The sequence below is a fragment of the Chionomys nivalis genome, chromosome 9, assembly GCF_950005125.1.
Source record: "Chionomys nivalis chromosome 9, mChiNiv1.1, whole genome shotgun sequence".
NCBI classification, from domain to species: domain Eukaryota; kingdom Metazoa; phylum Chordata; class Mammalia; order Rodentia; family Cricetidae; genus Chionomys; species Chionomys nivalis.
Window position 1 is genome coordinate 66,973,897 of NC_080094.1, and position 72,089 is coordinate 67,045,985.

The 72,089-nt window shown below is 37.6% G+C and overlaps 1 pseudogene; it reads left to right on the plus strand.

Annotated features, from left to right (window-relative positions):
* Positions 1-24,193: 24,193 nt before the first annotated feature.
* Positions 24,194-25,378, plus strand: LOC130881815 (hsc70-interacting protein-like; annotated as a pseudogene).
* Positions 25,379-72,089: the final 46,711 nt, after the last annotated feature.

The following is a 72,089-nucleotide window of genomic DNA, read 5'->3' on the forward strand; positions in this document are numbered from 1 at the left end:
CATTAGGCATCATTACATTGACATATTTTTTTCCCTCCAGTCATGTTTGATTCTGTCTCTGTTTCATCCAGTTTGTGGGTGGAGCTCAGGAAACCCTGTAGATGAGGTGAAGAAAGGATTGTAGGAGCCATAGGAGTCAAGGACACCAAAAAAAAAAAAAAAAAGCCACTGACAGAATTAACCAACTTGGGCTCATGGGGCTCACAGACTGAACTGACAACCAGAGAGCCTGCATGGGGTTGACCTAGGCATTCTGCATATATGTTACAGTTATGTAGCTTTGTCCTCCTGTGGTACTCCTAACAGTGGGAATAAGAGCTGTCTATGACTCTCTTACTGGCTTTTGAGACCTTACTCCTCATACTGGATCACCTAGCCCAGTGTTAATACGCGAGGAGGTGCTTAGTCTTACTGCAACTTGATATGCCATGTTTTGTTGATACTCATGGGAGCCCTGCCCTTTTCTAAACAGAAATGAAGGAGCAATGAATTGGGGGAGATAGGAGCAGGGGGGAGGGCCTGGGAAGAAAGGAGCGGGGGGAAGAAACTGTGGTCAGGATGTTAAATAAATAGATAAATAAATAAATTTATTAAAAACAAAACAAACAACCAAAATCATAGGTTTTATCTTGGGACATTTCTTCTCGCAGCAGAATCTAAAACAAGGATTTGGGTAAATGTAACTTGGCTAGTAGTAGCCACTGAATAAAAAGGTAAAGAGGAAGTGTTTTGAGACAAGGAACATAAGGTAATCATGGGTATGAGTTCTGTTTGATGATATCTTTAGCTAACTACGCTAGGGAGCAGTAAAAACAAGCAGCTTCCCAGAGTTATTTCCACTTTGAAAAAATAGGGAAGCCTTTTGTCCCAATAGATTAGTAGAAAAGGGCATCACCACTCCCCATCTGAGGCAGCCTCTTCATAGCCAAGGCCCATTCTCAGGAGATGAGCTGCTAGCAGCCACCATTGTATGATGTGTGTCCCCAGTAAGTGCTGCAGAATCCCTGACAGCATCCACCACCTTCAACTCCCTGCACTGCTCAGCTCGTCTTGCTTCTCACACAAGCTTCCCTCTGCGCACATCATGTTAGTCTGGCATCGTGATTCGTTTCAGAAAGCCTGTGAGCCGATGGCTGGCTAACGCTGCGGTCTCATGACCATAATGAATGCTTACCGGGTTCATCCTCATCCTCTGCTATCGCTTGCCCTTCCATCCTATCTAGCACAGCCAGGAGGGAAAGACTTGCCTGGCGGAGTGACACACTTCATGTGTATGGGATCTGAGTCTCTGGCTGCTGGGATTTATCAGAATATGATTTTTTGCACTTGTACATGAGAGTTAAAACTGCATGAGACTAATAACAGTGAAAATACATGTAGTGTTATGTGTACATTTTTCTCCACAATGAAATATGCCCTCTCTAGGGAGAAGAGAAGCTCCAGAAATTTAAAAGGTTCAGAGAGCAAAAATGTTACAATATTGACAGGGCACCTCCCCAAGGTTATAAAAACAATAAGCAAATGCTGGGAAAGAGACTGCTAACAGCCTGAGTTGACTGTAATCTGTGCTGTGAGAGCCTGGGATGCAGAATTCCTGATTTGTCACCCATACTGGGGTGAGCTTTTGGGTGGTGCAGCTGCCTTTGAGTCAGCTAGACATGTGAGAACTACTTTCTTTGTCATTGGTCCTCTATCTAGAGTGACTACACATCTATTTGTGTCTACAGGAAATTCATGCAACAAGCTGCAACTATCTCTTCATGACCATCTAAGTCGGTCACTTCTATCACAGACCAAAGTCTTAATCTGCTGTCCTATAAACATAAAGTAGCTAATTTAACAAGACTGCAATCATAGTTAAGTGTGCACTGTGTAGTGAAACCCTTACTGTATCCCATAGAAATATCCTTACTCTCTGGGACCAAGAAATTTCAAACCAGGAAGACATTCCAGCTATATTTTTGTTATTGTTTTTACCAAAAGACCCAGAAAGTTAACATTTAAGACTCTTTAATGCTACAAACAATCTCTATGTTAGATCTCTCTTTTAAAAATAATCTTTAAAATATACCTCTAAAAACTCACCTTAGTTCTTGGAATCATGAAAAACGCACTATGGACAATTACCCACCTATCCATGATTTGTTGAGTAAAGCTCTATATTCACAGAGTGTGGATCATACGAAATAGAAACAGAAATAGCCTGAATGGATATTTGTCTTAGGGTTTTCATTGCTGTGAAGAAACACCATGGCCACAGTAACTCTTATAAAGAAAGCATTTAATTGAAGTGGCCCACTTATAGTTTCAGAGGTTCAGTCCTTTATCATCAAGGCAGGAAGCATTGTGCTGGAATGTATAAATGGTGCTAGAGCTGACAGTCCTTAACATTCTGACTTAGAGACAACAGGAAGTTGACTGACTATCTCACTGAGAGAATCTTGAGCAAAAGAGACCTCAAAGCCCACCTCCACAGTGACACACTTCCTCCAACAAGGCCACACCTCCTAATAGTGCCACTCTCTCTGTGATCCATTTTCTTTCAAACTACCACAGTATTGCTAGTGGTCACATACAAGGCTACCCCTAAGTTCTTGGAATTCTCTATGTGTTAGCTAGTTTTATGTCAATGGGACACACAAACTAGAGTTATCTGAAAGGAGGGAACATCAAATGAGAAAATTCCCTAATAAGACACCCCTGTAATGCATTTTCTTAATTAGTGATTGATGGGGAGGGCTCAGCCATTGTGTGTTGTGGTATTGCTGGGTGGGTGGTCCTGGGTTCTATAAGAAAGCAGGCTAGTAAGCTAACAAACAGAAAAGCCTAATGGCTTTTGATTTTTGGTCCTGACTTCCCTCGATGATAAATAGTAATATAGAAGTGTAAATCAAATAAACCCTTTCCTTTCCAGCTTTCTTTTTGTTTTTTGTTTTTTGTTGTTGTTGTTGTTTGTTTGTTTTTGTTTTTTTGGTTTTTTCTAGACAGGGTTTCTCTGTGGTTTTGGAGCCTGTCCTGGAACTAACTCTTGTAGACCAGGCTGGTCTCGAACTCACAGAGATCCACCTGCCTCTGCCTCCCAAGTGCTGGGATTAAAGGTGTGCGCCACCACCTCCAGCTTTCTTTTTGGTCATGGTGTTTTGTTGCAGCAACAGGAACCCTAACTAGGACACTATAGTATATCTGAGTTCTGACGAGAAGCACCTGCTGTTGGGCCTTCACACAGTTTCTGGCTCAGCTAACCCACCATCAACCTCTATAATCCACTGTGTAAGCATTAGGGCACCTGAGCAGCCAACAACAGAAACTAGGTAATGTCAGTCCATTTGGTTGTTTACAGTGAATACCCTTTGATGGTATTCAAATGCAGTGCAAAGTTTCTCACAGTTTATTTGCATTCAGAAATTGTCTCCAATTTCTAAATAAAATATTAATTGTATGAAATAATAGTCTTGACTATGATACATATTGATTCCATTCTAGCAAAAAAGCTATAAAGCCATAAAGCCATCAGAGTCCTCCACTTTTACATCTAAACCTTTTGAGAAGTCTGAGGAAGTAAAGACCAAGCAGTGATGGTACAATTATCACACTCAAAAACCACAATGTCCTTTGTGTGTCACTTCTTATACTCTCTCCTCCCCAGGGCATTGTCAAATAAAATTTAAGAAAATAGCCAAAAGTGACTTTTAGAAGTATAATAAATAATTCTCAGCACAGCACATATATATTCCAAAAACAGCATACACACAACAAGAGAAATAATCCTGCATTCCTGGAAAGTAAATGGGGTTGAAGAGGCAGAGTCATGGTGGGACCCGTGGCTTGCTGGTCAGCCAGGAAGCATAATTAGTTACCCAAGACTCCATCTTAGAAAATAATGTAGAGGAGGATTAAGGAAGATGCCTAAAATCACGGTTTGGTCTCCACACTGATGTGGGAGTGATTTCTTTCTAATCTGTTGCTTTCATTGGTTAATTAATAAAGAAACTGCCTAGGCCCACTTGATAGGCCAACCCTTAGGTGGGTGGAGTAAACAGAACAGAATGCTGAGAGAAAGAAGTCGAGTCAGGTAGTCTCTCGCACTCCAGACAGATGCAGGTTAAGATCTTTCCTGGTAAGCCAGCTCGTGGTGCTACACAGAATATTAGAAATGGGTTAGATTAATATGTAAGAGCTAGCCAATAAGAGGCTGAAGCTAATGGGCCAAGCAGTGTTTAAAAGAATAGTTTCCGTGTAATTATTTCGGGTAAAGCCATGCTGGCAGCTGGGTGCCGGGGACGCAGCCCCATCGCTCCTATTACAACACCACACACATGCTCTAGCAGACACACATACACATGAACACATATGTGTATATACACATGAACACATATGTGTATATACACATGAACACATATGTGTATATACACATCAACTGTTATTTAGCTGAAGCAGATTTAATGGATGATACTGCATTTTTTACTTGGTTAGTTTATCAAGCTTCCATTATCTCAATACGATGCTTCTGCTGCTGAGATGTCTTTGAAATAATCTCCTTCATCATATCTGCTGTCTAAACGTGTTGAACATTCAATCATGTGTGGCTTCCTGTAGTGTGCAGTCCCTTCACCCTATTGTGCCTTGCTGCTTTCTCACTTGTCTACAGAAGAAAATTCAACTCCCTAAACAGGAAGCCCAAAGCCATACCTCTGTGAAGATTTTCTCTTCTTATTATTAAATTAATTATTCTGTCAGTTTTGTTCCCATGAAATATTTACCTATAAGATATTGTACATGTCATACAGCTTTTTAGTTTTATGATTGTTTGTATAATGTTCTCTCCCAGTGGGGTTGTAAGCTTCAAATTCTTCATTTCTTCCTCTTCTGCTTCATCAAAACCTTAATATGCAGAATAAAAATGGTAAAATAATTCCCACTTCAATTGGGTATTTTTGCAATGTGTCAACCAATGTAGTATTAATTGGGCATGAAACTTCTCCATCTAAACACAATAAGCAGTAATATCAAAATCATACTTTACTATAAAATCTGTATTACTGAGAAACTTTCTGTATTCCTTTCTATCAGCAGATTAGTCTGTTGCTGTGTGAAGAAACCACAAGAAACAACTTGTAGGAAACAGTTTATTTTGACTGTTGATTGTTAAACTGTTGACTGAGTTTTCTGTCTCACCCAATCCCACAGTTGTTCATCCCCAAAGAAACACGCAGAGGTCTACATTAATAATAAACTGGATGGCCTATTAGCCCAGGAATCTTATTAACTAATTCTTATAACTTTTATTAGCCCATAATTCTTGTCTGTATTAGCCATGTGGCTTGCTACTTTTGTCAGCGAGGGATTCTCATTTTGTTTCCTCTGCACCTGGGTGCCAACTGCAAACTGACTCTTTTCTCTTCCCAGAATTCTGTTCTTGTCACCTTGCCTCTACTTCATGCCTGGTCGCCCCGCCTATACTTCCTGCCTAGCTACTAGTCAATCAGCCTTTTATTAAAATACAAATGACAGGGTACAGACCATTGTCCCATAACATTTAACTCACATTTATTTTAGTTCACAATCACAACTTACATCCTATTATAGCAAGGGAGCCAAAGTAGCAGGAACTTGAAGCAACTGGCCCATCAGATTGTCAGACAAGAACAGAGAAGAATGATTAGATTCGTACCTATTACTTAGTTTGCTTCCTCTACTCTTTTTATACCCCAAAACCCCAAACGAAGGAATGGTGCTGCTCACTTTTAGAATGAGTTGACCCACATCAATCAAGATAATCCCCCCTGCAGATATGTCCACAATACAGCCTGATATAGATAATCCCTCATTAATGCTCTCTTACCAGGTGATTCTAGGTCATATCAAGTTGAAAATTGAAAGCAAACATCACATTTCTTAATATTTATTGGAACTTCAGAAGATGAGGAATGAGTGACTTTAGTAAAATAGAACTTAAAATTTTAAACACTGAAATAATTGAATTATATATGGTCAAAAACATCTATCATCCAAGTCTCGAAGAATCTTAGCACCTTGCCTTTGGCAATATATTTTAATAACTTGGTCACTACTAAAGTCTTCACAATCAATCAATAACCTGAAAAAAAAATATTTTATTTAGCATCCTTCCAACTAGTAATCGGTTATCCATTATGATAAAAGTATTTCCTTCCATGTACTTGCTTTAGAGAAAGCGAGAACTTCCAGGTATAGGATTCAGTGCCAAGCACAGAGAGGAGCAACGTGTGCTCATCTTACAAATTCTAGAGCTTCATTCTGTCAGCACTTTTTAGATGATTCTAGATTCCTTGAGGATATAATGAAAGAATCAAGATAATAGCAAATAGAAATGGCATGTTCAACATTTTCTTTGGGTAGGAAAAGTGAAACAGAAAAATAATGTGTGAGGTGATACATCGAATTGGTCAGGTTCAAAACACATTACTTTATTGGCATAAAACTGTTTTGTGGATTGGAAAAGTGAACTGGGGATAGATTTTATACAAAGATGTTCCCTAGGGAGCAGATCTATATCTTCTACCATTTTTTTGCACAGATTTGATCTAGCCCTACCCTATGTGGTGCCTGACACAATACTTTGTGTAGTCTGTAGGCTCAAGAAATATTTTAAACAAATGAGTAAAAAGCAGTAAACACCACATAAGTGACAAATAAATCAAAGAGCCATTTGTCTCAGAAAAAGATTTTCTCCAGAGAGATACATGATATTTCAGATACTGAAGAGTGTCCATTAGGCACTTCTTTCTATGCAAAGACTTACAATCACTTCCTGTGCTGTAAAAGATAAAGTCACAGCCTATCTTTTACTGTGCATATAAATAGCAACTTTAAAACATATTCACTGCTCCACGGTCTGAAAAAATGGAACAATAATTTCTACTATTATAAAAATAATCAATATCTTAAAACAAAACATATAAGGGCTTTCAAGTAGAGTTAAGGTACAACCAAAGCATACAACAATTCTCTTAGTGACCAGTGATACATCCCTCAACTTTCCCTAAACTTTGTGTTTAGAACTAAACATAGTAAGAAGGATTTAGTGTGTCCATTTTTTGTGGGTTTTTTTTTGTGGGTTTTACAATTGAAATAAAATGGATTTGTCCAAGTAAGTTTCATTTTTTATCTAGCTAACTTCTGTCTTATGTAGTTAAAACATTCCTCACGAATATTTTTAATTCACCAGAATATTTAGGACATATCCTCTCTACATACTAGTTATCATATCTTCCTTTTAGCAATATTTGTTATCTATTACATATCATGGACTCTGCTTGGCTTTTGTGTGAGAAAAAAAAAGATGTAAAGAAAGAAGCATGTTGACTATGAGTAACACAAGAGTAACAGAAAAAGTGCCCTGAGGTAAATAGGATGAAATCTGGCTTGGTGTCTGTGGTATTAATATTGTCAATATCCCATGATCTAGAAACATCTATAAACTGGGATTCAGAGCAATAGCATTCGTTTTAAGTGGATGCAATGTGCCATGATGGGCTACACCCTCAAACTGTGAACTGTGAAGGTGAAATATTTTTCTCATGTATTTGGTCACAGAAATGAAACAAGTAATTCATACAGAAAATTGTGCTGTTGCCAGAATAAACCTGCCTATCTAGTTTCTGGACCTATGCAACTGGGTTAAGAAAAAAATGAAGAATACTTTAGAACTTCAGGCAACAAAAGCCCTAGAATGCTGTAAACAGAGTATAATGGGCCATTCTGGTGGAAATTTGAAAGACAAAAATGCTGTAAAAAATATGGACAATGGAGGCCTAGCTCTTGAACTTTCTGAAGAGAGTAGCAATTCTACTGGCAACTGCTCTAGAACCATTCAAGTTATATTCTGTCAAAGAAGCTAGTTGCATTCTATGTGTGTCTGAGAACTTCAATGAAGCTCATCACCAAAAGTAATGGACTAATTTGTTTCATAGAAGAAATTCCAAAACAGTAACATGGGAACATATTCAATATGTGACATGGTTACAAATGAAAGCTCTTATTTAGATCTAAAGGGTGTGTGTGTGTGTGTGTGTGTGTGTGTGTGCGTGCGTGTGTGATTGAGAGAGAGACAGAGAGAGAGCAAAAAGATGAATATTAATTTTGTCAAGGAAAGCATGTGTATTTTCTAGGAGGGTTCAGAGAAAGCAGCTATAATTATTTTATTGTTAAAGAAATTAGTTCTACTAAATAGAAATATCTTGTTCTCTGCAAGGAGTGGAGCAATAGGAAACATACTCTGGGGGCAAGACACTCCTATTAAATGTGCTATTTGGAAAATCTAAACTCATTTGAAAGAAATATAAACTAAGAAGGGGCTCATTGTTCTAAAAAAAAATAGGTAAGTGTTTTCCACAGGTTAGCTTAGAAAGCACACCAAAGCCAATATAATATATAATAGGATACAAGGCAGACAGAATATATCTTGAGTTTTCAGTCAAACTTGGAAGCATCTTATGTTTGATACTTGTGTTATATATTTATATATGCAATAATGAAGGGATAAATGAGGCTTGTGCCATGGTTCAGAAAGATTGATGAGACTAGGAAACATATAGCAGGATTGAATTCCTTACAAAAAATTCTCCAATGGCACACAGCCCAAAGCTGAAAGGGTAAACCCTACATTGCAATAAATACTGTAGGATGTTGGAAATACTGTAAATGTTTGGATGTCTACTGAGAAATGATGCATGAAACATGTACACCTTGTGCAAGTGAGAGGCTATATGGGCACAGGACAGTTGGAGAAAAGGGGCTGTAAGATTCCTAGAGTCCAGGTGGTTCCTCCAATGCCAGAAGCAAAGACCTGTATTTTGAGACCTATATTTTGTTTATAGCCATCTTAAGTCCACAAGTTAAGTAAAATATTCACTTCTGTCACCTCTGCAGAGCTAGTTCGGAACCTAGGGAATTAACCTAGTATCTCGTCTCCCTGCAAGACCTGAAGGCCCCAGGTTTTAGAAACAATTAGCATTTCCTTTGTTAATTAACAGTCACAGACCCTCAGTATTTCCTTATCAGCTAGAGACATCTCCAGACCTAACATTCCAGTTACATCAACGACATTCCAGCAGATCTGACACCCTCCCCTCCCCACTGCCTGTTTGCTATATAACAGCTCCTGAGAAATAATAAAGTGTCAGCTTGATCAGAAAGCCCAACTTGCTGTCATTTCTCATGTCTCTTGTCCCCTTCATTCCTCCCCTCCAGGGCAAATTCGGTTCTGTTCCTGTCCCGCTGGTAGGGACACTTCAAGAGTCCTAGTTGCTCAATTTGCTCTGCTGATTTGTGTTCTTGGTTTTAATCTTTCCTTGCTATGCAACCATTTCTCCCTATTGGGATGTAAAGCTTTATTCTGTGTTGGTGTATATTGGAAGTACGTACTAGTTTTTAGTTTATTTGTTAAATAAATGCTCACAGTTGAAAAATTGTCTTGAGTCTCAGAAGAGGCTTAAGCTTGGGATTTTAAAGTGTTAGAACTATTAGAGACATTGGGGACTTCTGAAGTTAGACCAAATGAATTTCTGCATTATAAGATAGCAATGAGTACATGGGGATGGAATGAGAGGTTATAGTTCAAAAGCCACGTGTGTCAACATCAACTTTACATGGACTAACTTTGTGATTGTTAATACTCCTTGATAATTTGAAAGGCTCTAGAATCACCTAGAGACAATCTTGGGGCAAGTTTGTGAGGGGTCTCTAGACTGAGCTGAAGGGAAAGACACAATAAACATGGGTGACACCATTTAATGGGCAGTGGTCATTAATCAAACAAAAAAGAAGGTAGACTGAGTATCATCACTCATCTCCATCTTCTTTCTGACTGTGGATACAACATGATCAACTGCTTCAAACTCCTGAGGCCAAGACTGGTATCAGAAGTCCTTTTGTCTATGTATTGCTTTTATTGGTTAATAAATAAATCTGTTTCAGCCAGTGGCTTAGCAGAATAGATCTAGGTGGGGAAAGTAAACTGAATGTTGAAAGAAAGAAGGTGGAATAAGTGGTACGTCATGTGGCTGCCAGAGGAGAACGACGCCAGCTGGAACCTTGCCAGTAGACCATGAACCTCATGGTAAAATATAAAATAATAGAAATGGGTTCACTTAAAATATGAATTATCGAGAAATACGCTTAAGCTATGGGCCAAGGCAGCCGGGAATGAACAAGTGGCTTCTGCCAACACAAGACTACAATGAGACAAATTATTGCTTCCATATTAAAGTTGTTTTTCTCAATTATTAATTCATAGCAACAGAAAAGTAAGTGGTACAGTGACAGAGGACCTACCAGTGTTTGCACATGTGACATAAATCTTAATAGGAAATCTGTTTATAAATGTACATATACAGCTTTAATAAACTTTCCTCATCTGACATAGCAATGTTTCCTCCAACAGTCACAGACCCTAACAGAACCCCTATACCAGACATGAGAAGCCCTCTTTGTAATTGCTTACCAGAGCTGTCTAAGAGACTCCCCAAATACACAGCCTACTGTTTGTTTTTGGTTGGCCCCAGACATATAAGATTAATACCTATTTCTAAGAATACCTGTTGAGAAATAGGGCCCAGAGACCCCTGAGCTGGAAGTTATCTAAATGCCTCCTCCTTGAAGACCAGCTTTCATGGTAGAAGAAGGTACCATGAGAGCTCCCAAAGGAGGAAAGCAAACAACAGTCCTAACTAGCTTTGATGCCATGAAGCACATAAATACGCATGGCATGATAGCCCTAAGGGTTCCAGAGTGACATGCTTACTTTGGCAGAAACCAACATCTCTCTAACCAGATTTGGGACCTCTCAGAAAGAAAGAAACAGTGCCTGGCAGTGGAAACCTAACAAACTTTTCACTGCTAGTAAAATCATGTTATTGGGGGGAAATCTATAATTACTACTTTCCTAACATAATTCCTGACAACAATCTATAAACATTTATCATTACACCCACAGAAAAGTTTAGTCTTCACTCCTCACCAAAGAAGCCTCTCTTTGCAACAGAGTGACCATTACACAAAACCACAATCAAAATGCAGAATTATGGAACCCAGTCCCGGTGGATACGTCTACAAAGAACTCCCACACATAAGGTTAAGGGGACATTAGATAAGAGGGCCAGGGAAAAAAACGAAAGAGCCAGAGAATCAGGGAACATGCTGTGAGATGGTGTTTTCCTAGTTAAATCAGAAGCCACACCCATAAAGTCTCACCAAGATGACTTCCCAAAGGTGAGCTGAACAAGGATAACATCAATGGACATTTACAAGTGAGCAAAGTCATCTCATAATATACAAATAACTATAGACAACTGAGAAAAGTATTACAAGGCGGGGGGGGCGCAGAAAAGGTGGTCTTCCCCAGGGAAGGAAAGAACAAATCAATTGAATGTCCAGTACCAAATGTCTAACCCTAAAATCATATATACAAATAGCATTATACAGATCTAACAGTTATATTTAGGAGTATTTCTAAATATATGTTTTATATGTTATATAAAAATATTTCTAAATGTACATGTACATATATGAATGCAATAGCAATGAAAAAGGCCATACATTTAATAGTAAAGAGTGATGTATGGTGGGAGGTAGAAAGAGAAGGGAGAAATATTGGAATCATATTATAATCTCAAAGAGTTAAATAAGATAAAAATATTTCCTAGCAGCTAATATAATAGCTATTAGACAATGAAGAAATTTGGAGGTAGGGGTAGATGTGTCCAAGTAAGCAGAAAATGGAGAAATGGGCATGCCATTGGTCTTTGGTGTGCTTTAAAGATCAGAACAGTGAGAGGTTAGTGCATGATGGATAGACTCAGAGTATAGAACATGATGATTATAGGGCTTTGTTTCAGCTTATTTTGGGATGGTAAGCATGGATGAGCAGCAAACTAATAATAGACACAGAGACTTGATGTTGTCTTAAGGAGATTGAATTTATTTTTATTTACCTTGTAATGTTTGATTAACCCATATTGAAATGGCAAAGTTCTTAAACCCAAATTCTTTCTAAGAGGTTTTCAAGGTAGCCATTGTCTTAATTAGGGTTATTATTACTGTAATGAAACACAGCAATAAAAAGTAACCTAAGAAACAAAGGATTTATTTTACTTACACTTCCATAGCACAGGTCATCATGGAAGACATCAAGGCAGGAACTGAAAGAGGACAGGAATCAGGAGGCAAGAGTTGATGCAGGGAGTACAGAGGAATAATGTTTACTCACTTGCTCCTTACAGCTTGCTCATCCTGCTTTCTTATCTAACCTAGGACCACAAACCCATGGGTGGCAACATTCATAATGATCTGGGTCAATTAAGAAAATGCCCTACAGACTTTCTTGGAGCCTGATATCATCAATGTGTTTCCTGGAGTAAACATTGCCAATGTAAGTTGCTGTGTTTGTTTGCTTTAATGAGCTCTACACACATAAAACAGTAATAATGAAGTATCCCAGAATGACCATCATTATCATCATATCACCATCATATTCACTATCACCATGACAATTATCATAAAAACCATCATCATCATCATCATCATTAGGCATTATCTGAGCTCTTCTGTGTTTTAGTTGTGCTGATTAATTTTAATAGTGCGCTACTATTTGAAATTTGTCCCCCTTAGTTTACACATGATTGAACACAGGCATATAGAAAATTAGCCAATATCTTCCATTCCATGTAGCTAGTACAGGACAGAGTAGCCAAGATTCATAACAAACTCTGATGTGAAGCTTTAACCTTCATACACTCTTGTTTTTTTTTTTGTTTTTTTTTTTTTGATGAGTATCTTTCTTTATCCTCCTTTGATGATTTATTCAGCTTGATATTACAAAGACTCAGGTTTATTTCAGAGAACTGCGTGATAGGGTGTGCAAGTGTGAGATCAGTCTAGTTTCTGGACTAGATGTGAGCCTAACTCTAAGCCAAACCCTAACCCTAGACCAAAAGTCACTAAACACATTTAACTTAGAAACATAAAAAGTATGCAAGGCTAAAAGTATTTTTTAACCAGCTGTGATATATATAAAATTTTGTTTTTACCTCTAAAATTGACAGGTATCATTAAAACCTCCTCCATAAAACTTCTTAGCAGATAACAAAATCCCAGTCTCTGTGAGGAAAAGTAAAGGCACATTTTTTAAATGTATAAACGAATTTTCAGAGGTACAGCGTTGGAGGTTGTCATGGCAACTTTTCTCTCTCCTTCCCACTGCTTTTGGCAAGTTTTATTTTATTATTAAAGAAAACAAAAAATATATAAATTCCCTCATTAGCACCATTTCCAGTGGACTGAGACCTCTTTTCCAAATATCTTAGAGTACAAGATACATAGCAATAATGCAGTGAACTGGCCGGGGAGGGGGGTAGTTTATTCCTCCACTTTAAAATCAAAACAAAACAAAAAAACTGAATGCATCCACTCATTCATTCACTGCATAGAATCTTGGTTTTCCTCACCAAAAATGTTTCAGTCTAGGACCTTGTGAATATACTCTTGAAATAGAACCCTCCCTGAAGACACTAAAGGGAGTCTATCATGCAGGGGAAGGGAAAAAAATGCAAGTTGCAAGGCAGTGTATAAGAAAAATTCAAAATGTTGTGGGTTCGGAGGCTCATACCGATCTTATCAGGCAGCACTCGTGGCCAAGGCTTGTTGGAAGAAACACTTAAGTTGTCCTGAAAACCTAACTAGGAACTAACAGGAGAAAAGGCTGGGTTTCATCATCACGTCTTTTTCCCTGTCTGAAGACCTGAGCCTGTGCTTAACCAAGGTGTATTTGTAGCTTGCAAATTAATATGAAGTGAAGAATCTGGCTGATAGCCCTGAAAGTAAGGTGCAATATAAAGAGACAATGTGGGAATTTGTTAGGATAAAGAGATAGAACACCAGGAAGTTAAGTGAATCAGCTTGTCTGAGATTAAATACTCTTTATTTTTCATGTATTGAAGAGAGCTAACACACACACACAATCCTGTAGCAAAACTAAAAGAGTCCTTGGCCAAGATTAATATTAAGCATCTTCTAAAATATGACAAAAAAAATCAGTTAAAGTCCTATGTGTTTTTTGTTCTCAATGAAGAGCTAGCGTTTGTGCATGCAAACTATTTGCAACAATTTCCTCATTATTTTCTTTCATTGCCCCTGCACCAGTGGCAGCAAGTGGAAAACAAACTTCAAATAAACTGCGCTTAGCATACTCTCTCCACAACTTGGGGAAAAAAATAAAAACATTGCTTTTGAACCCATAAATTCATGGCAGTTAGCAGGTACATAAAATATTTTACCTTGTAATAAAAACATATTCAGCTAAAATGGGACTGACCCTAATATTACCAAAGTAATTCAAAAGTATCCTGACCAGTTATTTTTAAAAGGTCATTCAACCAGGCCCTGGAAGTTCCTCAAGCTTTTACTCGAAAGCTTAAGAGTTGTCAATAGCTCCTAACTTCGACTCTCTCACACTGAAGTACTTTCAGGAACAGAGGAAAACTGCTTTTGTTTTTAAGGTCACATTGCTATTTTAGCGCCTAATTGCAGCTCTCCACCTCCCGTGGTTGGCTGAAAATCTCCGTTTCCCACTGGATGCATCATCTCAAGGTGGCCCTCGGCCTTGCATCTCATGCTGATCACGAGTTATATCTGGCAGCTGTTTAAGTCCCCAGTTAATTAAAAACTGGAAAGCAAATTAATTATTACTTAATATATGCAGTAGGCTTGATAAATATTTTTTTACAACAACAGAATCATAAGGAAAAATGATCATATGAGCAATATGATCCTATCAGATGAAATAACTGAGACCCAAAATTTTTTTGTGATATTCAGGGTCTTTAACCTTCTCTATGCCATATCAAGAATAATTCATCTTTTGTAGGCACTAAAAGCAAAGTATATGATGGAGAAGTTTTGGCATGTAAGTAATAGGAGAAAAACCAAAGAATGGCTTGGTACGAAGACAATGGAGTCCATGAGGGCTAGAAACACTTGTAATGACCTGACTCCTTTCACATCTTGCTCTTGGACCAGGCTCTCTCTACAGCAATTCTCTACACATCATTAAAATGGTATCGTAACTGGCAATGAGAAAGATGGCTAGGTGAACAGCTGTGAACGGAAGGGGAAAGATCTGACTATTTCTGCCATGGTGATGTGTTGCATCTAAGGTCCAATGACTTTTCAAATCTAACTAGAGAGTCCAGAGTTAGAGTTCAGAACAAGCCCCTTCCAATAGCTGCTGATTAACTCTGGAGAAATCATTAATCTTCAGACTCTAGTTTGTGAAAACAGGAACAATGTATCTCCTAGGCAGAGAAGGCACTAGAGAAATTTATGTTCAACTATTAAGAGTTCAGAGGAAGATAGTTAAGATTCTTCCTAGACTCAAAAACTGATGGCTTTCTTTTTTCCTTTTTGCCTTTGGGCATTCATCTTAATTGACATTTCTACAGCTTTCCTAATACCAAGGAGACCCACTATGTCTAGACATCTTCAGGGCAATTTTATGCGACTTCCAGAGCAATTTATTAAGGGTAATTCATTGTGTATATCTGTCACCTTTCAACCGTGACATCAAAAATGACAGTAGCTTTTTAAAATTCATATTAGCATTTTTTCCAAGGGCCCTAAGCCTTCTTAGCTCATTGTGACCTGTTACCATCCCCAAAGAGATTTGTACCCATATCTTCGATCCTCATTACAGACAGGGAAACTGAGAGTCACAGATGAATAATTGGTCCCAAGAGAAAAAAATGAATTTTCAGCAGAGAGGAGATTAGGAAATAAAATCTCAACACCTTGCCCCATAAGAATAACTTTCATGGTTGAATTCAATGAGAGACAGAAAGGAACATCTGAAATACAACTGTGTCCCTTCTCAGCCTGCTCAGGAGTTTCATATATACCCTGGCTATGTACGTAAGCAAATTATAATAATAGAAATACAGCTAAGAGTTATAGTATATATACATTATTTCAAGTATTTGTTTCTCATTTACTTTTCACAGCAGTCTTAGTAAAGCAAGACTGGGTAATTTATCTGTAATCATGAAGTCACTGGATTAAAGAATAAAAGAAGTCGAAGGCATGGGAGATGAGAATATGAAGGAATGGGATGGTAGAGGAAGGAGAGGGAGCAAGTGTGAGAGCAATGAAAGAGATCTCTTGATAGATGGAGCCACTATGGGGTTATGGAGAAACCTGGTGCTAGGGAAATTCCCAGGAATCCACAGGATGACCCCAGCTAAGACCCCTAGCAATAGTGGAGAGGAAGTCTGAATGGGCCTTCTGCTGTAATCAGACTGGTGAATAACCTGTCATCAGAGAGCCTTCATCCAGCAACTGATGGAACCAGATGCAGAGATCCATAACCAAGCACTAGGCTGAGCTCTGAGAAATCAATTGAAAGGAGGAGGGAATATATGAGCAATGGGGGTCAAGATCATGATGGAGAAACCTATAGAGACAGCTGAACCAAGTTCAAGGAAACTCATGAACTTCAGACCGACATCTATGGAGCCTCTATAGGCTCGAACTACACCCCCCCCCATACTGGGAGGCAGTGGTGAAGCTTGGACTATCTGTGAGGCACCTGGCAAAAGACCAGGATCAATCTTACTGATAGATCTTATTGGAGCTAGCTTATTGGAGCCCATTCCCTATGGGGTTACCATGCTCAGCCTTAATGACGGGGACATGGTGTTGGCCTTGTACCAACTTAATATGCTGGAGTTTATTGAGTCCCCCTGGGAGACATAGGAAAATAGGGAAACTACGGTCAAAATTTGAACCCAAATTCTACCTGAGTGATTCATGGGTTATGTGGTCTGAGGTGTGCTATCATCAAAACCAGATGCATGTGAGTCATGCAGCTTCCCTGGCTGGTTCATTTCTGACTTATCAATGTTGCAGGACCCAACAACTCACCTTTCCTGCCTCTGCAGAATCATGTCTCACCATGCTCTTTTTTTTTTTTTTAGATCAAGTCTCCAGTTGCTTCCCTACCTCAGAACTTCCTCATATTCTGGTTGTTTTCCTAGAATTCAGTCCCTACCTTCAAATTCTGTATCAGCAGTTTATTGTGTATACAGCACAGCAGAAGAATTCTCCCTTGATTTAAGTTTTATCATACTGAAAGTTTGTGTGGTACACATCTCTCTTTTTAAGTTTTTTTTTATATAGAAATGGATACAATTTGTTTTAGACATTATCAGTAATAAAACAGAAACCACTTGTCACACAATGTATAAAAATGTACAACTTAAATTTGTTACAGACAGAAGTTTTTTTCTTTCTTTTTTTTATTGATTTTTATTGAGCTCTACATTTTTCTCTGCTCCCCTCCCAGCCTCTCTCCTACCCCTTTCAGCCCTTCCCCAAGGTCCCCATGCTCCCATTTACTCAGGAAATCTTGTCTTTTTCTACCTCCCATGTAGATTAGATCTATGTAAGTCTCTCTTAGTGTTCTCATTGTTGTCTAAGTTCTCTGGGATTGTGGTTTGTAGGCTGGTTTTCTTTGCTTTATGTTTAAAAACCACCTATGAGTGAGTACATGTGATAATTGTCTTTCTGTGTCTGGGTTACCTCACTCAAAAAAAAACCTTCTGTAAAGCAAAGGACATGGTCAACAAGACAAAACAACAGCCTACAAAATGGGAAAAGATCTTCACTAACCCTACATCAGACAGAGGTCTGATATTCAAAATATACAAAGAACTCAAGAAATTGGACACCAAAAGAACACATAATCCAATAAAAAAAAATGGAGTACATACCTAAACAGAGAACTCTCAACAGAGGAATCTAAAATGGCTGAAATACAGTTACAGAAATGTTCAACATCCTTAGTCATCAGAGAAAGGCAAATTACAGCAACCCTGTGATTCCATTTTACACCTGTAAGAATGGCCAAGATCAAAAACACTGATGAAATATTATACTGGAGAGGTTGTGGGGAAAAGAGAACATTTCTGCATTGCTGGTGGGAATGAAAGTTGGTACAACCCCTTTGCATGTCAGTGTGGCAATTTCTCAGAAAATTAGGAAGCAACCTTGCTCAAGACCCAGTAATACCACTTTTGGGTATATATCCAAGGATGCTCAATCGTGCCACGAGGACATGTACTCAACTATGTTCATAGCAGCTTTGTTTGTCATAGCCAGAACCCAGAAACAACCTAAATGCCCCTTGACCAAAGAATGGATAAGGAAAATGTGGTACGTTTACACAATGGAGTACTACACAGCAGAAAAAAAGATATCGATATTTAGAATTTTTCAGATAAATGGAATGAGCTAAGTAAAGATTTTGAAGTCAAAGACAAGAATACAGAGAAATTTTATCAATGGCCTGGTATAACATTGCTAAACAGCGACTGAGCTAAACCCCAAATTTAGTTCTGATTGTAAAATTTAGGTTCTTTGGACTTAAGCTCTTTCCAACTGCCTTTGCAACTTTTATCATTGCTGAGATAAAATAACTGACGGCAATTTAAGGAAAGAGTGGGTGGGTTTTATTTGAGATTACAGCTTTAGAAGGCATAGTTTGTAGTGACATGAAGGGAATGCCAATTAAAACAGACAACTAGCAGGTCACAATGCATCGGGATTCGGGAAACAAAGGGTGGTAAATACTTATGCTAACACTGCTTTCTCTTTTTGACTTAGTTTAGGACCTTAGCCCATGGTATGGTGGTATCCAAAGTTAAGGTGGGTCTTCTCTCCTCAATCCAAAAGATTAACTTGTGTTCTCAGAGGTTCATCTAATCTCTATAACCCTTCAGAGGTATGCATGGAGGTGCGTTTTTCAGAGGCTCTAATTCTTGTCAATGCGGCAATACAAACTATTACAATAACTTAGATCTTAGAACATCTTATAGTATAAGCTGCTGGTTCTTTTCACAATACTAAGATGGCATTTCATGCGGTCCAGGAATGCATGATCTCTGACCACCTTGCTGACCGAAAGTAATGTCTGCCTAATACTAAAGGAAAGTCACATGACAGTGATACTGCTTTGTTCTTCTGGGTATGGTTCTTCAAAGGGGCCTTGGGATAAAATCAAAAGTACTTGGCAAGTTGTGGTGACCAATATTGGTCATCTCAGCACTTGACAGGTGGCTCCAGGGGGAGGACTAGATGGAAGACAATTTGAATTAGTCAGGTAAAGCCAGTCCCATCTACATAGTAATACCCTGCTGCAGAAATCTCAAGTGTTTGGAGGCTGTAGGTCTTTGATAAAGCACCTGTTTATCATTCACTAGGCCCTGAGTTTCAGTTCTGAAAAACCCACCAGATAAAAGAAGTCAGATCACTGAAGTTGGATTGTTGTGTCCAATGAGCTAGTTGACTTTAAAAAAAAGAGCTTCAGAAAATTGACAGATATCACATCATTTTTTCATTTATTTAGTTTAATTACAAAGTTCATGATACCTACTGCACTTTGGACTTAGCCTACTACCGGGGATACTTGAGATTTCAATATGCCATTTCACCAACGTATGAAAAATCAAGTAAGTATCAAATAATGAAACTGTGGCAATAAATATTGCAGACTGTGAATGTGAGAAAAAAGAACATAGAGATATGACAGATGAAACAAGAAGGTAGCTGCTCTAATTGCTTCTTCTTGTGGTCTCAGACCTTGAAGAATGTGTCATTCCTTCTACATGCAAAATGATGTGGTGACAAAAAGTTGTCAAAGCCAAGAAAGTGATAAGGATCAGCTAGTGTGCTGTGATGAATGTATAGAAATAAGAAAAGAATCAGCCTAACTACAGAGACATGTAGACAAGGAAATCATCCATCTAAGTGTACTGTGGCCCAAGTACTCACCACTATGAGACCAGGTACGAAAGGAACGGCAAGACAAAGCAGAAGTTCTCACTACACTCAGGTTGACATTCAAGCAAGGGTCTGTAGCAACAGATAGATTCATGCTGCTGAAGACACAGTAAAGGCTTTGGACTTCTATCTAATTGCATATAAAGCCTGGAAATAATTTGACCTGATAAATATTTGAAAGCTTACTCTGGCTTTCTCTATGTGGTGGCAGCAAGAAACAACCAATTATTATTGTTATGATTTTGATTAGTATCAATAATATATATCTTGGGGCTTTGAAATCTTGTTGGTACAGTGACAAAACACTCACAGTCATTGTTTCTAAAATGACACAGCAGAGCATGGGACTGTTTGTTCTTAGAGTATGTTTCCTTCAGATAATAGCCACACTGCAGGTAACTGGCATATTAGACAATAATATTCCGATGACAGAAGACACAGGGGGAAAGTTGAAGGGAGGAAGACACAGCATCAATTTGTAAATGAAGGAATAATTTTTATTCAATTGAAGCCTCTGCATCTCCATGGCTACTAACTCGTGCTCTAAGCATGAACTTTGTTAGAAGTAGGGAATAATTAAACTTTAATCCTTTATATTTGTCAGTTTTACTATTCTTTTGGAAAAAGTAGATCAATTCTTTACCACCTTCAAGCTTACGTATCTTTTTCTCCTAAAATTGGAGAGATTAGTTCATATACCAATTCTGTAATTGACAGGAAAACATGGGTACATTAGTCAACTTAACAAAAATAAATTTAAAATTGGTATTTAAACAAAATTTGCATACAAATATTTATAGCATTGCTAATTTAGAATAGCCCCAGATGAAAGTAAGTCAATTGTTTATCAGATACTAAACTGGTCATGTGGGATACATCCATTCAAGGGAATATTACACCTTTGAACAAACAGAACAAAACCATTTTCTCCCTCTCATATATGTGGTTGCCTATCCTATCCAGAACTCAGAGAAAAACATAAGAGATTAAAACACTTCTGATGAACAAAAACATTTCATTGGTTAGTCAAGGACATAGTTAAATTAGTCATTGACTGTCATGCATTATATATTTATGATTTGTTAACTGAAAATGTGAATTTATAAAAAATATTATTGAGACTTTTCTAAAGGTCTCAACTGTTTTCTGGTGGCCTGTTACATGAGCTCCAGGCTTGTGGGGGTTTCTGTTCTGCCTGGTCCCCCAGCCATTTAGTCCCAGAGAAAATCACACAGAGAGTCTACATTAGTTTATAAACTGAATGTCCAATTAGCTCAGGCTTCTTATTAGCTTTTGTAGCTTATATTAACCCATTATTCTTATCTATGTTAGCCACATGGCTCAGTACCTTTTTCAAAGGGGCAAGTTACATCTTGCTTCTTCCATGATCTGGGCAGGACTGGGGGGAAGAGCTTTCTTCTTCCCAGAATACACCTGTTCTCATTTCCCCTCCTCTACTTCCTGTCTAGCTACTGACCAATCAGCATTTATTTAAAACATAATTGACAGAATGCAGAATAATCCTGCACCAGTGGCCTAGCTCAAATTGCTGTGTAGTTAAAGGGTTAAAAGCAACCGGTGACATCATAGCACTTTCCAGACGGTAATTAAATGGAATCATCTTGAAGACATTGTTCCCTAGATGGTCCTTTGGAGGAATGCAGACAAAAGTGCTCCCTCAGTGGTATATTGTGGTGTGTTAATCTATCATCTGGATCCATTATCAGTAATTCTTTCAATGCATTAGTGAATATACTGACACTTACCACAGGTCAACTGCATAAAAAGAAGAATCTCTCCTTGACAAGATCCCTTAAGCTCACAGAGCCAATAGTTCCCAATTCCCCAAACCACAACATTTGCAGTACTTTTCTCAGCACTCAGATCCCATGTACACATACATATATAATATCTTTTGGCTTATTTTCAAATGGTTTTTGATCTCCATATTTCTTTAATTTTTAAGGTCATTTTTGTTTTTCAGATTATTTGAGCATTATGTAATAAAGAATAAATATCCATACCCAATGCTGAAAAATCTAAAAAACAAACAAACAAGCCTCATATGCTATTCCCATTCTTTCTACTTACATTCTGTTTTGTGCTAGATGTTATATCCAGAAAAATTAGGTAAAAATAAGATATAAAAAAATACTCAAATCAGAAAAAGAAGGGTAAAACCACCTCGTTTTGAAGAGATATGATCATAAAAACCCAATAACCTCCAGAAATAAACTTGTAGAAATAATAAATTCAGTAACACTGACTGTTATAAAAATCATGGTTTAGAAATTAGTAGTATATATATATACCAATAACAAACTATCTGGAAAAATGAATAAGTTCTTTTTACTCTTCCTCAAGAAAGCTTCTTTCTCTTTACAAAACACAGATACCATCTTGAAAAACCACAGCCAATCAAGATGCAGAGTTTGCATCCCAGTCCCAAAGTATACTTCTAAAATACAATTCTCACAATTAAACAGGATTATTTTCAAAGGGAGGTCAGAAAGATTTTAAGATCAGAGAGTCGAGGTGTTTATATGAGGTTTTGTCTCCTAAAAATAGCAGAGCTCACCACATGGCTGGCTAATCAAGAAGTGAACAAGTGCAACAGCAATAGACTTGCCAGCGCTGGTGGATGGAGCCCAAGAGTCCTCAGAGAACTCCTACTCAAAGAAATACAGGCAACTAAGAAATATTGAGTGTGAGAAATAATCTTCTCCAGTGAAGAATACACCAAATGGTTGTCCAATACAATAAGTCAGCCCTGAAAACATATATCCATGTAACATTAGTACAGACTGAATAGGTAATACATATACATAGACAGATAGATGCATGGATATATGCATATAAGAACAGTTAATGAAAAAAGTCATGAATTTGAAAAACAATCAAGAGGGGCATATGGGGAAAGGGAGAGGGTGAATTATGTAATTATATTATATTCTCAAAAAACAAAAGAAATAATGAAAATGTTAAAAGCTAAAAGAAAAAAAAGAAGCAGCTAAGTGAAGAGCCTAACTCTATTATTACCCAGTAAGCTAGAGAAGATGAAAGCCTGTCTCCAATCAGTAAAAGAACCAAATAGTGTAAATCATAAATGAATTAAAGAAGAGACTAGAAAAGCAGTTAAGAAATCATTGTACAGAGAGAAACATTACATAGATTTGCTTTTATTTAGCACAACTTAGTGAAACTGGAAGGGCTAAATATTCAAAATTAATGGGAAATGAATATAATTTAGGAACCAGCATATGGCTTTGTATAAGCATGGTCAAAGTACCTAAGAGATATTTCACAAGAGAAGAGATATGTAAAACCACAGGTATATGAAATTAAGTTAAAAGTAACTGATCATCAGAGAAATATAAATTAAAACCACAATAAGGTTTGTTTGTTTGTTTTTTTTTTTTTTAAAAAAAGGAAAAAAGCCAGTATATGTTGCTGAGGTGGCAAAGCAAAAGGAACCCTTGAACACTGTGAATGGAATGCAAATTGCTATAGCTATTATGAAAAACAGCCTGATAGTTTTTCAAGAACAGTAAAGCTATGAAGCTACCAGGTGATCCAGCAATCCCATTTCTGGGAATACATCCAAAGGAATAGAAATGAATAGGATAGGGAGCTCTTCTATTCATTACATTATTCAGAATAGTCAAGATTTGGAGTCAGTCTAAATGTCCACACTAAGAGATGCATTAATGAAGAATATGCAGTACATATATCCAATGGAATATTAGGAATCCATTTAAAAGTAAATTCTGTCATTTTTAAAAACATAAATTAACTCGCAGCAATACAATATATAAAATAAAGCATTCATATATACATATAAAAGATACAGCTTATATGTGGAGTCAAATGATGTTAGTATCATAGAAACAGAAGGCAGAGAATTAGTTATAGAATTAGAAAAGAAGGGATAAAAATGGGCAAGGGAAGGTGTTGCTAAAAATATGGAGTATAAAGAGATAAGTGTTAGCAGTATATTGTGCTGTGTGATTATGCTTTGTACACTGTAAAGATTTGTCACACGTATTTGTTTAATAAAACACTGCCAGTAGCCATGCAGGATGACCAGACTAAGAATTCTGGGAAGGGGAAAGACAAAGTCATTCACCAGCCAGACACGGAAGAAGAAAGATGAGAATGTCATACTGAGAAAAGGTGCCAAAACACGTGGCTAAACATAGACAAGAAATATGTGTCAATTTCACTTGTAAGAGCTAGTTAATAATAAGACTGAGCTACCCCTTCTACTCGGTCACGTTGAGCCGTGCCTGGGCCTCCACAGCCGCCCCTTGTCTCCTGCCTCCCGACCATGGATCCCGGCAAAATGAGCGAGCTCCAGGCCTTCGTGAAGATGTGTAAGCAGGATCCGAGCGTCCTGCACACCGAGGAAATGCGTTTCCTGAGGGAGTGGATGTAGAGCATGGGAGGTAAAGTACCACCTGCTACTCACAAAACTAAATCAGAAGAAAATGTCAAGGAAGAAAAAAGAGATGATAAGACAGAGGAAAGCATAAAGACGGATGAACCATCAAGTGAGGAGAGTGATCTAGAAATTGACAATGAAGGTGTAATTGAGCCAGACACTGATAACCCTCAAGAGATGGGAGATGAAAATGCAGAGATAACTGAGGAGATGATGGATCAAGCAAATGAAAAGAAGGGGGCTGCCATTGAAGCCCTAAACGATGGTGAGCTACAGAAAGCAATTGACTTGTTCACGGATGACATCAAGCTAAATCCTCGCTTGGCTATTCTGTATGCCAAGAGAGCCAGTGTGTTCGTCAAATTACAGAAGCCAAATGCTGCTATCCGAGACTGTGACAGAGCCATTGAAATAAACCCTGATTCAGCTCAGCCATACAAGTGGCTAGGGAAAGCACACAAACTCTTGGGTCACTGGGAAGAAGCAGCTCATGATCTAGCCCTTGCCTGTAAACTGGATTATGACGAGGATGCCAGTGCAATGCTGAAAGAGGTTCAACCTCGGGCTCAAAAAATTGCTGAACATCGGAGAAAATATCAGAAGTGTGAAGAGCGAGAGATAAAAGAAAGAATAGAAAGGGTGAAGAAGGCTCAAGAAGAGCATGAAAGAGCCCAAAGTGAAGAAGAAGCCAGAAGACAGTCTGGGGCTCAGTATGGCTCTTTTCCAGGTGGTTTTCCTGGGGGAATGCCTGGTAATTTTCCTGGAAGAATGCCTGGAATGGGAGGAATGCCTGGACTCAATGAAATCCTCAGTGACCCCGAGGTTCTTGCAGCAATGCAGGATCCAGAAGTCATGGTGGCTTTCCAGGATGTAGCCCAGAACCCAGCAAATATGTCAAAATATCAGAACAACCCAAAGGTTATGAATCTCATCAGTAAATTGTCAGCCAAGTTTGGAGGTCAAGCGTAATGTCAAACAGAGCCCTTGCTGAATGAAGAGCAGCTTAGCTCACTTACTGGATGTTGCAATAATACAAACCAGTGTACCTCTGACCTCATCAGGAGAGCTGGGGTGCTTCGAAGACTATCCCATTAGGGTCTTCATTCAGATAATGTTTTCCTACTAGGAATTATAAACATTTTTCAACCTTAAACATATTTTTTAAAAATTTAGGGGGTATTAATTCCTCCATTTTTCTTTACTAATCTTTTTGAGTTTTTCCTTTGAATTACTGGGCAAGGAAGCTGAATATGGTCGACTTACTGCTCTCATGAATGGAAATAAAGATTTGTTAGTGGGAAGTAATTAAAACTCATTTAAGTTGATTGAGTTGGACACTAAAAATAAAAAAGAAAGAAAAAAAATAAGACTGAGCTAATAGGCAAAAAAATTATAATTGATATAATCCTCTGTGTGTTTCTTTGGGCTGCAGGACCAGGGTGGAAAGAAACTTCCATCTACAATATTGAACTGCATGACCACAGTCAAGCATTACATATGTCACTCTAAACATTTTGCTATAGAACAGTGAGTAGACGCTATGGTGGTGGATTTGCTAACTAACTTGATCAAATCTTTTATAGGGCAGTTTAAATATTTTGTAAATATTATTCATTGTTAAAACGGATTAGTATTTGTCAATGAATATAATGAAGGATGGGGGAAGAAGGAAAGGAAAAAGAAAAGGAGGAAGAGGAGGGAAGAGGAGCAGGGAGGGAAGAGAGAGAGGGAGAGACAGTCTAACAATGGTGCATTCCAGCTAAACTGTTTGTCTGAATATAGGCTAGGAGGGAAGGTTTATTCAATGAAGGTTACACTTGTGCCAGAAAGTCTTTCATTTAAAGGTACATGAAAAATTTCATGTATAGCTGCTATTTTTTCACAGACAAACTGAACCAACTTGTCAGGCTTTATATTGAGTAGAAAACATGGATTTGTGTCTTCTTTTTCACTCTTGATTAAGATACTAAGTTCAAGCAAACCTGGCATGGGCCTCAACAGGTGAGTAATGATAAGAAAACTTAAAAGATACTAAACTTCGGGTATAGTTTGGCTTTGAATTAAACACTGAGATTTAAAATGAAGAACTGACTGTTTAAATCTACTGGTGGCTTTAATTATCTTCTACCAACATCTCTGTCTCATTCAGAGAGGCCATGGTGGCAAACAGCATCATTTCAAATGAACAAAATTCTTGATAGTCTTTGATAATTATGTAACTTGTAATTTGACTTTCCCCATCATATTGTATTTATTAATGTATTTTATTCCTCTTGGGAATAAAATATTTTCAATGACTCTGAATTAAGTGTCAAGTGGATCCCTGTGAGTTCAAGGCCAGCCTGGACTACAAGAGCTAGTTCCAGGACAGTTTCCAAAGCTACAGAGAAACCCTGTCTCTAAAAAAATAAAAATAAAATGTATTCTTCTGTCATATATTACATATTGACTATAATTTTCCCTTTTTTCACTTTTCCCAGTTCCTCTTAGCTACTTCGCCTTTCCTTGACATCTATTCCTCATCATTATTACTTCAGAAAAGAAGAGATCTCCCAGGGATATCAACATAACATGGTATAACAAGTTACAATAATACTAGTAACATATCCTCATATCAAGGCTGGACAAGGCAACCCAGTAGAAGAAAAAGGGTACCAAGAACAGGCAAAAGACTCAGAGACAATCCCCATTTCCACTCTTAAAAGTCCCACAAAAACACCAAGCTATACAACCACAACCATATGCAGAGGGAGACTATATGGGTCGAAGCTTGATTATTTATTTATTTTTATAAATTGATTCTGTAATTTCATTTAGCAAAAATGTTACAAGGTTAATGATGTCCTTGTCTGAACCATAATTTAATAAAGAAAATCATATCAACTTTCTAATAATTGTTTAAATTAATTTATATTCAGCCTCTGATTTCTAATTTCTGTAACTTGAAATTATCTATAAATCTATGAATACCATTATCTTACATTCACAAATCTTGAAATTTTGCTCCGTAAGCACAGGACCCTGAGTTAAGGGAAAGAAGATGAATGAAGGTAGGAGTCCATTGGGAGGGGGCCCTATTCACAGTTGAGTGTATAGCAGTCATCGGAGAACCTCTGGATTCTGCCCTGCAGAAATCAAGAGTAAGTCAGCAATAGTGATGATGTCCAGAAGCAATGCATCTTAAGCACCTGTTTGCCATTCCACAGAAAACCAAAATCTGCACTGCACAGAACCCTCTTTCCATCTTAGTGCTCATGATCTGCACAGAGATACTTGGAGAGTAAATCCCCAAAGCCTCTTGAGTGCTAGTCAGCTTAGTTGGTAGAAAATATTGCAATAGTGTTTCAGACATCTCCACAAGGGGAGCTATCCATCAATGGTCACTGCAACACCTTTTAAACATCATGTTGCATTAATTTTACTGCTATTAAATTATTGGCAACAGATGAAAAATAATACCATTATTTAGCAAATCCTATACTTTGCTCTGTGAATATTAATGAAAATATCAAACGCCATGTAAAATGGCTTAAACAATAAAGTGAGATACTTCACGAAGCTTGTTTGTCTGTGATGGCATTGCTGTCTGCAGGCTGGATGTTCTTTGTTATGCATGTGATCTTAGCACCCTACTGTATCTTCTACAGTTCTAGGCACCAAACCCTTAAGAGTTAAGGAAGGAAGAAACAAAATTCACAGATGTGGCCATAAACACTTTTTCCAAAGCTTCTGGGAAGGTGTCCTCAAACACTATCAAATTTATCTTAAGTAATAATTAGAAAAAATGCTATAAGCAAAAGAATAAAAAGAGATCTTATCACGATTTGATTAATTATAGATTATTTTTGAAACTTGATGTGGTGGGAAAGGCTAGCTTCTCTGATATGTAGAACATCTGCCAATTGTCTATGTAAAACAATGGCCCAATCAAGGAAGAAAAGGTGACAATTACTGAATGACATCTGCTACACTGAATAATATATATTATTATATATCAGAAATAATAACATATATATTATTAATTCTACTTTATTACTGTTATGCTAGTGTCAATGTCTTTGAGGAAATACTTTTAGCTGGGGAACTTTTCAACAGTAAATACTTTGCTAATATTGTTATTCAATGTACAAGATATAGTTTAAAGGCTATAAAGCCTAATGAAACCCATATGATTTGACAGCATTTGACTTCATTAAAGGTCTCTACGGCTCCCAAACCCAAACCGTTTCAAATTCTTGTGATGACCCAGATTTCCACACATGAGTGAATTATTTAAAGTGCTCTTCTGACAGCTCAGTCTTGGCATCATTCCTATGATAGAACTTCACATAAGAGGATGTTCGCTGAAAATCAATGCAACCTATTATTCTGTCTTTGCACATCTTATTTTTAAAAGCTGTATCAAGACATGCATTGCTCTTTTACGTCCACTAGATAAAAGAATTCCAACCATACTATCCAGAGACAGATGTAGCACAGGAACTGTGTGTGTGTGTCTGTGTGTGTCTCTGTGTGTGTGTGTGTAAGAGCTAAATGTAGTAGTATTTATGGGCTTCATTTAACTCAAAATTGGTCACAGAATTATTGATCCATAAGTGCCATGTGGAACAGAATGATGAATGACATTCAAAATGTGGAGAGCTATCTTTTTTTTTTTGATAACTCTTCTCATACATAGAAAGGCTTCTGATCACCAATATTTCTAACCTACATAAAGAAAAATATGTGCAAACTACTATCTATAAATTTTCAAAAATCACAGATGTCGATTAGATAATGATATGGTAGATTTAGGTTGGTAGGACACTGTTATCATCCAGGCAAATGCAAACCTGGCCCTGGCCCTTGGGGACCTGGCAGAGGCACGGGATGAAGAACCCTGTCCCTGTACACAGGTGCAAAGATCCCTTTTAAAGGGATAAGCTCTATCCACTCCAACTCTCTTTCTGTCATTTCTCTGAGGAGGCAGATTTCTGTCTCTGTCTCTCTCTGCCTCTTTCTCTTTCTCTCTCTCTCATCTCTCTTATCTCTCCTTTCAGTCCCTTCCCTTCCCCAATAAACTTCCTTTCCATGTAAGCTGTTTCTGATGGCGTGCCTGTACCTTGTCATAGGCTCTGTGGTTCTACCTCACACTGTATATCATTACAGATGCTACTAAGGAAAAACCAAAATCAATGTGTTTAAATCTGCCTTCACTTTCATACACACACACACACACACACACACGCTTTTAAAGACTATTCAGAAAGATCTGGTTTTAAATAAAATATGTGAATTTTAAAAAACATTCAGGATTATTATAACGTTAATCCCAACATAGAGAATAAGACCACTACCACAATTTGAGCCAAATTTGAAGCAAGCTTGATTTTTATTGGGGTTCACCCCAGAGCTGGCCAGCGACTGCCTCCTGAGTCAGGTTAAAGAGAGCAGTCCCAAATCTACCTCTTAGGCCTCTTTTAAGGAGTAAAATCACGAGTAGTTTTACACAAGTTACACAAGGAAGACAATGGGGCAATAATGAAATTTAATAAAAAAAAAAAAAAAAAAAAAAAAAACACAGAGAAGGGCTGGAGAGATGGCTCAGAGGTTAAGAATGCTGACTGGTTTTCCAGAGGTCCTGAGTTTAATTCCCAGCAACTACATGGTGGCTCACAATGAGATCTGGTGCCCTCTTCTGGCCTGCAGGCATGCATGGAGGCAGAACAATATGTACATAATAAATAAAGTCTTTTTAAAAAACAAAGAAACAAACAACAACAACAAAAGAGCTTTAAAAGGAAGTCATGTGATTAGGTTCAGGGGGGTTGGGGAGAGTAAGGTTATCCTCAAAAACAAATCAAGGTCATGGGTTAGAGAAGGTCAGGCTCCAGGAAAGAGAGAGCATTTCAACTCTCATAGAAAATAGAAACTTATTTTTAAAACTACAGCATAATGGCCCCTGCCTTCAAAATGAAGTCAGGCAGGTTCCTTAATAAATGGGGTTCACATTCAGTTAGCACTTATTAAATTCCAAGTGCTATGGTAAGCAACTTAAATGAATTTTTCCATTTTCTTGTTAGGTATTCATGTTAACAGAGTTTCAGGTGTCCCATAAATGGCGCAACTGCATTCCCATGCCTGCAATCAGAGACATTGCTGCACAAGACCAATGAAGCTATCAGACATTGGAGATCAAAATGCCTTTGGTAGGTATCGACATCACAAAAGGTCAGAAGGTAAATTCTGGAGGAAGAAGTAGCCTCAGTTTGAAATAGCACTTCACAGTAATTGTTGCACCAGGAACCAGACCCTTAAGTTGTCTCTAACTAATACACACTCTACTAAGCAAAAAGAGAGACAAAGAGGATCGTAAGGGCCAAGTGATGAGTATAGGTTTCCTTCCTATACTCTTTTCACCAATCACAGAGCTTGCCAGGCTTGGGTCTCCTCTGGAAAGAGACTTTGAGATAGTGAGCCATATGAAGTTCACTGGGTATGTTTTAAGGACCAACAAAAAGAGATTTGAGGAAAGGAGGAACTGGGAAGTATTTTTGTAGCAGAGGAATTTGCATATAACCTGTTGTAATAGGCCACTTGTTAGTTCCCAGCTGCTCGGCAGTTCAGGCCTAAAATAATCACTCAGAAACTCTATCATTTGAATCACTGCTTAGCCAATAGCTTATGCATATTTTTGCTCTTACCTCATAATTTAACCCATTTATATTAATCTGTGCATCACGAAGAGGTCATGGCCTACCAGGCAAGTTTCATCATGTCTGTCTCCACGACTTCTCTTTAACTCTGCCTTCTTCCTCCCAGCATTCATTTTAGTCCCCACCCCATTCTGCCCTGCTCTGCTATAGGCTCAAAGCAGTTTGTTTTAACCAATATATTCACATCATACATAGGGGAATCCCACATCACCTTCCCTTTTCTGTTTAAATAAAAAGGAAGGTTTTAACTTTAACATAGTAAAATTACATAAAACAGTTACCAAGCAAGAATTATACTTACAATATTTGTATATCTACTTTATCTTTTGTCATATCTAAGGAAAACTATAACTATAAATTCTTCAACTCCATCAAAGACTGCAGAAGGATATAATATTACCTAAGAAAACAGGAAGCTCATTGTAAGCAACTCCTGAAACTCTAGAACTCAGAGACATCTTGCTGCCTGGACAGTCACCCAAAGTTCTTTGTACCATTGGGGCATCCATCTTCAATCTACAGGCCCATAGTATCTGGCAGACTTTTCAATGAAGTAGGACATTTCAAAGACAATTCCACCTATATTGGTAGTTTGTCAGTCACTTTCTTCTGTGTCCTGAAGAATGTCTGGTAGACTCTTTCATGAAGCAGGAACCCAGAAGAATTGTCTCACCTTTAGGCAAGTTCAGCAATCATTTCTCTGCAGGTTCTGCATGTCCAGTCCATCAAGCAGTCCAGACAAGAGCAGTTTCTTGCCTAAATGGCTAACCAACTCTATAAGGAGCCTCTTTGATACCCATCTTCCTCTTGAAGTAATTGGTGCTGCCAGGCGCAGATGTGTCTCACTCTCATGAAAAGTTCTACGTTCTTAAAACATTTTAAATGCCATATTCTGTAGTCTTTGAAAGGTATGGAGAATGTCTATCCATATGAACTACATCTCTATACATGTAGAAAATCTAACTAACATGACTACAAGCTTGACTATTATAGATAATTATCTATTAGCCTATATTTCTTAATTATATATTACATTTTCAAATGAGCTGCACAAATGCAATACCTTAATCAAGAGCAGAAATATACATATAACAAAATTAGACTTAAATTTGTTAAAATAAACCGAGATCTATACCAATGCAAAGTTTCCATTTCTATAGCAATAACCCAAAGAGGTCTAGAGCAGGAATGACTACATTTGTCTGGTGTTAAGGCAGAGACCTAAGAATTTGCATTCCTACAAATGATGAGACTTTGGTTGCAGGATTATTAGAGTAGGTAGCATACTATTACAAGTCTGCTCCCTTTGTTTCCAGAGCTTCTGTATTCATGACTCACCTATAAGACATCACCAGTCAATAATGCTACAATTTGGCAAAAGACACCCTTAATTTTCAAAGGTAGGAAATAGGCAAAAATTGCATATCTTAAGCAAGTAGCCAATAGTAATTGTCCATCAGAAATGTATATATACACATGGTAATAGAAAACCAAAGAAGAGATTCTTCAAGAACATGAATCACAATTATATTCATTTATACATAAATTTAAAGACTGTAAAGATACCTTTTATTTGTAGATTGAAAGAAAAAAATTTTAGATGCTTTTTGTAACCAGGATAATTGACAGATCTATTGTGACATTTATCAGAATATGACAATTTTCACAGAGATCGGGAAAAAAAAAACCTAAAGCCTGTATGGAATCATAAAAAAAATTCTGAGTGGTAAAAGCAAACCTGCACAAAGAGAAACTGAAGGTATGACTAATCCAAAATGTCCTACATTGTACTAACCAAACAGCAAGGTAATCGCATAAAACATGAAATATGAACCCACAAAACAGAAGGGAGGACCCAAAAATTAAATCCATGAATGCAAACTTATTTTAGTTAAAGATAGTAAGAAACTGCAATGGATAAAAAGTCTTGCCAATAAATGGTGCTGGGAAACTAGGCATCCATACAAAAAAAAAGATGAGACTAGCCCTACCTTAAAATACTATATTTAAAAGCAACTCAAAATGGAATAGAAACTTAAATATATGAGATGAAATCACTAAAAGACCTCGGTGAAATGCAAAAGTTCAGACCATGAAAGCAAAATTGTCAAGGGGATAATAATCAACTAAAAGTCTGCACAGCACATGAAACCATTAGGGCAGTAATGAGACAACCTCAGAATGGGAGATGATATTAAAAATCAACAGATAAGAAATTTATAATCAATATATATTTAAGGAATTCAAATAAAACAAATGCCCTGAAAAGTAATCATTAATATCACATATCTACAAACCCTGTGACCTGTGATAGCAACCTGCCTGAAAGACATACTGGTACAAAAGTGGGAAGGAACCAATCACTTTTTATTGGATCTAAGGTCCACTCCATGGCAGGGTATCTATACCTGCTAAAGTGGCTAAGAACCTAAGACTAGATAGATTATGGGACTAAAAAAAAAACCTACTATTGTTATTCTGCTAAAAGCACAATGCAATAAAAAGACTCAATCACATAGATCAGTACCTTATGCCAACTTCAAGAGAGAAACTTTTTCTTCCATTTGTTGAAAATAATTACAGACCTACAACTGGACAATATAAAAAGAGTGAAAGACTTTGGAGTACTCAGTCTTAACTAGTATGCTGTTATCAAACCTCTCCCCTCAATACTCAGGGATCTATGCAGAAGAAGAGATGAAATGATTGTAAGAGACAGAGGTGATGGATGACTCCAAGGAAACAGTGTCTTCCAGATGCAACAGGACTGATGCATATATAGACTGTAGCAACATGCATCAGACCTGAAGAGGTTCTAGTTAGATAGGGTTCCAGCACTGAGAAGGTGAGGTAGAAATGGGATCCTGCTCCTTACCGAGAAGCTACTTACAATTGCTACAGGATGACAAAAAAAAACTAAGCTTTCTCCAGTGGATTGAAACTGAGATCTCTGGGAGTTCAAGGCCAGCCTGGTCTACAAAAGCTAGTTCCCGGACAAGCACCAAAGCTACAGAGAAACCCTGTCTCGAAAAAACCAAAAGAAAAAAACAACAACAACAACAAAAAAAAACAACAGCTATACTCCATGCCCAGTAGTTGACCAACGGAAAATCAAGTCCATGATGCAGGCACATGCGTGCATGTGTGTGTATGTATTTCCTGTTCCATTTTATTTTGTTTGGGAAATGTAATTTTATTTGTTATTTTTTTGTTGTTTGTTTGTTTGTTTTAAGAGGTGGGGATGCTGGAGAGATGACTCGGTATTATTTAAGAACATTGGTGGCTCTTCCAGAGGAACCAGGTTCTATTCTCAGCACCCACATGGCAGCTCACAACTGTCTGTAACTCCAGTTCCAGGGTATCCGACACCCTCACACAGACATAGATGCAGGTAAAACACCAATGGACATAAAATTAAAAAATAAATTATTAAGAGAAGGAGAGAAAGCACATGAAAGTGAATAGAGATGTGGGGAGAATTTGGGAGAAGTTGAGGAAGAGAAAATCGATGATCAAAATATATTGTTTGGAAAAATTTAGATTAAATAAACAGTTAAAATAATTAACTGGATAAATTACCTGAAAAGGCATTTGTTAAGTGAAGATAGAGAAATCCATCTAGATCCAACATATAGCTCTAAACCTGTGGCCCTAGTTAAACTTCATGGGTCACAAAACAAAATGAAGAACCTTGAACACAAGGGGTAAATCGACAGGACACTATATGGGTTAGAGTAGGAGTATTTTATATGTGTAAAATTGTCTGAAACCTAATTTAATTAATAAAAAATAGACAACAAATATATGGAAAATTGCTCAACATCACTAGTCATCAGAGAAATGCAAGCCAAAATTACAATGATATGGAGAGTGGCTACTATGAAAATTATAAAAAAGCAAATGCTAGTGAAGACATACAGAAAGGGTGCCCTTATCGCTTGCTGGTTTGAGTGTCAAATCACAGAGCCATTATGAGAAACACTATTCAGAAATCTGGAAACAGAACTGTTACATGATTGTGCAAGAGCAAACAGGAAATTTACCTGAAGTAAGTTCAATCAGGATCTCAGAAAGATATTCACACTTATCTATTTATTGCTGTAACAGTCACAATAAGCAATAGAAGGAATGAGTCCAGGTGCCTAGAACCAACCCAGGCACCTTTGCGTGTGTGTGTGTGTGTGTGTGTGTGTGTGTGTGTGAGAGAGAAAGAGAGAGAGAGAGAGACAGAGACAGAGACAGAGAGACAGAGAGAGAGACAGAGACAGAGAGAGACAGAGAGAGAGACAGAGAGAGAGAGAGTAAAATATACAGTCACAAAAATGAAACATTGATAAAACTTGAGAACAGTATGTTAAATGACATAGGAGAGGGGAAGGGAGAGAGCGAGGGAGGAAACAAACAAAGATACCACACATTCTCAGTTAGTGGCCTCAACAAATTATAAAGTAGAAAGTTATTCATCATTACCTGGAAAGGGATACAGAAGGGTGCATACATAAAGAATGATTCAAAAACTCAGGTACAGCTGCATAATAGAAATGATTCATTATTATTGTTATGAATTAGTAAATTAGTACATAAAGTAATGCATTTTATCGTGACATTTTTAGACAATGTTTCTGTAGCCCCCATTCTTTTGCTGTTTCTCCTGTTCCCTGTGCTTTCCTGAAGGTCCCTTTTCTCATCCCAAAGCTTCTGTACCCTCGCGGTGTCCTCTTTTCTCTCCTCCCTCTCTGAATATACTTCCCCCTTTTTCTGTCACCTTTCCTGCTTTTTGTTTTATTATCACCACAATCACATATACACGCAAACGATCAACTCAGAAGATACATACACAAGTAACATTATATAAACTGAACAGGTTACAGTTAGGAGTATATGTGTATATAGACATACATATAGACATGTAATAACAATCAGTGAAAAAGGAGGCCATGAATTTGAAAGAGAGCAAGGAGGGAATTATGGGAGGGTTTAGACTTTAAACTTTAGAAAGAGGAAAGGGAAGGAATAAATGTAACTATATTATATACTTCAAAATTAAAAAAAAATTCTATACATGTAAGAAATTAAGGTCTGGGATCCACATATGTCTTGTGTTTATGTTTTTGAGTCTGAGTCATCTCATTTAATATAATTTCTAGCTTCATTTATTTTCCTACAAATGCCATGTTTAAGAGAAATAATTTTCAACGTGGCATTCATCAGACTAACTATTGACAATAGCTACCTATAAGAAATGACCCATGTTAGGGGTGAGAGAGATGCCAGATGATTCTGCTTGCTTATTTACATTGAATGCATGTCTTTAAATGTCACGCTGTGTCCTATGAATTTGTAAAATTATTACATGCCTATTAAAGTTTAATTAGCAAGAAACATAGAGCTAGAGATGGGATTTACAACTAATTTGAATTCATGCTATTGCCTTTGTCTACAGAGCTCGAATACTGAGTAGCTGCAGAAAATATGAAGAGGCTTCAGTTGATTACATAAATCGACATCTGGCCTATACTGAAAACAAAATGCAGGTTTAAAATGGTTTATGTCAGCCAGTGGTAAAATGAATGTTTGTATATGTCTGAATATTACTGACTGCTCCTCCTATTAGAACACCATATCTTACTTTAGCTGACTCCAGACAGTCGTAAATGCTGTTAAAAGAATCTCCCTTCACAGGGAATCAGAATGTACCTTTCTCTGAGCTTCACACAGTTTGCAAATCCTACAAAAAACAACTGACAGAAATGAAGACAATACAGATGCTCCAATGACGAATCTACAGAAAATAAGAGCCTCCTGGGTTAGAACTTTAACTATTCAGCTTATTTTGCATATATTAATTTTGAGTTCCTAAGTTAATCATCCATTTTCCCAGTCAAGACCTACTGTTGTTATGTAATTACACATGTTTTGAATAATACTGTGTAGATGCTTATAGTTGTATAACAATTCAAATTTTATTTTATATACTACATTAAAAATGTTCTAACCCACATTGTTAAAAACCAAGATGCATTACTCTCAAATTGTAAATTCTTCAACATCCTACAAACAACACCTTCAAGCTCAGTGATATAATTTAAAATATGTTTACCTTTGAACAGTATAATGTTACATATACTTTATAATAATATGAATTTGTGTATGGATTTCAGTATTTGTACAAATGAAGTATCATAGCCTAGGGATTTGATTTCTAAAAGCAAGATAAATATGAGAGCTGGGAAGACGGCTCAGCATTCAAAGATGCTTGCTGTGCAAGCATGGTAATGTGAGTTCAATCCTTGAAACATATGCAGCAGTAGAAGTAAAGATGTGACCTTACAGAGTTGTCTTCTAACCTCCACCTGCTTGCCATATTTAGTATCCTACACATGCACATGATGCAGCTACGCCATAAAAATAAATGATGAATTCTTAAAATGTAAATATGAAACAGGACTGAAAAAGGATTAGGGTTAAGTAATTTCATCGCTAGTAAGAATTTTCTTTTTAAATCTTAGTCCACAGAGCTCCATTTGAACTTGTAGAAACAGTTACGGTGCTTATTTTTGTAACCACATTATCATCATACTAACATGTTCCAAGCACTGGTAGCAACTGCTGAACACCAGCAATGTCAATAGAACACAGACCCCACAAGGATGTGAATTTACCTGGGGTTCCCACCTGCCAGCATCTGGATCAGAGACTGACGCACAGTCCCTGTGCCTCAACTGATAACCAAATGAAGCACATCAGAGCTGCATGAAAGCTGCATTAAAGAAGGATCAAAACTGCAATGATTTCTTTGCAGATAAGCCAGGATTAAATTTTTAATTTTATCAACTAGAATAGTAACTATTTTATTATATTTCTTATATGTGTGAAAGATATAATGTGCTTCAAATTTTAATTACAAAGGAAAGCCAGGGCCTGTAGGGTGGATATTATAGTAATGGAAGAAAAAGGTGGAGTTTTAGAATGAGGTGTCTAATCATTTGAAGAGAAGTTTTAAAACGTTACAATAAGACAACTTTGGCAAGTCGGCCCTGATGGCTCAGGGTTGTGATCCTAGCTACTTGGGAGACAGAGATAGAAAGATTGCTAGCTCAAGTACAACCTGTGCAACTTATCAAGACCTACCTCAAAGTAAAACTAAAAAGAGAATGGTAACTTTGGGAAGTAGATACCACAGGCCACTTGCAGCCAGCCTGCCACTGTATTCTCCCTGATCTGTTGTAGTCGTAAGTCATGGTAGTTTGCAATCCATGGCCACTATGTAGGTGCTATGCAACATCTCTAGGAAACCAGCTTGGCAACGGAGATTCACCACTCTCCCCGCACACTCCAATAAACTGAAATCCCCCTGAAGATATTAAAACTGAGTTCTTAATGAAGATCTTTTCCCATTCTGTGGGCTATCCTTCTGTCTTGTTGACCATGTCCTTTGCTTTACAGAAGCTTTTCAGTTTCAAGAGGTCCCATTTATTAATTGTTTCTCTCAATGCCTGTGCTGCTGGGGTTATATTTAGGAAGTGATCTCCTCTGCCAACGAGTTCAAGTGTATTTCCCACTTTCTCTTCTATAAGGTTCAGTGTGGCTGGCTTTATGTTGAGGTCTTTGATCCGTTTGGACCTGATTTTTTGTGCATGGTGATAGATATGCTTCTATTTTCATTCTTTTACATGTTGATATCAAGTTATGACAGCACCATTTCTTAAATAGGCTTTCTTTTTTCCACATCAGACAGAGGTCTGATCTTCAAAATATACAAAGAACTCAAGAAATTGGTCATCAAAAGAATAAATAATCTAATAAAAAAAACTAGAGTACAGAACTAAACAGAGAACTCTCAACAGAGGAATCTAAAATGGCCGAAAGACACTTAAGGAAATGTTCAACATCCTTAGTCATCAGAGAAACGCAAATCAAAAACTCTGAGATTCCACCTGTAAGAATGGCCAAGACCAAAAACACTGATGACAACTTATGCTGGAGAGGTTGTGGGGTAAAGGGAACACTCCTGAATTGCTGGTGGGAGTGCAAGCTGATACAACCCCTTTGGATGTCAGTGTGGTGATTTCTCAGAAAATTGGGAAACAACCTTCCTCAAGACCCAGGAATATCACTTTCGGGTATATATCCAAAGGATGCTCAATCATGCCACAAGGAAATGTGCTCAACTATGTCCAGAGCAGCTTTGTTTGTCATAGCCAGAACCTGTAAACAACCTAAATGCCCTTTGACCAAAGAATGAATAAGGAAAATGTGGTACATTTACACAATGGAGTACTACACAGCAGAAAAAAATAATGACATCTTGAATTTTGTGGGCAAATGGATGGAGCTAGAAAACATCATTTTGAGTGAGGTTACCCAGATACAGAAAGACAATTATCACATGTACTCACTCATAAGTGGTTTTTAAACATAAAGCAAAGAAAACCAGCCCACAAATCACAATCCCAGAGAACCTAGACAACAATGAGGACAACAAGAGAGACATACATAGATCTAATCTACATGGGACGTAGAAAGTAGAAAAAGACAAGATCTCCTGAGTAAATTGGGAGCATGGGGAGAGGGTTGAATGGGAGGAGAGAGGTAGGGAGGGGAGCAGAGAAAAATGTAGAGCTCAATAAAAATAAAAAATTAAAAATTTTCTATAAAATCTGAGTTCTTAGGTCTGCATGATTATGAACAACCCAGTAGTTAAACTTTTTAACCCCTGAAAAACATGGACCCTGACAGAGAAATCCATAGACTTTAAAGACAGAGATGGCAGGAATGAACATGTACTGTCTGTACTATTTTCTTATTGGTATATAACACAACGTGTAAATATCAGCTTTGTTAACATATATTTACTATATTGCACTCTCTGAATCAATAATCTGGGTACAGATTAGCTGTGTCTTCTTTCCATGGTCACATAGCCTGGAAAAAATATGTAGACTGGTACTGTTCAAGGTTTTTTTTCCAAAACTCAGAAGGTTGTTGGCAGATCTTCATAGCTGAAGAACTTAGCCCCTTGGGTTTGACTATCAGTTTTTGCCATTTATCCCTCTCCAGGGATTTATCACAAAATAGAATTCTTATAGAGTAGTAAGCCTAATAAAATGGTCTCACTCAACCTTCATCATCAGAGCAATGCCTGATAAACTTTGTCATCTGTCATAGACTAATGAAGAGGAGCATGTTCTTCTCTTCCATATTGTATTAGCTGGAAAGAAGCAGAGATTCCACCAGTTGTCAAGAGGAGGAGGCTATAGAAAACAATGACTCACTGAGATTTGCCTAGGATGTAGATATAGTGCTTTTCTTATTTTTCATCTCAGATGAAGAGAGCTTTGAGTACAGTTGCTGTTCATTCCGTTTGGTGACAGATGCATTAAGGGCTTTGGCTTAGATACTACATAGGAAAAATAAATATGTAGTCATCAGCATGAAAAATAAATAAATGGTATTCGAGCCTGAATCTCTGACACAGTGGAGAATGCGTGCTGGATACTGAAAGAGCCTTTGTCACTAAAGGCTTTTTATTTCCTTTAACTATTATACACCCTTAGGAGGATGCTCAGAAATATGATCAGAGAACAAACTTTCCACGTACCAGGATCTTCTAAAGAGCCTGTGAAGCCATCGATCCTTGGTTCCCATCAGGTTCTGTCTTGGTCTATCTAAAATGAGGCTTATAAATTTCTAAGTTCAGCTAGTTTAAGCCTCATAATGGCAGGAAATTTCTCCAGATATTTATATTGATAAATAAAATGTTTTAAATGATCAAATCCCACAACTCAGTGAGCTGTTGGAACTAAATCTCTCTATACCAAATAACATTTTAAACACAAAGTAGTAAAGATATAGATTTTTTTTAATCAGAATTAGATACAAAATTAGGAAGTGGAAGGCTTGGTAAATGGAATGTTGTAATAAGAGCGGCGGACTAAGTTCCTAGCACCCGGCCGCCCGCATGGCTAGCTTTATACCCGAAATAATTACATGGAAACTGTATTCTTTTAATCACTGCCTGGCCCATTAGTTCCAGCCTCTTATTGGCTAGCTCTTATATATTTATCTAACCCATTTCTAATATTCTGTGTAGTACCATGAGCTGGCTTACCAGGAAAGATCTTAACCTGCATCTGTCGGGAGTGGGAGAATCATGGCGACTCACTGACTCGGCTTCTTTCTCCCAGCATTCTGTTCTGTCTACTCCACCCACCTAAGGGCTGGCCTATAAATGGGCCAAGGCAGTTTCTTTATTAAATGAAAGTAACTCCTTTATCAGTGGAAGGCATTAAGGTTCATCCTATGTGTAAAAATGATTTTGAAACATGTCGCATCAGTAATCAGTACCCCTCTTTATAAAACTCTTAATGCTGTGCCTCATCTCTTCTTTAGTGAACTATTGACCTCATCTTTAATGGTAGCAGTCAGGAGACCCTAGACCATCACTTAAGTGCAATCCTTATCTGTCACTTTCTGCCCCCACACTCGTACAGTGGCGCTCTTTAGGATGGCTATGAGAAACAACTTAGTCATTCTGAACATTCTATTGCATTAAAAATCTATGGTACTTTGTTGATCCATGAAAATTAAGTGCTTGGGACAGATTGCCAGACACAATCAAATCAGTTATTTTTGTCTTTTTATTCCATCCCTGGGGCCTTTATAGAGGATTATAGTATTGAGTTCCAACTGTCTATGGGTATGAGGAGATTGTTAACACACCTGGACTGGATTTGTTCTTAGTTAATTCTTCTCAGAGTACCTCCTGTTCTTTGATTTGTTACTTCCTAAAATAAATCATACACATAAAATCCTTAATCTAGTGCTCTGTTTCTTGTCACAGCCCGAGAGAAGGCAACTGGTATATGAAATAGCTCTGGAAGGAAGACTCGGCCTCCACTTATTGGACTAAAGATCGTATCAGTTAAATGATAAATATCCCATTGCTGTTAATAGTGGAAACCATGACACCCTGTGATATGTGATACATATGACTGTCTGGGTTTTTTATCCAAGTGAATTCAGAGAAGCACAAGTGTATGATGAGATAAAGGCTTATAAGATAACATGAATTGCAGGATGGAATACAAGCACTTAAGTGAAAAAAAGCTATGAGGTCATATTATTTTCTTAAAATAGAAACTGACAATTTCAATATCAACTCCAATATGTTTAAAACAGAGGATCCATGAGAATAGAGATATTATATATCAAGATATTCCTATGACTAAAACAATAGGAAGTTAGATATTGTGTACAACCAGACAAAATCATCTCCTGACAGGTAGACAACTGAGATCAGTGGCTATAATGAAGACCATGATCCTGTATCTATGTAAATTCCTATTTCTGTACTCACTTACCACAGTAGAGACCTTTCTCTCTGGAGAAGAAACTCTACACTCATTTTAAACACATAAAAGCAAGGTCTAACTTCTTTCCCCAAAGGCAACTGGGAGAAGGCCTCCTCAGAGAAACTATGTCTTTCAGTGAACATTCCAGCTTTGATGGATCCATAGTCTGTTATAAGGTTTATTAGCTTGTAATAGCTAATACCAAAACTGTGGCTATGAACTTAGGTTAGATCGGGTGTTTACAAAGGCAATTACCAAAGGAAACTCAAGCTTATATTGGACAGACCAGCCCACTTGATATTTTCTCCAGTTCTTTTCTGTGCAATTATCCTGGGTACACTTAGCAGCTAGAATAATTTTACCTGTTCCTGGCCTATGAGCAAAGAAACCTCATGTCAACAACCATGATGTTGAAGCCTTGTAAGTTGCACACTACTCCTACCACTGAGATAATAAGTCATAAACCATCAACATCCCAGACAGAATCATCCATGTTCTTGGCATCTACCAAAAGTTTATTGAAGACTAGTACAATTCCACATATGGTGACCAAGGTGGCAGACCTGTTGGAAAGAAATAATTCATATTAAGAGTATGCATTTATACCAGAGAAATCAAATTTTAGCTGTCCAATGTGGAAAGTACCTGACTCAAATGATTGTTCCATGAGGGAACTGGTTTGTTGTCCCAAAGCAAGGTACAGGCAATAGCAGGAGATGCTTTTGCAGATGGAAGCCCTAGTGGTTAACCTGTGAATTGCACAACCCATTGGACAACTTGGGATGGCTAAGAGTTGACTGAATGGTCTCCACAGAACACTTTATGCAATTAAAATACAACCAAAGACCACTTTGATGAAGGCTTTGTGATGAATTCAGTTTAACGCACAGAACAACTCCAAAGGCAGAATACTCTTTCAGTTCATTTCACTCAACAGTGGCTGCCAGGGCATTCAGAGTCCTCATGCCCTTTATGCATGGCCCCTCAACGGATTCCCTCTTTCCGTCTCAAAACTAATAGCTTCCCTGTCTTATTCAGAAAGCTTCTCAGATGTGCCAGTGGACATGCTTTTACAATGAGGGAACTACACAATGGGACGATTCCTCGTCACCCGAAAGATAAGTGGCTCCCTCCTTGGTCCCTCTGACAACTCAATTCCACTCTAAACAGCCCAAGGGTCCAACAAGACCAAGCTCATTATCTAGTTTAGGAAAAGAGAGAGACAATAAATGGCTAAGACATCCTTAGGTCAGCTTTGCAGTCTATGTTGCCATCTTACCTTCCTTAACCTGTCACTCTTCTTTATAATCATCAAAGAAGTTTTGCCTTGCTCTGCATTTTAAAATAAATCCTCAAAGGACACACTACAGAAGTAATAAACTAACAAGTATAGTATCCAAAGAGAGGAGAACAAACAAAATAAAGTGAACCTCATAGAAGAGAAAGTGGGTAGTATACTTGAACACATTGGCACAGGAACCACTTCCTAAATATAACCCCAGTAGCACAGACACTGAGAGCAACAATTAGTAATTGGAACTTCTTGAAACTGAGAAGTGTCTGTAAAGCAAAGGACACAGTCAACAAGACAAATTGTCAGCCTAGAGAATGGGAAAAGATCGTCACCAACTCCACATCAAACAAAGTACTGATCTCCGAAATATTCAAAGAACTCAAGAAACTTGACATCAAACGCATAAATAATCCAATGAAAAATGGCATACATACCTAAACAGGGAACTCTCAACAGAGGAATCTCAAATGGCTGAAAGACACCTAAGGAAATGCTCAACATCCTCAGCCATCAGAGAAATGGAAATCAAAACAACTCTGAGATTCCATCTTACACCTGTCAAAATGGCCATGATCAAAAATACTAATGACAGCTTATGCTGGAGAGAATGTGGGGTAAGAGTAACACTCTTGCATTGCTAGTGGGAATGCAAATGTGTACAACTGCTTTGAAAATCAGTATGGCGATTTCTCAGAAAATTAGGAAACAATCTACCTCAAGTCCTAGCAATAACACTTTTGGGTATTCGACCCAAAGGAAGTTCATTTATATCACAAGGACATGTGCTCAACTATGTTCATAGCAGCATTATTTGTCATAGACAGAAGCTGGAAACAACATAGATGGTCCTCAACTAAAGAATAGATAAAAACAATATGGTCCATTTACACATTTGAGTATTACTCCGTGGTAAAAAAAAATAATGGCATCTTGAAATTTGCAAGCAAATGGAGGGGTCTAGAAAAAAAACATATTGAGTGAATTAACCCAGACCCAGAAAGACAAATATCATGTGTACTCACTCATAAGTGGCCTTTAGACATAAAACAAAGAAAAACACCCTACAACCCACAAACCCAGAGAACCTAGACAGCAAAGAGGACTCTAAGAGAGACATACAGGGTTCTAACTAGGAAGCAGAAAAAGACAAGGTTGCTGAGCAAATTGGGAGCATGGGAATCATGGGAGAGGGCAAAAGGAAAGAGGGGAGGAAGGGAGGAGAGTGGAGAAAAATTATAGTGCAATAAAAACAATAAAAAAGAAAAATATAAAGTTAGCCTTGCATTGAACTTACCAGTTCTATTTTCATGCCTATCAAATCAAAGTTACATCAAACAAATCCAAACACTGGAAAGTCAAGAACATTATTCTCAATTTATAACATAGAAGTATGGTGCTTTCCAGTATGATATTTTCCATCTGTTACCAAAATTTTTCTATTATGTACAAACAGTGTTTTGATGAGTTGAACAAGAATGGCCCCCGTGGGCTCATAGAATTTGACTGCCTGATCACCAGTCAGTGGGCTTGTTTGAAAAAGATTAGGAAGTGTGCCCTTGTTGGATGAAGTGAATTGCTGGGAATTGACTTCGAGATTTCAAAAGCCCAAGCCATTCCTAGTTTGCTAGCTCTCTGCCTTATAGTTGTTCTCAATAGCTAAACTCTCAGTTCCTGCACATACACCATGGCTGCCTGCCTACTATGCTCCCCACTGCAATGATTCTTTATCTGCCATGCCAGTCAGCTCCCAAATAATGACATGGAGGCTTCTTAATTCTTATGAAAGCTCAGCCTTTAGCTTAGGCTTGTTCCTAACCAGCTCCTATAACTTAAATTATCCCATTTATATGAATCTATGTTCAATCACATGTTGTTACCTTTCTTCCATCTTACACCTACTGTTTCCTATCTTTGTCTCCTAAACACCTAGATCTTTCTTCTCTTCCTTTCTCTCCCAGAAAATACTGCCAATATTTCTTGCCTGCCTATTGGCCCTTCAGCTTTTTATTATACTAATCACATCAATAATTTTCACACAGTGTACAATTATCCCAAACACTTACTGTAACAGTTATGAACTCTAACCCTCTGAAACTATATGCTCAAACTCTTTCTTCTATAAGTAGACTTGATTATGGCATCTTAGCACAGTACTAAAAAAGAAATAGAGAATGCAGTTGCCCACAATTCCTGCCTTTGTAGCAAAGCTCATGTTAAATTCTATTTTTTTAACATTTCTTTCTGAAGTCTTTACTTTCATTTCAAACTCTAAGCATTTTAAACTTTATCTTTGTTACACCAATGCCTCATACAACTATGCTGATGGTATTTCAAATATATTCTACATATTATGCTGGTCCAAACTTTTGATGATCTTCTTAACTTAGGAATTATGTAAATGAATATTCATCAAGATATATGTGTTAATTGCACACTAAATGCCAGACAGTCTGCCCAAGATCTAGGAATAAGACCCTGAGGGGTCCTCATTCTCATCCACATTTTTAACATTGGATGATGACTCCTAATATCTCCTGCTTGATGAGGCCAACAAATTCTTTTTTCCCAGAAAAGAGAACTGTGAGTCCCTGTATTAACTATTTTGCTGACTATGAATCATTCTCTGTCTTCCCTGGACTGTCTTAAACCCATCCTTAATTCATAAGATGTACCTGCTCAAGTGGATATCTAACCTGAATTCCCTTCAGGCAGTATTCTCTTCCTCTGGTTTGTATTAATGTATTGTCCTTAGCACTTAGCTGACCCTCCCTGTGCATGTAAGTATGAGAAAAAGGTTTCAGAATCACCCACATGCATTATTTGTACTGTTAAATTTAAACCTCCCGATTTCCAAGGCTTATCTTCTGTCGTCTTTTTATACCCAATGCAATCTTAGACATAATATTATCTTGCATCTAAGATGCTCCTTTCAGCTCCCTAAGAGCATCATTTAACACAATGTTATAAACTCCAGCCCAGACCAATGCTCTCTTCTCTCTTGGCTGGGTAGAGGGACAATACCATTAGCCAACTTTGTTCTTTTTTTTTTTTTTTAAACCTTTCAGCACCAGGATTCCAATAGGAAATAAAGCTTTGGTTTGGAAGGATCTTGCTTGGTTGACAGAGCTTCATTTGGCCCTTATTGATAGCTAAGTGTGTGTCTTGTTATATATATTTAAACCATTTTCCTCAAAATTTCTGCCTGCAGCTTTCATCGTGTGAGGCTGCCCCTCATTGTCTTAAATTTTATTTGGTCCGTGTATCTGTGGAGCTTCTTTGTCTCTTCAGGTGATCTTGTTGGGGCCTGTCTTTGGATAAGATCTTCCATTTGCTTTTTGTAGTACAAATATACACAAATCCACTGACTATCAAAGTCTGGAATTGCAGGTCTCTAAGGCTACCCTAGCCAGAAGGCAGAATTCACACTTTAAACTTTATATCGTAAATATCTCAGAGCAAATGGGCCAGCTCGCTGAATGATTCTTTAAATCTGATTGCAAATTTCCAGCGAACAACTCTGCTCCTTCCCAGAAGATGCATGAATCACTCAACCCCTGTAACTCTTCACAAGAACTCTTTGCATTCTGCAAGTCTCTGAGTAACAACTTGACTGGCTCCTTGACGGCTATTTTTCCCATTCCTATCTTCTACAGTGGTGGTCGTACATCTCACTGTAGATCTGAAGGTGTTCAACAGTTTGAAATCTGTTCTCCTAATCATTCAGAACTCAGTTTTAAAACTCTCTATCAAGACCATTTTAGCATAATGTCATGCATGAATAAACACATACTGTTTGTTTTGAAAAAAAAAAATCAGCGCTCTACATATGGCTCAGCAACCTGTTCTTTTACTTGGAATGCCTGGGATACTTTTTCATATTTCAGTTCTACTACAATATACATAGGGCTGAGGGTATCAACAGATATGCCTCTCTGAATGTGTAAAGCCCTTACAAAATTCTGCCGAATTTCAAGGACTATTGGTTTATCTAATGATTATAATAAATGCCTTGATGAGATCAAATTTATCTTTTAGCTGAGTTTTATTCCAATATGGTATGGAAAACAGAAAGATAAATTCCAGAAGGTTTAATCCAGGATGAAAAGAATAAGTCACAAAAGGCCACTCTTCACACAAAAAAGAGAAACAAAAGCTGTGACATCAATTTAAAAAATGCTAAGATTTTACGCTCTGATTTGCAACACTTATAGTTAGTGCACCATTCAGTTCTTGCTCTATAATCATGGTCCTGAATCTTGTCTCTAATTTGTCCCTTTCTTACAAGGATACAGCCATACCCACACCCTCTGATCTTTCATATGTTTCTCTCCCTACTTGGAATGTTCTTGGAATGATACAACCTACTTATTTTAATGAATTTGGCTTTTTTCACCTTTTTCAAATCTCAATTAAAAACAGCATTTATGCTCATAACTTATTTTCTTGCTTTAATTTATTTTTCAATATTCTTTATGACTGTGAGGTTTATTTTTAACACGCATGACATCTTTACCTTTGAGTAAATCACTGAGGGTCCTATACGCCCTCTGCATGAATAGCAGGCCCTCTTGCAAGTGTATCCCAATTAGTCTTAAGTAGCTAGAGTCTATACCCAGGAAAGAAATGGGAGTCTGTTCTTTATCTTTTAAATTCTTTGCTTTATGACAAATTAGCTTTAATTTTTATTTATTTTATATACTTGAGTGTTCTAGCTACATGTATGTCTGGGTGCTACAATGCATACAGTGCTCAAAAAGGCCAGAAGAGGGCATCAGATTCCGTGGAACTGGAGCTACAGATAGTAGTAAGCTGACACCTGGGTGCTGGGAATTGGAAGGGAATTAGTGCTTTTAACCACTGAGTCATCTTTTCAACTCCACAAATCTGTTTTTAAGGAGAAGACTATTAGAACACTGAGAAGCATCATGATTTAAGAGTTCATAAGCACACTGAATAGGAAATAGTCTCTGAAAGATAAGCGGAGAAAAAAATCCTAAAATTTATTATATTCTTCTTCTTAGAGTGCCAACTCACTTGGTTTGTTATGCAAGTTGTCTCTACATTGACCAAGGCCTTTGTAAAGGTCAACTGAATATGTTGATATTCAGTAATAACGTGAAGAGGTCAACTGAAAAATGAGTTTTTACCTGTATTTTAAGAAAAGTCATACCACATCATGTAAGGGCACATAGTGAACATCAAGTTAGGTCAGTAAGCAGAAGGGAGGGAAAAGCACAACCCACATCTTTATTCCTTTAGTTAAGAAGTTGTTAAGATAGGATGCTTTCTATTAAGTGTATAGTGTGTGTGTGTGTGTATGTGTGTGTGTGTGTGTGTGTGTGTAAGGGGGGTGCATAAACTTCTTAGACCTTAAGGTTGTTCCTGTAATCCACAGGTAGTAAGACTTTAATTATAATACATAATACAGATAATAATAGACTCTATAGGTATGAGTTATAGCACAGAATGACCAATGAGTATCAATTTACTTATTAAACATTAACTATCTCATATGTCCAGAATGCTGAAAGTTCAAGGGACTTTGCGGTGTTCCTGTCACAGCATCAAGGGCCAAAGAACCCTGCATCAGCTACAAGCTCAGGAAAATTGTGTCTGTCCTATTTCTCCTTGTAGTATGATTCTACATCTAGGACTTATATCCCTGCAAGCTCTACTCACATAGCGACGCCGAGTTTTAACAAGGAAAGGGCTGTGAGTAGGTATAAGATAGGTAACCGGTAATACCACCTTCAGCTGCCTGTGGATCTAGGAGATTAAATATTTGAGCATAATGAATAAGGATGGTAAAGGTGAGAAATCGGTCACATGCTTAAGATGACTATGGCCTGGGATATTGAGTATCAGAAAATCACATTTCTCTAACTGCAATACAGAATGTGTGAGAGTCCTTATATCTAACTAAGTCTGGGGTATCTTTGATAAATCTCTATGGTAATATATTTAATTAATTATGCTAAATCACTTCGAAACATATAGATTAGTTATGAGCTCTCCCCCCAAAATGGAATCTGTTTTGTGTTGGCCAACTATTCCCACACATGGGGCACATCCTAGAGTGTGATTGATTTACAAGCACAGTGGCACTCTGTTGGAGAAAATTGATTTTCCCTTTCCCAGCAGGTATCAGTTGGTTAGGGGTGGGATTCTCTGTTTACTTCCCTTTTTTACTATTGTGGAATATGAATTAAATTCATGCTACATTTGTTTATGCTATGGGATATCTGATTAATGATGTAAAGATGTTGCATTCTTTTATAGTGCATGTGTTCAACTCTGTGAACATGTGTTACTTTGCCTGTCTAAAACATATGATTGGTCTAATAAAGAGCTGAACAGCCAATAGCAAGGCAGTAGAAAGGATAGGTGGGCTGGCAGGTGGAGAGAATATATAGAGGGAGAAATCTGGGAGAAATGGGAGGAGGAGTAGCCCGAGAAGAAGGAGGGTTTAAGGGGCCAGCCATCCAGCTACAGAGCAATCCACAGAATAAGAGTACAATTTAAAGAAGTAAGAGAATGGGAAAGCTCAGAGGCAAAAGGAGATCATATAAGATGGGATCATATAAGTTAAGAAAAAGCTGGCAAGCAGCAAGACAAGTTAAGGTCAGAGGGTTATAAGTAAGACTAAGCCTCTGTTTGTGATTCATTTGGGAGCTGGGTGACAAGCCCCCCAAGAGAGTACAAAAAGCTTAACTTTATTATACTACAGTTTGTCATACCAATGTGGTACTCATATTTCCACCTAGAGCTTGAGAAAGGTTGAAAAAAGGTGGGGCAGACACAGCACCTTTAAGAATTTAGTCAAACAGTTTCTGGCTGCCAGTGAGCTCTGGAGCACCCAGAAGGTTAAGTAGGAACAAAAAATAAAGTAAAAATGTCTACTACAGTACAAGCATTGACATTCTAGAGGTCTGAGAAGATTGAATGCATTTTTCCTCGTGAGACAAATCTCAAAGCTTTAGGCTTGACTCTCAAAAACCAAGAAGCAGGTAGTGTGAAGTATCCAGGTGTAACTTCTCATTCTCAAGTTTGCTTCTGCACTCAGAAAAGGCTAAAAGATATGCACTAAAAAGGGGTCCAAATGGAAAAAAAAAAAACCTCTTAACAGGTTCCAATGTGTTAACAATGTGTGTACGCTTAAAAAAGAAAAAAAAAGGGCATATCCATAGAAACATGAATAGTTTTAAAATAAAATGAAGTCTTTAAAGAAAGAGTAGAAGGAAAAAAGCCACATAAAGATGGAAAATACAAAGAGTCTGGATCCTGTATGCTATTGTGCTGATTTGGAGTTTTTTGATTGCTGGAAAACAAAGGACAGCTGCTAAGAGACCTGGAAATGAAAGAGAGACTGTAAAAATAAACCAGACTAAAGATTTTCAGAATGCCACAGATAGATAGATAGATAGATAGATAGATAGATAGATAGATAGATAGATAGATGGATAGATAGATAGATGGATAGATGGATAGATGGATAGATGGATAGATGGATAGATGGATAGATGGATAGATGGATAGATGGATAGATGGATAGATGGATAGATGGATAGATGGATAGATGGATAGATGGATAGATGGATAGATGGATAGATGGATAGATGGATAGATGGATAGATGATGGATAGATGGATAGATGGATAGATGGATAGATGGATAGATGGATAGATGGATAGATGGATAGATGGATAGATGATGGATAGATGGATAGATGATGGATAGATGATGGATAGATGGATAGATGGATGGATGGATGGATGGATGGATGGATGGATGGATGGATGGATAGATAGATAGATAGATAGATAGATAGATAGATATAGAGATATAGAGATATAGAGATATAGAGATATAGAGATATAGAGATATAGAGATATAGATATGGATAGAAATCAAAAATGTTTTGGGGAAGAGGTTTTTGTTTTCTCAAAAAACGTGAGACTGTGGTTTCAGTCCAGTTTGATTTGGATTTGGTTTGATCAAGGAAGACTGCCTGAAACTTCACCAGTGATATCCTTCAACAAAGGTTAATGATGATCTTCCAAGGACTTGATCATTATCTCAAAAAAATTTTCCCTGGGATCCTAAAAGTGCCTTCACCCACAGCAAGCAATAAACAATTTAAAGAAATCTACATCCAAATTTCCTAGTGCTGAACTGTAGGAGGTTGCTGGTTTATTGGTGGGTTATGGATGTATATTATATTTATAGAAATATATGATAAAAAGACAATTATTCATCTCAAATATATTGCATTGGCATGAATTTTGACATATTGATACAAATTCAAAGTCAATTTTATTACACTGTATACATGTTTTGCTTTCGTTCAAAGGTATTTTGTATATTGATACATATTGATACAAATTAAGGTCATTTTGTTATAACATGCTGTATATATGTTTTTGTTCTTGTTTGGGGTACAGTGTTTATGCAGTTCATTTAAAAATACAATGTATAAATAAGAAATGAAGGTAGTAGTTAATCTGTAATAATCAAATGTATAGTAACATTAGATATGTTTGCTAGGTTAAATAGGTATATCTTAGATAAATGATCTTCAAACACTTCAAAGACCTATAAAATATAACACTTAAAATGCTTTGCTAACTAAAGGTTTTCATGACAATGAGAAACATTGGCTCCTGGCAGTTTCAATTTACTTCAGAGATGATTGGCATTGAAGAAACACATTGTGGCAAGATCAGCTGTTTGGGCAAGAAGCTGCTCTTGTTTTGACTGCTTTACAGTATGTTGTATAAATAAGACATGAAGGACCCACAGGAAAGTGACCACTGAACTGTGATAAAACAAGGTGGATGGGTCCCTCCTGGTTCCTGGAAGGAATGGCGAGATATGCTGCAGGACACAGGAAAGTGACTGACAAATTGCCAATATAAGTGAGACAGTCTGGCAAATTTCCATTTCATCAAAAAGTTTGCCAGGTACTATGGGCATGTAGGCTGAAGATGGATGTCCAACATTGCAATGGAATTATGGGTGACTCTGTCATTTCTAATGTTTGCAATGCACTTTTTGTTCACTTAAATAATATTACGTTCTTCTTGTGCCTTTGATGGAGTTGAAGAGTGGATAGTAATAGTTGCAGTTTTCCTTAGATAAGATGGAAAGTAAGTTAGGTATAAAACTTTCAATTTACTAAAATAGGATAGATCATAGAGTATTTTACTTAAGTTCACCAGACACAAAAGAATTGGAATACAGTACATTGTGAATGTAATGTTTATTTGATAATTGTTCTTATTGTATGCAAACTTACTATGTTCAAGTTAAAGCTTTGCATTTTGTTTAGAAAAAATCAGAGTATGTTGGGAATATTGTTTTAAGGTGTCTTACTTGTGTTTATATTGCATTTATTTAATTCTATGAAGCTGTGATACCTTGCCTGTCTAGAACACCTGATGGTCTGATAAATATCTGAATAGCCAATAACAAGGCCAGAGAAAGAATAGATGGGGCTGGCAGGGTGAAAGAATATATAGAAAGAGAAACCTAGGAGAAGAGGGAGAAGGAGTAGCCTGAGAAGGAGGAGGACTTCAGGGTCCAGCCATCCAACTACACAGTAATCCATGAAGTAAGAGTAAGATCTACAGAAATAAGAGAACAGAAAAGCTCAGAAGCAAAAGGGTTGATGGGATCATATAAGTTAAGTAAAAGTTGGCAAGCAACAAGACAAGCTAAGGTCAGAGGATTATAACTAAGACTAAGCTTCTATGTGTGGTTTATTTGGGAGCAAGATGTCGAGTCCCTTAAGTGAGTCCAAAGAGCTTAAAATTTCCATCCACCTCTTTTCCCACATAGATCTCTGAGCCTGGAGGGGAGGGTTCAGATAAAGACATTTAATTTAGGATTGAGTTCTCCAAAGTCTCTCGCTCTTTGCACATTGTCCAGTTGTGAGTCTCTGTGCCAATTAACATCTACTGCTATAAGAAGATTGTCTGATGAAGTTTGAATGATGTTCTGATCTACAGGCATATCAGTATATGTCATTAGGAGTCATTTTATTGCTATGCTTGTGTGTTTGTTTTTGGTTTCTATTGTTGTTAGGGTAGAATAATGATGTTAGGTTTTTTCCAAAGCTTATGATCTATGTAGTGTCGGGTTCTTGGCCACCTTATCAGTAGAAGGTATGCATTTCATGTCATAGAGTAGGCTTTAAACACAACAAAAAGTGGTTGGCTACTCCCAGAACATTTGTCACTATTGGATCAGTAGATCTTACAGGCAGGTTGCTGTTGTAGGTCACAGGTTGCTATTGATGATTACTTTTCTTCTCCAGGAGCACGCAAAGTCCCTTCCAGCATCATAAAGTTTAGCCAGTATTCATGAGTTTCTTCATAGAACACCAGCTTGATTTCTTCATTTTTGATGATATAAGCTGTTACCAGTAATAGCCCTTTCTGTTTGGGGTGGTCTATGGGAACCATTTGGTCAATGACTCAACAAGCTGTAATCCATTCCTGTCACTGCAGGTTGTATTGGAGCTTAGGACATCCAACTGGGCCTTGTCTCCCCCATTAAATGGTGACTCACCTTAAGTACTTTTCATGTATGTAAATATTTTAGGAGGTGTCTAAGGCAATAGGCTTCCATATGACTTTTCAAAAGGCTTTTAGTAAAGACAGCAATAGTTTTTAAAGCAAAATCCATCCAGAATTCTATTGGAACCCTGGCATAAGTGTATCTAAATTAACCACTTGACTGACAGCTTGTGACTTACTAAGGAAAAAACAATCCACATGAGGTGAGTGGGGAGTAAGGACAGGAGAGGGAAAGAAAGGGAGAGGGAAGAAAGGAAAAAGATGAAGAACAATTCTTTAGTTTACACAACCAAAATCATGATGTCAACTTCTGTTGTGCTGGGAATCAAACCTGGGTTTTGAGCATGCTAGCAAAGTAGCCAACCAGACAGGTTCATACAGAGCCCTTTGCTTGTGAGATGTTTGGTTTTTTTAATGCAGTCTTTATATGGCGATCCCAAACAACAATTTGTATAAGTTGATCATATACTTCTATACAAAGAGAGTAATGTCTTTATGCCTTTAGCAGAAGCACTTTAATCTTGTCATAACTTAATGTGGGATATGAAAGGCAAATACAGATTTATGTGAAGTTTAAGAACATTTTATTTCAAACTTGCAAAGAAAACAAAAATCAGATTTAGTTAAATAAAAGGAATTTTAAATCATCTTCAAAGAAATAAAACAGTCACTCAGTTGCACAGCAGGGAGAGCTATCTTCCCCCTCAAAAAAAGCTACATTTAAATGTAAAGTCATTTAGAATGTCAACTTCTGAGAGCTATGCAAAAATACTTTGTCTTTAGGAAAACATAAAGCCTCTACCGTACTAAAACAATTTATATGCTAGCAGTTGCAAAGGAATAATGTTTAAGAGCTCAGTTTGTTTCTCTCTATTCTTTCAACTTGTTTATTTTGTTATGACCCGAGTGTTCCAAAACACTATTGTAATATTGTTATAGACTGTAGTATACCCTGAACACAGAATTCCTGTTGATGAGTTCCCAAGGTAGTAAACTGAAAGCTATATAATTTTTTAATGAAAAGAAATATATAACTCATTTTATATTGTGATGGGTTTCCATATCAGGTGTGCAATGTAGTAGGCAGAGCACATACATAAGACTGGATATTTTCAAAACAGAATTTAATGTAAGGGATTGGTTGCATAGATGTTAGAAGAAAATATGCAAAAATGCCAAAATAGAGACAGTAGAAAACAGCCACTGTGCCCTGAACTTAAAGGAAAAGCCTAAGTGTTTGGAGTTATTAGAATCTAGGGCTCCCATTTATGAGAAGGGGAGACACACATTCATGATACTTCCTCAAAGAGAAGAAAGGGCGGTACAGCTACAGGCTCCATTTAAGTCCTGTCTTCCACTTTTGCCTTTCTTTTTCTCTATGCCATCTTAATTAAATTCAAGAAAACATCTTGAAAAATTAATATCAAACTGAATACATACATACATGTATATATCCTTAGATATACATATCCAGCACTGAATTAATCCCTGCCTCCAGGTATCTCAAACTGAGCAACTAATCTTTTTCTTTTTTTTCCTTTCTTTTAACATTTTTATTAATTCTTTGTAGATTTCACATGATACATCTTGATCCTATTCATCTTCCCCAGGCTCTTTGTATCTGCCCTCTGTCCTTGCAACCACCCCCCCCCAATAAAATAAAATTTAAAAGAATAGAAATATCACGGAAGCTGTAGTGTGGCACTGTGAACCTCACACTGTATCTTTTAGTTCATACATCTTTACTTGAAAGTGTCCATTGCAATGAGTCTTTGGTCTGGATTGAGGCCACTGGCTTCTACTGGGCCCTCACTGGGGCTGCTCTCGGATATCCTGCCGTTGCCGTGTGTCATAGAGATCTCGTAGCTTTGGATCTATGGGACCAGCCCCTTCACATGCTCCAGCAGATCATAGATGTGTGGATGTTGTGATAGGCCAACTCATAGCCCTTATTTTGGGCCTGGTGGTAGCTGGGTTGGTCAGTCCACCATCTCTCTCTCTCATCCTCATCCAGCACTGTCCTGGCTTGCACACCCAACACAGGCAAAAAAGGGCAGTGCCAGATCTCCAGCGCCCACACCACTAGGCTTGGCTCTACTGTGTTGCCCAAGTGAAGTGCAGGGGCCATTTTCCCAGGTGTTGAAGCTGGTAAGGGACAGGACTAGTTCTCCCACTGCCATGCCCCCTTGGCCGGTTCTTCTGCCTGGTGCATGTGGCAAGGTGTAAAGGTCACCTTTCCCTCACCCATGCCAACACCTGGCAGATGATGCAAGTGGGGTCAGCTCTTCTGCTCCCCTGCTTTCAGGGCCAGCAAACCCACACTGTGTCCACAGACATCACACAGACTGCAGCTACAGCGGGGCCATGGACTCATCTGTGGCTCTTGACAGCAGGTCAAATCCAACATCACCATGGCCTCAGGTAGCAAGCAAGCCACCCACCTTAGCCCCCTTCTGACCGCCTACTCCTCTACAGATCTCTCTCTGTCCACAGGACATGAACCATTCTGCCTCTCTCGCGCTCTCCTCCATACCTCACCATAGATTTTCTTGTCCTGATCAACGAGCACTGCAAGGAGCTGGGCAGAGCTGAGTTCTCTCTTCTCTGTACAGGGCAGGAAGCCCCGACAGGCATGGTCCTAATCTTTTCAGTTGATGCTCACTTTACACACAGAGAGACACAGACACAGACATGCACACACACACACACATCATACAGATAGCAATACCTACACACACACAATCTGCCAACTGTGTTTACCATCTCAGTATTAACCCATTTCTTCCTTTCATGGTAAGAAATCAAGCTTTTGCCACCATCTTTTGCCCCATCCTCATATCCACTGCTCTGTTTATAAGTTATTATGGTTTCATGGTTTTTCTCTGTGAGAACGTGATGATTCTTTTAAAATGTAGAAGAGATTATATATCTGCTGTCTCAGCATTCACCAGGCTCCCCTCCTACAGTGTCACCCAGCCCTGTACTTGGTGGCTCCTCTTTGTGTGATTTGGAATTTCCCTTCAATTACGAACACATTGGGTTCATTTGTGTTTTCAGGCGCATCTGCCTTGCTCCTCTCTCACCTTTGGGACATTATGTTGACTTCCTTCTGTGACAATGTCGTCTCCTGACTACCCAAAGCCCTTGCTCTTCTACTGCTTTTAGTGCTGGTTCAAATATCATATCTTCCTTCTGATGGCTCCTTATCACACTGTTGAGATGGCTTTTCACCCACGGTCACTATTCTCTTGTCTCAGGACTCAGAGCTGATAAAAATGTTCTACATACTACATTTTAACTCTGTTTATTTGTTTATTATCTGGTATATATAAACTTGGATGACAGTGACTTTTGGTATACTCTCTCCTTCAGCACTGTTACAAGTTCCCAAAGTGACTGTATGCCATAATTGCTGTACAATCAATAACCTTGAATTAATCAAACAAGGAATAATCAAGTAGGCAAATGCAGGCACTTCCATTCTGCAACTTCCTACCTCAAACAGAGCACTGCTGTCTAATCTTATAATTCCATCTTGACTTTTTGCTAAAATTACTATTATTTTTTAATAAAACTCATGATACCTCAGATGAACCACATGCACTATATTTTAGTACTGTTTGTTGTAAATGCATGCATTTGGCTCAACAATCTTATTCGTCAAATAATTGTTCTCTGACAAGGTGACTTCTTTTATTAAATTAGCTTCTTTTTTATTTAAAAGGCTTTTTATACAATGTGTTTTGATCATATTCTTTCCCCTCCCCCAACTCCTCCCAGTTTCTCCCCATCTCTCTACCCATCCAACTTCACATATTTTCTCATTCTCTTCTTGTTTGTCTGTCTCTTTTGCACCTTTCTTTCAAAACAAAAAAAATCAAGAAATAAAAATCAAAACAAATTAAAACACCCAATAACACCAAACATACCAAAACAAAACAAAAACTACATGTGCACACACTCCAAAACAGACAAACCAAGACAAAAAACAAAAAATAACCAAAACCAAAACAAAAGGAAAATGTGGGAGTCCATTCTTATTTTTACCAATTACTCCTTGGCCTGACCTGATATATGGTTAATATAGCTGACAAGATTCCATTGGAGAAAGCTGACTTCCCCTTTCGCAGTGGGTATCAGCTGCAAATAACTTCGAAGTTGCATGTAAATCCTCAGTCCATGCCCCCTCTCTGTGCTGGAACTCTGTCTTCTGAAAGTGTTTTTCTTCTTAGTTTCAGACAAAATTTTAGGCTCCCTGTTTCATAGAGATTTGTGTGTTTCTAGGAATTATTTTAAGTATATTTTGATAAACTTTGCAGAAAGGAAGAAAAGTATCACATTTCTTTCTGAGGATCTCAAATATTTATAGCAAGAAAAAGCAGCTATTGTTTTCAAATTTTAGAAGTTACTAAACCTAAAGAATTCTGTAGAAATGGACTCAAGATAAGATCATATTTTAACAGATAATTGTTGATAGAAAAATTTACTATAACATTCTCTGTGCTTTGAAAAGAATTTGGAAAGGTAATACTCCACTAATCAAATAATAGAATGCTTAATTTCAGAAGTGAGTTATCAGACAATATAGATGCAACTCTAAGTATTTTGCACATTGTGGCTTAGGCAAGTTCTATAGATCTCACCATTCTGAATTTGAAAATATTCTATTATTTTACCTTCCAATGGAAACATCTAGTAGAATTTCGTCTCAAGGTACTTCCAAATATTTATAATATATGCAAATAAAAAGGAAACAATGAGAGGGCAGGAAAAGCACTAAAGAAGGAGAGGAGGGGCCATTCAAGGGTAGAGTAATAAAATATATGTGCGATAGAAGCAGAGGGAGAACTAGGGGAGGGCAGTGGATGAAGGGATGGATAAGAACAAAGCATAAAATGATAGATGTATGAAAACAATTTCTTTGTAGCCAAACAAAACTTTAGTTGAAAAAGAGATAACTGAGCTTCTAGAAGACATGGAATTTATTTTAATAATATAAGAGTATATGAAACTTTTCTCTCGTATGAAAATGGAGTGGGAGCCACATAGACTGGGGAGCGCTGAGTATGAGGAGGTGATGTTCACAGCATACTAAGCCTCTCTTGCATAGGAGGAAAATGAGGCTCTTCCTTTCTTTGCTCAGATCTATTGCATAGGACAGTAAGTATATTCACTAATAGTATTTCAATTTTTTGAGAATGAATTTCAAATGATCTCATCACAAAAATGACATGTATTTGAGGTATACTAGTATGCAATGAGGTGATGGATATATTAATTAACTTGATCTAATTGCCCAAAATTGTATTCATAAATCACAATATCACTTTGGACCCCATAATATATACTTATAATTAATTTACAATAAAATTAAAAATTAATTTTCCTGATATATCTAAAGACCCATTCAGAAATAGTCATGCTGAGTCTAGTCACCAAACTGAATTAATTCTTTTACCAAGTTCTAAATGTTCCACAAAATAATTGATACCCTAATTCCTATTTCACTTTCATTGCCTTAAGTGTTACATTTTTTATTTGACTCCAACACGGTTCTCAGTGCATTCAATCTTCCATGTCAAAAGTGTTAACATGAAGAATGAACCACTTCTATATCACTAGTGTAAAATAATTTGCATCACATTAGTATGAGCAAGAAGAAAGGATGACAGTTGCATTTGCTGCATCCCCAGAGGGATGGGAAGTGGCAGATGATGATGTTAAAATTAAGTTTAAAGATCAGGGTTTTTTTTAAATCAAGTGGGCTTTATCAAACTGCTATTTTTCTATTAGCACAAATGTATTTCCTCAGTCAGTTTTAGGAGACAGCACTTTCACCCCCATCCATTGAATAGTATAAGGAGAGAGTACAACTCTATTCTTTGGCACGTGGATATCCAAGTTCACCAGTGCCATGTAGTGCAGCATCTTTGCAACACTGTAAAAATTCAGTTGGTCATAATGGAAATCTATTAGCTGATCCGTCCTATTTTCACTGACTGCATTAATTCTGATGTTTTTTAATTATTTGTACATATTTATAATGGTCAACTTGAAGTTTGTAAATTCAACACTTTTATTTACTGTAACTGTGCCACAAATTCTGTGTATTGGTTTTCAACTTTTCCAAATTCTTAATAACGTCAGTCTAGTTTTCTCACCTATTATTAAAAATGGGACTTTGAAGTCCCCAATTGTTTTGTTTTGCTTTTGTTTTTGTTTTTGTTTTTGAGACAGGGTTTCTTTGTAGCTTTGGAGTCTGTCCTAGATCTAGCTCTTGTAGACGAGGCTGACCTCGAACTCACAGAGATCCGCCTGCCTCGCCTCCCGAGTGCTGGAATTAAAAGCATGTACCACCACGGCCTGGCTGAAGTCCCCAATTATTACCCCTGTACTTACTATTATTAGTTTTCATGATTAGCATACTTAGAGGTGCCACAGTTTAGTTTTACTTTCCCTTTTTGTTTTTAGACTTTACTTCTTTAACTTTGGATTGTCAATTAGTTGACATCTAATATGATTTGACATAAAATTACAAGTGTCAATTTACTTTTGCTTTTTATGCATATCATATCCCCTTTACAGCATTTATTCTGACTTTTTTCTTTTAGAATTAATTTTATCCTTTATAATTTAACACTTTAAATATTTTAATAATTTTATCCCTATTTTTAATTTTTTCTTGGCAGTTGCTCTGTAACAATGCATGCATCTCTTTTTATCATAATCTATTTCAGAATTCTATTAACCTAATTCAAGTGTGCTCATATACTGATCACATTAGACTGTATCAGCCAGCTATGCCTTGGCCACCTCAGCTTGTGCAACTATACTTGATACCATTCACACAGTTCAAATTCACCTAACAACACATTCGTCAGAATGGGTCCTCACCACAAAACAATAAAGACTTAGCAATATGGAAATATTACTCATGAACCCTATCCAAACTACACTGTCATAAGTTACTAATTTATAATGTTTTATCTATATCTTCTATTATTATGCCTTTCAATAATTCTAATGTTTTTAACTTGAATAGAATTACACCATTTTCCCACTCTCTTCCCTCCCTTCATTCCCTCCAGGCCGCCTTCCTTCAAACCCCTCCCATGTCTCTGTCCAACTCTCAAGTAGATAGTCTTTTTAACTTTAAATATTATTGCTACATCCATATATGTATGATGTATATATGTAAGTATACAAGTGTTATATAAAACATATATATATACATATATATATATTTAAATGTTGGTAATTTGCTGGAGTTTGGAAACCTATGAAATTTTCTCCTTCTATTTTTATATATCAAGTGATACTGCCATTATTCCATCCTTGTTTATACAGTCATTTCCATACAGAACACAAAAAATGAATATTTGAAAAAGGTATTGTAGTGAAGAGTGGTGGACTGTGTCCTGCCATCTGGCTAGCTTATACCCCAAAATAATGACATGGAAATTGTATTAATTTAAACACTGCCTGGTCCATTATCTCCAGACCCTTATTGGCTAACCCTCACATATTAGTTTAACCCATGTCCATTAATGTGTATTGCCACTTGATTGTGGCTTACCGGCATAAGTCTAAACAACATACATCTCGGAGAGGAGAGCCATGGCATCTACCACACTGCCTTCTTCCTCCCAGAATTCTGTTCTGTCTTCCCCACCTATCTGAGTTCTGCCTTATCAAAAGGCCTAGGCAGTTTCTTTATTTGACCAATAAAAGAAAGACATAGAAAGAAGACCCTCCTACACCAGGGTATTGTGTTGTTTAAATCACCATCTCCACAGTTTCTGGACATCTTTGCCTCTGTGGAATTAAATTAATATCTAATTTTATTTCACTTCACAGTGCATCTGTGTTCCATTTCATATACTCCCTGTAGCTGTAGCTCAGTAGTAGAGTAATCACCTAACAGTGATCACCCAATAGCACAAAACTATGGTGTGTTCCTTAACTTTCAGTCCCACAGTGGGGGAAAGCCTCTTGAATACTGCAGGTTATATTCTTCACTTTCAGTTTTTGTTAGTTTTCAGTGGCCTGGCTATCTTAGACCCAATTAGCTCTAGCTTCTTATTGGCTAACTCTTATATTAATTTAACTTATTTCTATTAATCTGTATATTGCCACGTGGTTGTAAAGCTCTAAGTATCTGTCTCTGGAGGTTCCACGGCTTCTTTCTGACATCCCCCTATTTTCGCCCAGCATACAGCCTAACTTTCTGTTATTCCCTTTCATAAGTTCAAAGCATTTCTTTATTTATTAATGGTAATCACAGCATACAAAGAGAAATCACACGTCAAGTTTTATACTTTGTTAGTGCTCAGAATTTTTTATTTTTTCATGATTTTTATATCCTTATTGATGATTTGTGATTGAAAATCTGGTTCTTGACTTGCTCCATTTCTGATCTTGGCCAGTTCACTGCTTCTTAGGCAACCTGGTGGTCCACTGCTCCAAGTAAGTCACCATATTGATGCAGAACTTAGTGTGGACACACGATTAACACAGTGTACTACAACCCAGAACTCCTGGACTCAAGCTACCCTCCTGTCTCAGCCTCCCGAGTAGCACATGGGGCTACAACATGTGCTACCATACTCTTACTGCAACTCAATAGGCCTTGCTTTGTTAATGTTCATGGGAGACTTTCCTGAACAAAAATGGAGGAATGGATTGAAGGGTGGGAAGAAAGGGGGTAGGAGGAGGGGATGGGAGAAGAGGAGGGAAGGAAAGTGAGAACAAAGGCTGGGAATATATATACACATATATATTTCAAAAATAAAAGCTGATGCCATCCCCTCCTCCTCCTTTAAGCAGAAATTTGTTATATGGCCTGTGTCTTTATCCAAGAAAATGTAACTGAGCCAGACTTGAGATGAAGACAGGACTAGTTCTCTGTCCATGAGTAGGAGAGAGAGAGAGAGAGAGAGAGAGAGAGAGAGAGAGAGAGAGAGAGAGAGAGAGAGAGAGAGAACCTAGTCTTTTCAGACATCCCTTCCCATCATAGAACCTTTTCTTACTTGAAAACTCAGTTAATGGTGAAATACCACTTGGAATCCTTTATTAGGCTGAGCTTAGGGATTGTGCCAAGCAAAGCAAACCACAGTCCAGTTTCATCCATTTCCATTTTGCAAACTTTTAGTGAATAAATTGTCATTTAAAAGATGATTTTGACCAATTATGGTAATTTCACAAGAGAAGAGGTGATGGGGCTCCTTCTGCCGTTGCACTAGAGGTGCAAGTCTAATCTTCATCTTTTGCCCTTTTTTCCTCATGAATGGAGAGCCTATGCTCAATACATTTATCTTCTCTGTTGCAGTTAAACATATTAGCCTACAATAATTTTCTGGTTCCCAAGTGTTGCAGACATGCCTGGTTCTATAAATTCACAGAATCTTTGGAGCTAATACGTTGAATTGGAGCAACTGGGGGTAGGGACAATTTGCTCTGACAAGCCATTTTCTTATTTTTTTTTATAAATTGAAATTATATAAAAGAAGTGCTAAAAAATATCCTGCAGAGTGATAATCTTTGACCACAGCCCGCTACTATCTAAATCTAGCTGACAAGCACTTAGGATGGCATTCACATTAATGGTTATCATACACAGAAGTAGAGATTAGCCTGATAACAACAGCCTTGTTTCCTAAGAAGTTATTTCACCCTCTCTCCAAGATTGGACAATAATACCTGACTGGGATATTGAAGGTGAGGATTTGTGGTGAATTCTTAAAAAAGCAGCTTTGTTGTCTTGGAGTATGTTTTCCCAGGCTGCTTGCTTCACTGGTGGGTCCTTAAGCCAATGCAATGCATTTTTTTGATCAACAAATGGAGCTAAAAATAGAGTGTTGCACCCTCTGCTTGCTGCAAATATAACCGAGCTTGTCAGCTGTATTAGTAAAAGTAAGTCTACTGAATTGTAAATCCAAATACTATGGTTAAAAATAACTTAAAGTGCATGTCTGCTCAAATAGGCAATTAAAAATACACAAAAACAAAGGCAAGTATGTCAAAGGATGTATTAATTTTGGCAGTGCTGGGAGGCAATGCACTCTCGTGCATGAAAGGTATACAACTCATATCACCAAGGCAAGACAACGGCATTTTCAAACCGTTGGCACAAGGAGATATATCTAAAATTGGATCAGTGTTTATTTTAAATGATACTGTCATATGTTGCAAGGATGCATGAATGAGAAGATTTCAGTTGCAAAGAGTCAATGCACACAGTCTTCATGTAGTCTAATAGAAGAAATTTTAGGGTTTTGTTTTGTTTTATAGAAAGAAAACAAAATTACATTGTGAATTGATCCTAAGATTTGCACAGGACAGCTGAGGAGGAAAAAAAAACCTTCTTTACTTTTAATGATGGATATTGACATAACAGTTTATTCAGTTGTAAAAAAGAATGGAATTATTAAAGTAACAGGTAAACAGATGTAGCTGAAAATCACCATTCTGGGTGAGATAAACTAGACATAAGGGTTCTGGGGAGGGATTTATTATTATTATTATTATTATGATTATTATTACAAAATTTCACCTCCTCACCTCCTCCCATTTCTCTCCCCCTCCCCCCACTCCTCCTCCCCCTCGCTCTCCAGTCCAAAGAGCAGTCAGGGTTCCCTGCCCTGTAGGAAGTCCAAGGTCCTCCTGCCTCCATCCAGGTCTAGGAAGGTGAGGATTCAAACAGACTAGGTTCCCACAAAGCCAGTACATGGAGTAGAATCAAAACCCAGTGCCATTGTCCTTGGCTTCTCAGTCAGCCCTCCTTGTCAGCCACGTTCAGAGAGTCCAGTTTGATCACATGCTCCATCAGTCCCAGTCCAGGTGGCCTTGGTGAGTTCCCATTAGATCGGCCCCACCATCACAGTGGGTGGGCGCACCCCTCGCGGTCCTGACTTCCTTGCTCATGTTCTCCCTCCTTCTGCTCCTCATTTGGACCTTGGGAGCTCAGTCCAGTGCTCCAATATGGGTCTCTGTTTCTATCTCCATCCATCGCCAGATAAAGGTTCTATCTTGATATGCAAGATATTCATCAGTGTGGCTATAGTATAGGGCCAGTTCAGGTGCCCTCTCCTCAGCTGCTCAAGGAACAAGCTGGGGGCATCTCCTTGGACACCTAGGAACCCCTCTAGAGTCCAGTCTCTTGCCAACCCTCAAATGGCTCCCTTAATTAAGATATATACTTCCCTGCTCCCATATCCACTCCTCCTCCATCCCAACTGTCCCATTCCCCCAGCTCTCCCCATCCTCCCCTTCTCACTTCTCTCTCCCCATCTCCCCTTTCCCCCATCCCACCCCTACCTCCAAGCTCTCAATTTTTGTCTGGAAATCTTGGGGAGGGATTTTTAAGCAGGGGAAGAGAGAACACAACATGCAAAGGGTAAAAGAAAAATAACTGCCAAAACTGGTTAAGTTGAGGTTGAGGCTAGAAGGACAAGGTGCAAGAGATTGTAAAGTTGTAGAACTAATACTAAAGACCTTCACAAAAAGTAAGTAAAATCTACTGCTGTAACAGCTTCCTATACTAAATGCAAACACGTATGTAAAAGGGGTTTAAATGTATTGCCCCATAACAAGGTGACAATGCCTTTACTGTACCACAAGGTAATAAATAAAAATGCCTAGCACAGGAAGTTTAGCACTTTTGGAGTTGTTGTCCAATGAGATTCCACAGACCCCCAAACATCATGGGTTATTACTCATGCTTTTGACTACTTACCAGGATTTTATGATATACCCTATTGCTGAAAATAACACATACATCAATCATAGCACAAAGAGATATCAAGCTGGTCTATCCTGGCAGCTTCATCCCTACTGGTGCTATCCATGCTAATAAAGGAGAAACATGGCAATCTATCTTACCCGGCTGTGAACAACCTGCTTGGTATGACAGGACCCCTGGTGTAATAGCACCACAAAAAGCATGGAAATAACTAACGACCTTCTGATTGGATGTAAAGGCTACCCTATAAAATGAAGTTATAGCCAGACAGGCCATAGACTGTAGGAAAGATTCTACTACTACTACGATTCTGCTATATAGAGATAGTATTAAACTGATTCCTAAAGACTTATCATTATACCCATAGATTTATTCATTTTTCAGCCACCATCAGAGAAACCTCTGTTTGCAATAGGTGATATTGAACATAGAGACCCATAACTAGTCAAATTATAGAGAATGAGAGACTCAGGAATGTTCAGCTCTAAATGGGATAATATGTCATATCCCCTCTCCTTACTAGGCTCGTAGATCATTGTGGAAGAGGATGTAGAAGGAAATAATGTTTTCAGGACACAGCAGGCCAGTGACATATGTGAACCAGAACAGCAGTTGTGACAACTTGCATAAAACCTGTGCACCTTCGAGTCAGGCAAATTCAAGCACAGAAACAGGAAGACACAAAATATTCTACAACTAACTAATAAGTTACTTTTAACCAGCAGTTGTTGGGAGAAGGAGAATGAATCCATTTTCTTAAAGGTGTGGTCCTTTGGTGTGGGAGAATGATCTGTATCCTGTCGATTATATTTTAAATAAACGCTGATTGGCCAGTAGCCAGGCAGGAAGTATAGGCAGGACAACCAGGCAGGAGGTAGAGGCGGTTCAATGAGAACAGGAGAATTCTGGGAAGGAGGAAGCCCATTCCTCCGCAGTCCTGACACAACCGTAGAAGATGCAAGATGTGACTGCCCTGCTGAATAAGGTACTGAGCCACATGGCTAAGACAGATAAGAATAATGGCTAATAATGAGCTATATAAGTTATAAGAGTTAATAATAAGCCTGAGCTAATGGGCCAATCAGTTTATAACTAATGTAGACCTTTGGGTGATTTCTTTGGGACTTGACGATTGCAGGAACTGGGCAGGACAGAAACCCCAACAACAGTCCCTTGTAAGTCCCTTGTAAGTCAAACATGATTCAGTGTAAGGCCAGACATATATCCAAGAGAATTTAGGGAAAAATGGATTTGACAAGTTTTTTTTTAATAAAGGACATGAAATTGCATGAGTAGGAATAAGGATGGTGAATCTGGCAGGAGTTGGATGAGGGGGCATAAATATGGTTAAAATACATTATACAGAATTCTCAATGAACTAATAGAAAATAACAAAAATTAAATAAAATAACCTTTTCCTGGCCTCATTTAGGAGTCAAGCTCTTAAGTAAAAGCTTTAAAAAACTTCATTATTTTTTATTTCCATCTTGAATGGAATGTCTTGAAATAATAACCAATATCTCTATTTAATGGCAAATGTCCCTGTGTCCACTTAATATGTGGACTCTTGCTGATTTTCTATAGCCAATAATTGAAATCTTATAAAACATTTTAAATCCTAGCTTTTATCATCAAATGCAAAAATGCACCCAAACTCCAAATATACAAATTTGCCTTTGAGACATTTACTTTACAAGGAGCAAATCAAGTTCACATTAGTATGAATGACTTGCTAGAGGACTGAGGAAGAGAAAGCTCATTTGGATACTCTTTCATTAAAACTTCTTTCATAGGTGTGTGTGTGTGTGTGTGTGTGTGTGTGTGTGTGAACAAAGCTTTCTGAGCATTAACAAAAACCTCCAGAAACATAATTAAAGACAATGAACCTAGATCTACATTTGTGGATGATTCATCCAGGACCTACTTTTGGCATCTTTATAGTAAGAACACAGGTTTATGGTATAGAAAGTGCACTGGCATTTACTATATTCTAGGAATGAATAGTGCTTCTGTCAGAAATACATGTTGATGCCCTCTTCCACTCAAATATGATGGCATTGGCACAAGAAGGAAACATGTTATACATACAGAGCCCTTATAAGGTGTTAATGACTGGTAGGAAGAGATGTGGCCTGGTCTCTTTTAGCTGCTATTCCTCCATCACCATGTGAGAATGAGAAAGGATCATTTGTAAGCCAGGAGGAGCATGCTCATCAGGTAATGAACTGAAGAACAATGTATCTAGAATTTCCCAGCCTCTCTTAAGATAAGACACAAAGATTTATGATTCAAGCTTCCCAGAATGCAGAACTTTTAATGGAGGATTGAGAAAATAGAGACAACCTTAAACCTAGAAATTTTTTGATAGTCTTTTATTGTTTTTGTTGAGCTATATATTTTTCTATGCTTCCCTCCGTTCCTCTCTCCTCCCTTTCAACCCTCTCCCATGATCCCCATCCTCCAAATTTACTCAGGAGACTTTGTCTTTTTCTAATTCCCATGTAGATTAGATTCATGTATGTCTCTCTTAGGGTTCTCTTTGTTGTCTAGGTTCTCTGGGATTGTGAATTGTAAGCTAGGTTTTCTTTGCTTTATGTATAAAATTCACTTATGATTGAGTACATATGATATTTGTCTTTCTGGGTCTGGGTTACCTCACTCAAAATGATGTTTTCTAGATTCATCCATTTGCCTGCAAAATTTCAAGATGTCATTATTTTTTCCACTGTGTAGTACTCAATTATGTAAATGTACCACATTTTCTCTATCCATTCTTCAGTTGAAGGACTTTTATATTGTTTCCAGGTTCTAGCTATGACAAATAATGCTGTTATGAACATAGTTGAGCACATGTCATTGTGGTATGTTTGAGCATCCTTTGGGTATATTCCTCAAAGTGGTATTGCTGCATCTTGAAGAAGGTTGTTTCTTAATTTTCTGAGAAATCACCATACTGATATCTAAAGCAGCTGTACAAGTTTGCACTCCCACCTGCAGTGAAGGAGTGTTTTCTTTACCCAACAACCTCTCCAGAATAAGTTATCATCAGTGTTTTTGATCTTGGACATTCTTACCAGTGTAAGATGAATCTCAGAGTTGTTTTGATTTGAATTTCTCTGATGGCTAAGGAAATTGAGCATTTCCTTGTCTTTTAGCATTTGAGATTCATCTGTTCAGAGTTCTCTGTTTAAGTCTGTACCCAATTTTTTATTAGAATTTTTTGTTCTTCTGATGACCAGTTCTTTGAGTTCTTTGTATATTTTTGAGATCAGCCCTCTGTCTGATGTGGGCTGGTAAAGATCACATCCCATTCTGTAGGTTGCCCTTTTGACCACATGATCACCTCAATAGACACTGAAAAAAGCTTTCAACAAAATACAATTCATGATAAAGGTCTCAGAGAGAACAGGGATACAAGGAATATGACTAAACATAATAAAAGGCAAATTACAGGAAGCCAAGAACCAGCACTAAATTAAATGGAGAGAAACTCAAAACAATCCCACTGAAATCAGGAACAAGACAAGGTTTCCACTCTCTCCATATTTATTCAGTATAGTACTTGAGGTTCTATAAGACAACCAAAGGAGATAATGAGGATACAAATCAGAAAAGAAGAAGTCAAACTCTCACTATTTGCTGATGATATGATAGTTTACATAAGTGACCAAAAAAGTTCTTCCAAGGAACTCTTATCAATTCATAAATACCTTCAGTAATATAGCAAGATACAATATTAACTCAAAAAATCAGTAGCCCTCCTTTATACTGAGAAAGAGACCAGAAAAATATCACCTTTCACAATAGCCACAAATAACATAAAATATCTTGGTGTAACTCGAACCAAACATGAGAAAGACCTGTATGACAAGAAATTTATTTTTGAAGAAAAAAATTGAAGAAGACACCAGAAAATGAAAAAAAATCTTCCATGCTCTTGGGCAGATAGAATTAACAGAGTAAAAATGGCGTCTTAATAAAATCAACTTACAGATTCAATGCAATGCCCAGTATAACCCCATCAAAAGTCTTCAGAGACCTTGAAAAAACAATACTCAACTTCATATGGAAAAGCAAAAAACCCACTATAACCAAAACAATCCTGTACTATAAGAGAACTTCTGGAGGCATCACAATCCTTGACTTCAAACTCTACTACAGAGCTACAGTACTAAAAACAGCCTGGTATTGGTATGAAAACAGACAGGAAGACCAATGGAATCTGATCAAAGACCCAAATATCAATCCACACACCTACAAACACCTAATTTTTGACAAAGAAGTAAAAATTACAAAATGGAAAAAAGAAAGCATAGTCAAAAAATGGTGCTGGCATAACTGGATGTTAACATGTAGAAGAATGAAAATAGATTCGTATCTATTACACGAAACTCAGGTCCAAATGGATCAAATCAACCTTACTGAATCTCCTAGAAGAGAAAGTGGGAAGCACACTTGAACGCATTGGCACAGGAGATTACTTCCTAAATATAACCCCAGTAGAACAGACACTGAGAGAAACAATTGAAAAATGGAACCTCCTGAAACTAAGAAGCTTTTGTAAAGCAAAGGACATGATTAAACCTAGAATTCTTAAAATTTAAATTCTCTATAGGGGTTTTAAGGACCTTAAACCCATTTTTCTCCATTTCTTGCCTCTCAGGTTCTTCATTTTTGAATAAGAGCTTTTTCTCAACATTTCAATGAAAGAATATACATTACAAATTCTTTGAAGAATCAACATTCATTTTCTCTTTGCCTTCACATATTCAGGCTCTTATTCTACCTTCACTAAGAACACCTCTCTTCAAGCTACATCTTTTCTTTTGTGATTCAGAAGAAAATGTCAACAACTCTGCTGGATAACAGGCAGTAGGAAGATCATGTGTTATTATCTAACCTTTGACTAGCACCTACAAAATTGTGGACAATTGACTAAAATCACTAACAAACTTTTCAAAGAAGAGTCATTGTGTATTCCCAGTTCTTTATAGCACTGGCCACAAAACTAAGAAGTAGACTCAACAAGATATCTTTCAATGGATGAAGAGAATGGGATCTATTCTTACTTTTAGAAGAATTAAATTTTGCTTTTATTGACTAGACAAACTTAAGGATATTAAGTAGAATAACTCATCTACAAAATTTCAAATACAGCATGATCTCACTTATACATGGAAAATAAAAATATTGAACTCATAGAAAAATTGTAGTTTTATGGACTAAGGAATGAGTAGACTGAAAGATGTTGGCAAAAGGGCACATTTTAATTAGTTGATGTGAGGAATACAATCAGAATACCTATTACCCAGTATGGATTACAGTCAGTAACAACATATTGTATATTCCAAAACTGACAACTGGGTAAATTTTGCATATTATTATCACAAAATTATACAAGAACATATATATATTAAATAGATATTTTAATTATTCCACAATGTAAGAATATCCCTAACTATAAGTATATAAATATTCTTTCAATTAAAAGTATTTTTAAAACAGGTCAGTATTAAAACACTTTGTGGGAAGAAAACTTTGAGAACCTCATAGATGTTATGAAAGGAATGATGAATTGTTTGCAAATTCTCAGAAAAAAGTCAAAGCATAAACACAACTGTCCTGCCTGCAAGATATGCCTGGCCAATTCTGTTGCAGCACTTGTAGGAGTGGCCAACCAATGGTTGATTCATCTTAAGGCCACATCATAAGAGGGAGCATATGTCCTATACTGTCTGGAACTCTGGAATCAGAGATTGGATAGCACATAGATCTAGGATAGAACTAAACATGACTATACTCCCAAATCAATAAAATGCTTCCTAATGGTATTCTGTTATATTCATAGATTTGTGCCTGTCCAGTTGTCATCAGAGAGGCTTCCTCCAACAGCAGATGGGAGTTGGTGTAGACACTATAGCCATAAAGTGTGCAGAGAGAGAATCTAAATTGGAGGTCTCAGAGGTCTCTGACATGCCCCTCCTCTCAGAGATCAGGAAGACCCATGGAAGAGGGTAAGGAAGATTGTAGGAAACAGAGGGAATGGAGGACACCAAAAGAACATAGCCCACCAAATCACCTAAGCTGGGCTCACAGGTGCTCACAGAGCCAGAAGAGGCAAG